Raw genomic sequence first — 71,016 nt, 5'->3', positions numbered from 1 at the left:
AGCATTATTATAAAGGAATCCTTGTAATTCCCCAGGTAGCAATATCATGTGGAACTAGGTACTTGATTTCCAATTGGTATAATTTCAAAAATTCTCTATAGGAAAAGATAAGTTATAACACATGATCTAAGTAAATAAACGTACATAAAATGTTCGATACACATACAGACTGCTAATGTCATCACACAATAGATACTAATATAAAACATGAATATTTATAAGCTCTAAAAATTTTAACTGAACTTTATTTAGAGATGCCCACTTTTCCCATCTCCACAGGCTCAGAACATAGTATACAAAATGCTAAACAATATTTAAAGCAAACCTACATTAATCCACCCATGCATGCATTTTTAGATTGTGAGCCCTTTAGGGACAGGGATCCATCTTATCTATTTATTATTTCTCTGTGTAAACCACCTTGAGCCATTTTTAGAAGGGCGGTATAGAAATCGAACAAACCAACCAACCAACAAACATTTTTAAAAGACACAAAATGTGTCAACATGCTAGCTGTTCTACACTTATATAAACACCCACTTCAGTTCAGGTTGGTGGTTTTTTTTTTGGGGGGGGAGGTTTCTGCGAGTTTCTTTTTAAAATCATGTCCAGCCATGCAGAGGCCCATTGGGCATGAGCGGCAGCCTCCAAAATGGCCGCCGCAATGGAGGGCAGGCCCGGAATGGGCTGAAGACTGCCCGAATTGGGTGATTTGTACATAAATGGAGGCCAGTGGTGGGGGGGAGACTTCTGGAGTTCCCCTCACAGTTGAATCTAAGGCCCTGGATGGGGTGGCAGTAAGTGAAATTTAAATTTTTTAACTTTAAAAAACTTCTGTTAAAAAAAAACCTTACAACCCACCCACCCCCAACGGCTGGGGTGGGTGGGTTTCAGTACGATAGTGAACCTAACTTAGGGGAGGGTAGGTCCAGCTCGATATCGGACCATTGAACTGAACCAGTTTGATGCCGAACCTGTTCGACATCAAACCTCTTTGCACGTCCCTAACTGGCAGTGGTTTTCCAAGGTTTCAGGCAGGGGTCTTTCCCAGCCCTACCTGGAGATGCTGCCGGGGATGGAACCTGGGATCTTCTGCATGAAAAGCAGATGCTCTGCCTCTGAGCTAAGGCCCCATCCCTGCCAGTTGCTGAAGTTTGAAAAAGTGAGTATTCCACATCTATGCTGCACCCTGAATTGGAGAAGAAATGCAAGCCCTTTAAATGAGCTAAATTTGCAAAAGCTGGGTGATGATGGTTGGAAACAGTCCTGAACAGGACCGAAAGGGCACATGACTCTCTCTTTCCCTGCTATAATTACTCCTGATAGATTGCACACTGCTTGCCTCCCTTTGGTTTCTGCCTTTGGCTTCCACAGAGCGATGGCCGTGGCGTTACTCCCTGGGTGAATTTGGCTCTGTGAGAACAAACACGACACTGGACAAGAGAGCATTGTATTTCCCAGATCTGCTGAAATTAGAGCTTCCACCCAGTGCTAAATAATTTTCTTCTAGCTTGCTGTGAAAATTTATAGTGTTCAATAGCTCTCTACTGCTTCTCATTTTATCCCCGCAGAGTCCAGCACTCACAAACGCATGTCAGCTGCCATGGTGGTAAACATATATACGGCATTTATTTAAGATCCCTTTAAAAGCCTCTTGCTGGGAGCAGAAATTATACCTGTGCTCCTTTGCATATCCACACGGCTGTTTCCAATTTGCTTGCCTCTCCCTCTCACCTGAAGATGTGCCTAGAGTCATTCTTGCTTCACCAGAGGGGGAATCGAAGCATTGTTAGAAACCTGCTCTCCTTTCTTCTACAAAGTTTAAGCACTGGTGCTGATGCCAGTTAAGCGGTAGGTGGGCTGCAATGATACCGGGCAGTAAGAGAGCCAAGAAACCGTTTCCCCCTCATCCGAAAGCAAACAAATGTTGTGCACTTTCTTGAGCAGAGATTAGACCCTAGAGGAGCATGACTCGGTCAGAGGCAAGGGGAACCAAAAGGGAGCACACCTGCAAGACCGCAGATCTGCTACCCAGCGCTAGAATCACACAGTCCAGTTCAAACGATCAATGTAATGTGAGCGAACCGGTGAGCTATGGATTCCTGTGGTGTGTGCTCACTCCCACGGAGGATATCATGTGAACTCAGGCGTTTCTTCCCAACTCTGACTGGCCCCGCGCCAAACCCACATAAAGCCAGATTCACTCCTTGGCATCTCCAGGGCGTTTTTCACACAGGGCTTTTAATGCCCTTTTGCTCTTATCTCCTCCAGAATGGAGGGGGATTTGCCCTGTAGTCCCTGCGAGTGATCGGTGAGCGCTTCACACACGATTCGGGTTTTTCATTACGCATTAAAGTGTAGCCCAATTTATATCCGGGGTAAAAAAAAAATTTTGCGTCAGTTTTTTGGGACAACTTTGAGTTTGCAGTAAAGCCTCTCACCCTGTCTGGGAAATCTGCAGGTAGGGCCGAGAGAGACTCCTGCCTGAAATCCTGGACAGTCACATAGCTCAGTGGTAGAGCATCTGTATTGCATGCAGAAGGTCCCAGGTGCAATCCCTGGCAGCATCTCCAGGTAGGGCTGGGAGAGACTCCTGCCTGGAACCTTGGAGAGCCACTGCCAGTCTGTGTAGATAATGCTGAGCTAGATGGACCAATGGCCTGACTCGGTATAAGGCAACTTCCTATTTATTTTATTTATTTTTACTTTTACGTGTATATCCTGCTCTTACTCTGAGGAGCCCAGAGCAGTGTTTATCCTCACAACAACCCTGTGAGGTAGGCTAGACTGAAAAATAAGTGACTGGCCCAGAGTCACCCAGTGAGTTTCATGGCTGAAGGAGGATTTGGTCTCCCTGTCCTAGTCCATCACTCTAACCCATGGCTGCTCAACTTTGACCCTACTACAGATGTTGGCCTACAACTCCCATAATCCCTGGCAATTGGCCACTGTGGCTGGGGATTATGGTAGTTGAAGTCAAAAGGGCCTAAGTTGAGCAGGCCTGCTGTAATCACTACACCACACTGGCTGTTCTTCCGGAACGTGTCATGACACTACATCATTTACTACATTCAGAATAAATGTAGGAATTGGGCCCTCGTTGTAGCTCTCTGAGGAGGAAACTTTCCCGACATCTCCAAGTCCTCACAGTCAATGATCTTGGTGGTCATAGCATTTCAACAGAACAGTAAAGTTAGTGAGGTGTGAAAGCAATCTCTGTTCCCGGAACCAGACTGAATGTCTTTAATCAGGCTTTGCTATTCTTTAAAAATAATGCGCTTAACATCTTCTCTCATTTAAACCCCCTTCACACAACTTAGTGTTTTCTAAGAGGAATCTGATCTGTTTTTTTGAAAAGGTTTGGCCCAATCCATAATGCTTCTTTTGGTAGGGGAGAAGAACCATTTCCTGAATAGGGCTGAAACTGGCATGCAAGCTTCATCAGTAAGGTAAATAAACTAACATTAATGACCTTGCCTCTGCAAGTATTTGGGCCGCTCTACCTGGGTGCTTTTATCTGGGTAGGGCTGCTCAGGTGAAGCAACGGGATCGAGTCCAATCCTGGTGCTGCCTCCCCAGGTAGCCCGACCCTTCACTTGGCTTAAACAGCACCCTTTTTACCCAGGTACATGGTCGTGTGAATGCTCAGGTTGCACGCAGCCCGGGTCGACACAGAACTGGGTGCCTAGAGCACCTGGCTCCCAGCAGAATCCGTCCATGCACCATGTTTGTCATGTGGTGTATTGTGGGATATCTGGAGGCCTCCAGAACACAGCATGGCTCACAAAAGCACCAGCTGGGATCACCACTCTTGCAGGGAGATAGGTGCTCTCTTGCCTTCCCCCCTTCCACCAGCCCTTTGCAGACCACAGCAGAAGGTCATGTGAATGGCTTTAATGTACAGCAAGATCCCTGTTCCCCTAATAATGTCCTTTGTTGCTCCTTTGTGCCCGTAAACGAGTCATTCTAGAGTCGCCCTGCTCACCCTCCTCCCGGAGAAAAGTGAAGGATTTGGAGGATATACAGATGACTGCTTAATCGGAAAGCAGTCTTTGGAAGGAGTGGTTTCTGACAACTGTGCCCAAGCCAGAATCTGAAAGCTTTCTCTGTATTACTGCCTCTTTGGCCTTTTCCGATGTCTTGCTCTCTCTTCCCTTTACCTTTACGAATGATGTTTTCCTTTAGACCTTTTATCTGCTGCAAATAATCAGGAAATCTCTTTCTGGAGCGGATGGATATATGCTGAGCTATCTGAAGCTGGAGTGTTTGTGTTGGGCATCCTAGATATATTTTTCACAAGGCAGGAGCAATTGGCATCTTTGTCATGGGTGGATAAAAGCTGGCATTTCTGACGTCTCCCCTCCCTCCCTCCCTCTCTTTAATGTGGTACGCTGGTCCTTGTCATCAGCTGTTGGCTTGCATTTGTAAGGCATTTAGTGACATGCTCCTGTCTAGCTCCCTGAGCTGACGACATTAAGGGGAAGAACACCACCAGGGTATCCTCTTGGAACGAATGATTTGAAAGCAATTATGCCAAGCAAAACGGCAACACAGTGTAATGGCAAGAGGGCCGCGGTGACGGGAAGGGTTCAACTAATTGGAACTAGTTGATTTTTTAAGACTCTGAGCAACTAGATCAGGCCTGCTCAACTTCGGCCCTCCTGCAGATGTTGGCCTACAATTCCCATAATTCCGGGCTATTGGCTGCTGTGGCTGAGACAACAGAAACTGGAGGGATGCTGTGCTGGGGTTGGAGAAGGCCAGTTGCTCTCCCTCTGCTAAATAAAGAGAATCACCACATTAAAAGGGGGCCTCTCTGTCCAGTTAGCAGTTTAGCAGGTGAGAACTCTCACTATGGCTCTGAATTTAATGATTGCTCTGCATTTTTTCAAGCTTGTCTTTGGCAATCCTAACAGAGACTAGAGTTACGGTGAGTTCATGGTCCTCTGGAGCAAGAAAACCACTTGTTTTTAATTCATCTATCTATATTCCAACTTGCCTCCATTATGGAACGCAAGACAGCATAGAAGTGGTTCACAGGTAGTCTCCCATTCAGGGATTGAGCTGATTCAGGCCTACTTAGCTTCAGTGAAAGAGCTGTACCCTTATGCTGTACCTTAGTACCAGTTTCCATCCCATGGAGCTTCCAATTTCAGTTTGGAAAGAAGGGATGAAACGCAGTGACAAATCTAACCAGGAGCAAGAGACATATTATTCAGTTTAGTTCCCACAGGGCATGCAGACTACAGTGGTACCATTTTACCGATAAAGCAATGCTAGGGTTTTTGGAATAACTTCATGCTCCAGCAAATCACAAAAATGGTTCGGCATTTTTGGCTTTTGAACAGCAGACGAGCTATATCACAAAGAGAGAGAGTTGGGACCACCTCCCATGGTGCAACTTCACTGTAAAAAAATGTCTCATCTCTTCTTTCTTTCCCCCCATTCTCTCTCTTTCAGCGATTGCTTCATTGGCAATTTTCAGGACTTTGCTCTTCAAATTATTCACAGTCTGGTGCTCTGTCAAAAATAAAAAAGTTCAGTAGCTCCCCATGTGCTTGGATGGGATGGAGTGATTGCATGGAGTAAAGTGTTCTTTTCTAATATCTTTTCATCAAGTCACCCCTCATATGGCTCCACAAAGTTCCTTCATTGTTACCCCATCCAGGCTCTCCGTCTTTTTTCCTAAGAAGGGTCCCATTTTCATCTCTAGGTTGTTACAGTCTATAAGCCATGTCAACTTCAATTCGGTTCTCTCTCCAGCACTAAACCAGAAGTCCATTTCTGCTCTGTGCCTGTGGGGTGCCTTTAGCCTTTTATGCAGTATTGCTTGTATAACATGCTCATAGTCAGCTGTGGAAGCACAAGGAAACTCAGGATGGGTGAGCTGATGGAGGCCTCTTATTAACTTCACAGGTGGGGCATTGCACCGTTCTTAACATTGCATGCGGGAGCAATCTCTTCCTGTTGCAACTTAGGAGCTTTCCAGATTCCCTGAATAACTTCAGTAAATGGAAAAGAAGAATAAAGATGGGGAAAACCATAGGAATATAGGAAGCTGAATGTATACTGAAGCAGACCACTGGTCTAAGGGTGTGCCCCAAACCAGATGGCCCAGTCCGATTCGAGTCTGAACCGGACTCGAACTGAACTGGATATGTTCGGTTTTGGCACTCCAAACTACTCCCCTGGCTCGGCTCAAATTTGAGCTGGTTCAGGAGTTCTAGAATTTTTTTTAAAAAATTAACACTCACTGCCTATGGGGGTCTCCAGTGGTTCCCACTCCCCCCGATGGCCTCCTCCTGGTCTTTGCTGGGCCATTTCTGAAATGGCCCAGGAGAGACCGGGGAGAGGCGGTGGGGGGAGGGAGAACCACTGGAGATACCCCCCGGAGGTGGTGAATGCTAATATTATTGTTTCTTTTTTTAAAAAAAAAACCTCTAGAGCCCCCAAACCGGCCCCAAGCCAGCCCAGGGAGGGGGGTTGGCTGGACCTTGAGGGCCTGGTCTGGCTCAAGGGTGAGCCCTTGAGCTGAACCAGTTCCATGTTGAACCAGCTCGAGATTGATCCAGTTTGCACATTATTGTCTACCCAGACTGGCAGCAGCTTATACAATGATACAGGCATTGCCTCCACCACTCACCTGGCCACCAGCAGGGGATCGGCTCCACAGAGGCCAGGTGAGTGACGGAGGCAATCCCCCATTGCAGGGGGTGCTGGGCAATGCACTACTGCTCAGAGCAGCATTCAGGTGTGGCAGTAGCGGAGGTAAGCACCTATTAATTTACACTTCCCGGTGCCTCTCCCCACCCTGCCGCCACCCCCTCCTGGCGGTGCTGCCACTGCTTCCTGATAGAGGAGAAGCCGGCGAGTGATTCCAAAAGGTGGGGCCTGTTCAGAAGCTGAGGAGTCTGCTGCAAAGTAGGAAACTGCCCCCTGCAAGGTCTCGGGGCAGGCAGGACACACCAGCAGGAAACTGACAGAGGAACGGGACCATGGCCAGCTCCCAGGCCAGGATCAGGACTTGGAGAGCTCCCAAGGCTGTGTGCAAGTCCTCCACCAGGGAATGGGAGGGCATGGCTTCAGCAGCAATCTGGTCCCAGCTGAGCCTTCAAATAGCTCTGCTCTCTAGATCGAGAACAGAACCGCTGGAACAGGCCAAGGCCCATCTAGTCCCGCCTCCTGCCATATGCAGCAGCCAACCAGGTTCATTTAGGAAGCCTGCAAGTGGGGGGGTGTGTGCAAACTGCTTTTTGTCCCTTTTTGTTAGCACACTGGAAGTGGGGGGAATGCCTCTGATACGGTGTCAGACGTTTTTAATACGTTTCTATCTTCGCAGCTTAAGTGGCACAGTGGGGAAATGCTTGACTAACAAGCAGAAGGTTGCTGGTTCAAATCCCCACTGGTACTATATCGGGCACCAGTGATATAGGAAGATGCTGAAAGGCATCATCTCAGACTGCATGGGAGATGGCAATGGTCAACCCCTCCTGTATTCTACCAAGAAAACCACATGGCTATGTGGTTGCCAGGAGTTGACACCAACCCTCTGGGGCTTACCCTCTCTGATCCTGATGGACGTTTATAGCTACCAAGGCTGGTAGCCATTTAGCCCTGTCTCCCTGAATTTGCTCCGCCTCCCTATTGGAGCTGTGAGAGCTTCAAGGTAGAACACTGTATTCTGTAGGTGCTGGCTCTGATGAGACTGGGGAGCCCCCAACAAGGCAGACTGGTTCTCAGATGGGTCCTCCAAGTACGAGGAGGAAGGCAAGAGTGCTTCTTCTGGTTGTGGTCCAGTACAACTTGATCTTTCTGCCCTGTCTCATCCCCAGAACCGGCTGGGTCCTGAGGGGCTTCCAGATTTGGAGCCATGACAGAAGAGTCCTGATGGGTCAGACTGAAGGTCTATCTAGCCCAACATCCCATTTCACACAGTGGTCCACCAGATGTTTCCCAGAAGCTCTCCACAAGGGCATGGAGGCACTAGCCTTTCTGCTTGCTGCCATCCTCTGAGCAATTTGCATTATTTTATTTATCTATTTGATTGATCTATATACTGCCCTTCCAAAACTGGCTCTTCAGATGACTGCCTTTGTCTGAATGTGGAGGTTTGGGCTACCCCATACCTGCTTATAGACGTTTCCTCCTCCATGAATTTGTCTGATCCTCTTCTAAACCAAGGCTTCTGAAACTTGGGTTCTCATTAGATTATGTGGGACTACAACTCCCATCACCCCAGTGACAGGGGATGATGGAAGTTTTAGTCCATCATCATCTGATAAGAATCCAAGCCTCAGAACCCCTGATCTGAGCAATTGGCCTCCACTACATCTAAGGGGGCAATGAATTCTGTGCATTAAGAGGGAAGTCTTGGTCAGATCTTCTTAACATATATCGAATTGCCGTCCTAAATGGTCTTAACATTTGCGAGATCCTCATTGCATCCAGTCTGCTGTGACCTTTTATACTTGGCAGTTCTTTTCATTTTAAGAATATCAAATAGTTTAAAAAATAAACGATTAAGCAGGAGCGTTTTCTCCCCCGTCACCACCAGAGCCTGATCTTTAGGAAGCCGAATGAGACAGACAAGCTTCAGAAATTGTTGTAAAGAAAGCTGTATTTTTCAAAAGTTCTGCTGATGAGTGGTGGGTGTCTTTGTGTGACTTAACAGTGACATCCAGTGGTCAGTAGAGTTGTTCAGAGAAGTCTTATTTTCTGGCGGGAGGGGGGGAATGGGTTGGACTCATTTCGGCTTGAAGACAAAGCAATAGTCACTCGGAGTGCCTTTGCCTTTTCTGTGGCCTCCTAGAGTAACACAACATGTTGGCAATCCTTTTTCTAATGTATCATCCATCACAGCTAGTCTTATATTTTGCATCCTGGAATGTGAGATATTTTGGAAAACATCCCATGTGGCTTCCTCCACCTTCCTTCCTCCTAGCTTGTAAAATTTGGGGTTTTGCTGCCTTCTGAACATTATTCATAATTAAACTGTTCTGCTGCAAAGATAAAGTGTGCCCTCAAGCCGATTTCCTGACGCCCACAGAGCCCTGTGGTTGTCTTTGGTAGAATACAGGAGGGGTTGACCATCGCCTCCTCCCGCGCAGTCTGAGATGATGCCTTTCAGCAACTTCCTATATCGCTGGTGCCCGATATAGTACCAGTGGCGATTCGAACCAGCAACCTTCTGCTTGTTAGTCAAGCATTTCCCTGCTGTGCCACTTAAGCTGTGAAGAAAGAAACGTATTAAAACCATCTGGCACTGTATGAGAGGCATTTTTCCCCTTCCAATGTGCTAACAAAAAGGGACAAAAACAGTTTGCATTTCAAGCTTAACCTTATCTGCCCATAGATAAATATGCTACCCAGCATATTTCGACATAATATTATCATTTGCCAGGTTCCTTTTTAAAGTTAAAAAATCCTAACTCTTAAGTTTAGCAATAGTACATGAAATAATTTGACATTTTATATCCAGGCTTCCATAACTCCCAGGGTGTTCCTCTGTATTTCCTGGAAGATAGTCTCAGCTTTCCCCAAACCATCTGCGGGAGGGAGAAATATTAGGAAATCTCAGGGCGAAGCTAGACTCACAGTATTAATTAGGTTGTTGCCCCTGGTAAGTTTGCTTTATTTCTATAAATAGGATATGTCTGGAGGTGGCGAATCCAGATCAAGATCGGGGGCCAGATTGGTGGAGGAGAATTGGTCTTGGGGTAGCAAGCATAAATTTGTTTTGCGAAGCAGGATTTGCCTTGTTTTGCATTTGGATGGGTAACCACATGTGAGCACTGTCTGCTGTAAGTTATTCCCCTTAGGGGACAGGGCCATACCTCAACGTTAGAACATCTGCTTAAATATAGAATATGAATATGATGAATATTTATATACCACTTTTCAACAAAAGTCCCCAAAGTGCTTTACATAGATATAAACAAACAAATAAAATGGCTCCTTCCCCAATGGGCTCACAATCTAAAAAATGAAACATAAGATAGACACCAGCAACAGCCACTGGAGGGATGCTTTGCTGGGGATGGATAGGGCCAGTTGCTCTCCCCCTGCTCAACAATCGCCACTTTTAAAAAGGTGCCTCTTTGCTCACTTAGCAGGGGAAAGTCAGTTAGAAGATCTCAGATTCAGCCTCAGGCATCTCCAGGTAGGGATGAGAGAAACTCCTGCCTGCACCCTTGAAGAAGCCGCTGCTAGTCTGTGTAGATGATATTGAACTAGATGGACCAATGGTCTGACTGAGTATAAGGCAGCTTCCTGTGTTCCTATGGTCCCTCAATCTGTTATTTACTAGGTAAGAAACCCATCAGGACCAAAGACATCATTAGAGTCATGTCTTCTTTGGCTGTCAGCCATCCAACAGAAACCTGCTGAGAGCTCCCCTTCTGGTCCTACCTACCGAGGAAGTTCGTTTTTCTAGTTTTGCTTTGGAAATTCCCATCCAAGTTTCTCCTTTGATTTGCCATTCCGATTACCCACTCGTGTTTAAGAACAGAGGAAGCTGCCATATACTGAGTCAGACCCTTGGTCCATCTAGCTCAGTATTGTCTTCACAGACTGGCAGCAGCTCTTCACGGTTGCAGGCAGGAGTCTCTCTCAGCCCTGAGATCTTCTAACTGACCTTCCCCTTCTGCTGTTATTCATTTCCAAATTCTGGAAAGCAGTTCGGTTGCTGGTAACGTTTTGTTCCTTCAGCTCATTCCCACTGTGCTTTGCCCTCCTTGTCACCAGCCTGTACCTACCTGTGCTGATAAAACACCCACCAAAAAAACCGCACCAAAATATTCTTGCTACGACTGCATGCATTCATGCACAAAGATGCTCTTAGTGAAGTGTTTTGCTGATGCCCATGTGGGGAGAGCTGGTGTTGTGGTAGCAAGCATGACTTGTCCCCTTAGCTAAGCAGGGTCTGTCCTGGTTGCATATGAATGGGAGACTACTAGTTTGAGCACTGGAAGAGATTCCCCTCAGGGGATGGAGCCGCTCTGGAAAGAGCATCTAGGTTTCAAGGTCCCTCTGCGGCAGCATCTCCAGGATAGGGCTGAGAGAGACTCCTGCCTGCAACCTTGGAGAAGCCGCTGCCAGACTGTGAAGACAATACTGAGCTAGATGGACCCATGGTCTGACTCAGTAGATCGCAGCTCCCTGTGTTCTTATGTTCCTATGTGTGTTGTGGCATGGTTAAAATGCCACACAAAAGGCAAGCTTGAAACTCTCTGCTATCTGTGCCAAGCCTGGGGATCCAAGAACCTGCCTGTTGCTGCCCCATGCGGCTGCAGTTTCAAGGTCTCCTTGGTACCGGTGTGTTTTCTGATTCTGGATCCTGATTGGCTATCCCTACTGTACCCCATAGCCTGGGAAACATACCCGTGGGGATTCCTGTTTTATATTCTTACATTCTTGTGAGTTCAGTTGCTTTCTGTGTCCCCAAGATCCCATGTGTTGAAAATACTGTGTGTGCCACAGTGTGTGTGTGTGTGTGTGTGTGTGTAGGGGGATGATGCTTAACTTGCAGTGGTGTGTGTGTGTTGGCGGGGGGGGGCTCCAAAGGCCTTTAGATCCAGGCTCCAACATTACCTAGGTGCACCTCTGGAGGTCCTACCCACAAGCAGCGAAGGTGCAGGCTGTTCAGAGGGGGGAGTGAAATCCCCACCCATAACTTTTAAGCAGTGGGATGCAGTGATATCATTCACAAGCATGTGATTGCTGACTGGCTATGCCCTCCTGCTGTGGGCTGCTGACATAATCAAGGGAGGCCAGCCAATCAGCAACTGCATGTTTGCATGCAGCTGACTGATAAACTCTCCGAATGCTTCCCACGAAGTAAAATCAGGGATTCCACATGCCCCTCCCCTCTGGATCACCCCGGAGCATTGCCCGGCAGTGGCTAGCAAACCACATCACTAGCAACCCCACCCCACCCCGCATGCCCCACAAGTCACCATCTTCTTTGTCTTTATTACTTGTGAAACAGCTTTTTAAAAAATCTAGGCATGTGCAGAGCAAATAATCTAATCACAGCGGAGAGAAGGTTGCATGGAGAATTCCAATGCTCTCCCTGAGCTCCTTTTCGGAATCCTCCGTGCACTTTCTTTCAGCTGACTCACACTGTGACTGTAATTATTTCAAAGCCTCTGCACCAGACTCCTTCTAAAATCTATCTCTATATATATATCCCAAGGTTAGGATGATGCTTGCAATGCCAAGGAAGAACAAAAAAGTTTTCAAATTACAACCCTGGAGCCTAACACCGGATAACAGGCAGCTTTCTGTGATATTTTATTCAAAAGGGAACGTCTTTCCTTTTTTTGGTTTTTTGTTTTTGTTTTTGTGTTTTTTTGTAGATGCTAATTGTTGGGAACACACTCATACGGCTGGGCAAATTGAAACTGACAACACCAACCTGTTCCATCCATTAAAGTCTCTCCTGGATCGTAAGGGACCTTGTCAGCCAAGTAACAGCAGCTATCCCCAGTGGCAACACCATCTTGCTTCTTATTAATGACCGGCTTCACAAATGAACATATTTCCTTAACACATCCAATCCCCTCCGATTACCCAGTGGCCGCTCAGGAAGGATGTTGGAACATGGGAAAGGTTACCGATCAAAGCGCCACTGCGGCAACTTTGTTAAAAAGGGATTGTACAGACGATGCAGAATTTATGAAGAGCAGCAGCAGCACGACTGGAACGCGGATGTTGAATCGGAGAGCGGCGATCACCTCTCACGGTCTGGAACCAAGTCAAGCAGACATGAATCCAGAGTGTTGCTAATCTGGGGTTCTCCTTGGAATTTGGAGTTCCAAGGAAACAACTGGGCAAAGAGGCACCATTCCAAGTGGTGATTCTCTATATTTAGCAGGCAGAGAGCAACTGAGTCCCAAGACACACACACACGCACACACCCCACTGCCAGAATCTCCAGATAGGGCTGGGAGAGACTCCTGCCTGTGACCTTGGAGAAGCCGCTGCCAGTCTGTGTAGACAATGCTGAGCTAGATGGACCAAGGGTCTGACTCAGTATGTGGCAGCTTCTTATGTCCCTATATCCAGCCCCGGCCCAACATCCCTGCAGTAGCTCTTGCTGGTTTCTACCTTGAGCTTCTTTTTCCATGGTGAGCCCTGTGAGGACAGGGAACCATTTCCTTATTCTGCATGTAAACCGTTGTGATAACTTCTGTGTTGAAAAGTGGTGTATCAAAGGCTGCAGGGATGGCAGCAGTTCCAAACGGCCCAGTCTTGTTTTCTGAACAGATGCATAAAGATCCAATAATGGGCAGCAGTCGCCAGAGGCAAAGGTCCAAAGCCAGGACTGAGAGAGCCAGGAAAGCACCAAAGGTCAAACCAGGTAAATGCTCATACATAGGAACATAGGAAGCTGCCTTCTACTGAGTCAGACCCTTGGTCCATCTCACTCAGTATTGTCTACACAGACTGGCAGCGGCTTCTCCAAGGCTGCAGGCAGGAGTCTCTCTCAGCAATATCTTGGAGATGCTGCCGGGGAGGGAACTTGGGACCTTCTGCTTTTCCCAGAGCGGCCCCATCATCTCCTGAGGGGAAGATCTTATAGCTCTCACAGGTAGCCTCCCATTCAAATACAAACCAGGGTAGGCCCTGTTTAGCAAAGGGGACAATTCATGCTTGCTATTATAAGACTACCTCAGGTGCCAGGAGGGTCAAGACAGGAGCCGAGAGCCAGCAATACACCAGGGGCCAAATCATGGAGGTGCGAGAAGGTCGGACAGGAGTCAGCAAGCAGCCAAGAATCATGCCAGGCAGAAGCAAGAACAAGCCCTCGAAGCAGTGTTGGATTTAGGCACCAAGGAAGCTACAGCTTCGGGCCTCACTTTCTGCAGACAGCCCCGCCAGGTAGGAGGAGGACCAGGAAAAAGCAGCCCTGATGCAATTGTGTACAGGGTTGCACCAAGATTCTTTTTGTGTGGTGTTTTATCAGGATTCAGGGACACATCAGTAAAGCATGGAGCAAAAAAAGCCCATCGCGCAGTCAGGCATAAAATCACATCAAAGTTTTCTGGTTTCAATGCCAGCTTCACAATACCCTTGGAAACAATCCCACACACTGTTAATTTATTTCCCATTAGTGTTGGATGTCAGATATTGAGTGATCCAGCAGCTGAAGCCAAAGGACTTGCATAAAATTAAGATTTTATAAAGTTGTGGAGAGGTGGGTGGTTGTTTTTCTTTTTTTCTTTTTGGCCAGGTTGATTTTGCTCGTTTGAGGCTTGTTGACAGCTCCCCATATTTGGTGTCAAAAGTGTTGGAATTACAGTACCATTATACTCCTGTCATTTCAATTTCCAGCTTTCTGTTTCTAATAAAAAAAATCTTACTGATTAGGTGTTAAACTGTCACAGATCCGCCAATATAAAGGGTGGGGGTGGAAAGGGAAATGGCTACTATCTAATGCAGATTTGAGCACATTTAAGCTCACTAAAATTAGTGATTGATTGTTACAGTATTTACCCAAACAGAGACCCGGTGTTTAAGATGATAAAGATTTCACCTTTAAAAATACAAGTGAAATACAGTTTATACTATTTACCCAAAGGAAGAGGACCCTAAATTTAAGATGGCCCTCCATATTCTAACATCAAAGAACTTTGAAACAACCTCATCTTGCATTCAGATAAATACAGTACATATTTATCCCACCTAATCTCTAGGGAGCTCAGGGTAGTAGATGTGGTTTTTCCCTTCCGTTTAAATCCTTACCTGTGAGGTAGGTTAGGCAGAGAGAGAGTGGCGGGGCCATGGCCACCCTGCCATCTTCACAGACAAGTGGAGATATGAATCTGGGTCTACCCCACTCCTAGTCTAAGGACTTCATCACACTGACTCGTGCACCCACTGACGTTGCTGAAGATTGTAATGGACTGGTTCAGAATACCAATGTGTCCAGCTCATAATGTTCAGATGTATTATAAATCTGGCAACATTTCTCCCCAAAAGAAATTTTTTTCTCCCCATTTCTCTACTGGCTCAGAAAGTTAAATGAGATTCTGTGCATTCTTAGTTTTCAGATGACCAGTATCCTCCTCCAGGCTGAACCAGGGTCTCCACTGAGTCAGAAATCTGGGAGGCACACACAAGTCATGGACAGCTCCTAAAAAGTGGAGATTCAGCACCTTGGATAGCTCTGCGCAGGCAACCAGGGGAGCTGAGTACATCAGGCCCAAGATGGTGAGGGTTTCAGCCGATGCTTAGAGCTGAGGACTGGCTTTTATAGCTGCTGCCCAGGTAGAGTAGATTTGCCTTGCCCATTCCAGAGGGAAGGCTCTGTTGTTTTGATTTTCTAAGTGCTGTTTCCAGCAGTGCAGGAGGACCTCTACCTGGGCTGGCAGGTCTTCATCTAAGCCACAGGATGAAGACAGGGCTGCATCCTTAGGTTGTGGTGGAGGTACTGGCTCTGGTTCTCTTGCTGTGGGAGGCCCTGGAGTCATGGAGCTGCTCAGGGTTTAAGGTGCAGGGTGTTGGGGTTCACCTGGACACCAACCTGGAGATGGCCATATTGAACGAGGAAGAGTCTACTCCAACCTGGAACCCCAACCTGATATCAGTCCTCTTGAGTCTTTGGAATGGGAGCAGCCATAGCTGGTCACCCATTTGGAGAAGCTCTGGGCTCCTGCCTGGAACCTTGGAGAGCTGCTGCCGGTCAGTGTAGACAGTGCTTTGGAGGATTTGCCATGGAGGGGCAGGGCTTGCAGCTGCCAATTTCAACAACAGACACTGTGTCTGCCTTACCCGTCTGTTCCCTGGGCTTATGGACCCAAATGGAGGATCTGCTCATGTGCTGCTAATAGGGCAGGAGTCGACCCCCCGCCCCCAGAATTGGTTGTGTGAACAAACATATAGTCTGATTAGAGAAATTGAAAGCCTGGGAGAAAACAGGCAGCATGGGTCTATCTCCTTCCGAGATGCTCATTTATTCCAGCTTTATATATTTTGTCTGCAGACTTCTAAAGCAGCAATTGCATTCCTAGCTAGAATCCGTATACTGGACAACCTGTCTGTTTTACAGCCTTGTTATATCCAGATCGACAAAGTGGTTGCTGTTAATTAGCATACGGACATTGGTGTGATGCTTTTACCCATCAGCCTCGTATCGATCCCCAAAAGCCTCGCCCTATTTATTTGTGTCTCAATTGCAAAGCAGACCCCTACTGTAAAATCTCCCCTTACCACCGTGCATTGATTCTAGCCTAATCTTCTAGCTCGCATTACAATCCAATACTTCTAGCATGATAGATGCTATTGGGTTTCTGAGTAATACCCAGTGCAGTCTGCAGGGCAAATGGAGCAGGCTGAAACCATTCACAGCCCAATGGGCAGCAGACAGTGTTGTGTGCGAAAACACAACTCGGAAGCAATGAGAGAGCCAGTGTGGTGTAGTGGTTAGAGCATTGGACTGAGACCAGGGAGACCGCAGTTCAAACCCCCATTCAGTCATGAAGCTCACGGAGTGACTCTGGGTCAATCACTTCTCTCTCAGCCTAACCTACATCACAGGGGTATTGTGAGGATAAACATAGCCTAGTACACTGCTCCATGAGCCATGGAGGAAGAGAGGGACATAAATGTAAAAATAAAGAGATAAATAAGCAACATAAAAGAGCAATCTCCAATTCAAGGGGCTGATGGTGACTGAGTCTCCTTGTATCCTGCCCCCCCCCCAAACAGAGCTGAATCCAGATCTTGGGGAGCTGGGACGCACGCAGTGGGCCTCTGTATTGAGAGTTGGACAGGCAGTAAGATGATAACACAGGAAGCTGCCTGATACTGAGTCAGACACTTGGTCCATCTAGCTCAGTCTTGTCTACCCAGACTGGCAGCAGCTTCTCCAAGGTTGCAGACAGGAGTCTCTCTCAGCCCTATCTTGGCAAGGCCAGGCAGGGAGCTTGGAACCTTCTGCATGCAAGCCAGCAGTTGCTCTTCCCAAAGCTGCCCCATACCCTTTGGAGAATATCTTACAGAATATATCCCATCTAAATGCAAACCAGGGCAGACTCCACTTAGCTCAGTCTTGTCTCTACACAATAAGGGTTGTGTAGGGCTTCCGTGGTGTCTTTCCCAGCCCTTTTCCCAGCTTTCCCAGAAAGCACCAGGGGTCAAACCAAGTAAATGCTCATACATAGGAACATGCCTTCTACTGAGTCAGACCCTTGGTCCATCTCACTCAGTATTGTCTGCACAGACTGGCAGCAGCTTCTCCAAGGTTGCAGGCAGGATTCCCTCTCTCAGCCCTATCTTGGAAATGCTGCCAGGGAGGGAACTTGGGACCTTCTGCTCTTCCCAGAGCGGCCCCATCCCCTGAGGGAAATATCTTATAGCGCTCACAGGTAGCCTCCCATTCAAATACAAACCAGGGTAAGCCCTGTTTAGCTAAGGGGACAAGTCATGCTTGCTACCACAAGACCAGCTCTCCTCTCCCATCAGGGAGAGAATTATCCTTCAGATGCCTAAACTAAGAAGACTCACGCTCCCTCCCTCAACTAATGCTGGTATTTAGATTACTTTCGTTTTTAAGGTCACAATCTATTACAAGGATGTCTGATGCTCTTGTAAAGATTATTCATTTATGTGGGTATAGAGAATTATATAATTTATTGGTTACAGTGTTTTTTAACCAGCACATCCATTCTAATTACCTGAGTTCTTGGTAGAACATTTCTCCCACCAACACCTTACATTTAATCTGAGTACATAGGAACGATAACGTAATTTAAAGAATAATGAGTATATGAGAGCCTACGAATGATCAATGGAAACGTGTGTCTTTTTTATACAAGGTTAAATGGCTCATGAAATGGTGGAAGGAAGAATTGATAGCTGCAAACATACAGGCTAGCCACCAATCTCCTAAATGCAATATTGATTTTAAAGATTAACAATATTTTCCAAGCTTGTGGATGTCAAAATTAAGCCAGATGTCCAACTATCTAGCTATACAAGGAGAATAAAGCCTCAAATTAACAACCAAGTTGAAATAAATGCCCCCTTTGTGGCTTTGTAATCCTGTTTGAAGCTCTGGGGAGTTATGCCATGTTCAACACCAATCTGTCATCAATGTGCAAATAAACCCCAGGTTGGATTATTGGGTTATGTCCCTCCCCTTAGGAATATAATTATTTGCCCCCCTTAAAATATCCAAGCAGAACCAGTTATCGGAAAATAACTAAAAATAACTAAATGACATACAAGTTGCATAACTGGGGGCAAACTGTCCTCTTCTGGCTGCCAACACAAAATGGTATAGCTTGGATTCCCTGTTGTAATGGTGAGGGCAGAAAACTGTCCAGGAGCACAAGGAACAGGTCTGTAGCAAAAGGAGCAGACAAACAGGGGAGCTGTCCAGCCTAGGAGTCAGAACTTGGACAGACGGAGATGTTGCTCCAGCAACAGCCAGGCAGAAAGTGAGGTGTTTGATAGCTTGGAACAGGAGAAGGCCCTGGGTAGAGCATCCTTATGCTCAGAAGAAGCTTGGCAGAAGATGTCGCTCCAGCAACAGCCAGGCAGAAACTGTGGTGTTTTATAGCTTGGAACTGGGGCAGAACAAGTTGGATAGAACGTTATGTTCAGAAGGAAATGTTGTCCCAGCAACAGCCAGGCAGGAAATATGATGTTTTATAGCTTGGCAGAACGAGTTGGATAGAATATTCATATGTTCAGAAGGAGATGTTGCTCCAGCAACAGCCAGGCAGCAAGTGAGATGTTTTATAGCTCAGGAGCTTTCTGTTCCCATGTAAGCCCTGATTGACACAAGATCAACATCAGTGGTCCTGCCCTCTGTCCCACCTTGTGTAATATCAAGCAAGTGGCTAAGATACAGACACCTTTGGGTTTTAGGCATTTTCTAAGAAGTTTCTGTTAACTTTTAACTTGTGATCTGGTGTTTATTTTTCTATTTGATCCTACTGCTACAATTTTGTCTTAAATCATATTGTAAAATAAGATTGCTTTTTGCAAGCATTTAAAGAGATGGGCGTTCTAATCACAGATCTCCATCATCTCATCTAAATGAGGCCTCAACCAGTGAGCATCCAAGCAAACCCCAAGATAGAAGCTGTACCTGTAGAAAATCTCCAACTAACTTGGGCAAATTGAAAAAATGGCAAATGCACTCTTCCCACTTATGTCCCTGCTACCTAGAGTGCCCTTCAGGCTTAATGATAATAAGGCTTTATTGAGTTCACCATAACAACCTCCTATCCATCATGGCAATGAAAGAAACAGAAACAATAATGGCTTAATTATCTCTTTATGTGAAAACTAATTATAGCTTTCTGGCTTCAGGAATCTGAAATGGTGCCCTGTTGCAGACACTAGTTTTCCAGTGCTTTACATGTTTGTATAAATGTCTCTGTCTCTGTGTGTGTGTGTGTGTGTGTGTGTGTGTGTGTGTGTGTGTGTGTGTGAGAGAGAGAGAGAGAGAGAGAGAGAGAGAGAGAGAGAGAGAGAGAGAGAGAGAATGGGGTGCAACATTGTATGCTGCAGCTGACACTATATTTGCCACACTAGGGATGTTTTTTAAGATTTTGTCAGCATGAGATGCTAGCTCGGTTGTTTTTTCAGGTTCAGACTGTCTCCCCAGGGTGACCGCTAGATCAGTATTGGCAACACTTACTGGCGACGCTTCTCCAGGGTTTCAGAGAAGCGTCTTTCCCAACCCTGCCTTATATTGAGTCAAACCATTGGTCCATCTTGCTCAGTGTTGTCAACACTGAGGCGCTTCACAGAATTGGGTTAAGCGCCAGGTGGGTTCGTGTGGGGAGAGTGGGCTTAGCCCACTCTCCCCGCACACAAGCAGAGTGCACAACTACCGGCTCCATCACAGAACCAGTCAGGGTGGTGGGGATTGAGGGCCACCTGGCCCCTAGAAGTCCCAGCATTCCCCTCACGAGTGTGTGGAGCATGCTGGGGAGATCTCCAAGGCCAGGAGGCCTGATGGAGCCTCCTGGTTGGGGGTCTCCTTGCGAGTTGCCACAGCATGGAGATGTGCTACAGCATCTTACAACCCAAAAACCTGGGCGCTCACTCTGCTAACCTGGGTTAAAGGGAGGATTTTTTAAGGCTGGCTAGACCGGAGGTTCTCACAATCGTGCAAAAGCAGGCTAGGTGTCATGGGCATGCTGGAAGACTCCAAGGAGGAGCTGGAGGAGGGGACGGAGGTTACAGCAGAGGAGGGAGGGCAAGAACCAGAAATTGCAAAAGAGAGTGGGTCCGACGCATGGGCAGTTGAAAATGAGTTAGAGCCAGGTGAGGCAGCTCTTGGGGTGGAGGCGTGACCAGTCTCAGCTGTGGAGAGGCGTCAGTCCAAGAGACAGCAAGAGTTAAGGAACCGCATGTGTAGAACAACAGGCAAAGCTGCTGACTCAGGAACTCTTGATTAACAACACTGGGGGTCAGTCTATTTAAGACGACTGCACCACAGCTACCCTGCTGATAACAACGTCAATTTCCTGTGAGCTAATCAGCTGTGTTCGTGTATTGCCTTGACCGTGTTTGGACCCTGGATTGTGTTGACCTTGCCTGTGGACTGCTATTTGGACTCTGTTGGATTGATTGGCTTTGACTCGGACTGAACCTCGTTTGGAGAATTTCTTCCTATAAGACTTTGCTATTCTACTTCTGCCTCTGCCTGTTCTACGCTCCGTCTGGCTAGCCTGCCAGATTTACGACACTAGGCTGCATTTGCCTGCTTTTGCATAGTCGTGTGAATAGCTTCACTGACTGGCAGCGGTGCGCCAAGATTTCAGGGATTGAACTCTGCCGCTTAGAAGATGAACAAACAAAGCTGCCGTGGGCCAGACTCTTGGTCAACTGAGCTCATGATTGGCTATGCTAACTGGCAGCAGTTCTCCAGAGTTCTGGAGAAGGGTATTTTCCAAACCCTACCTGGAGATGAATGGGATTGAACCTGGAACCTTTGGCATACAAAGCATGTGTGCTATCAACAGATCTGTGGACCCATCTCCAAATAGTCCAGAGCAGGTCTTGTTTTTATTAGGTGATATAACAATGCAATAAATAAGCAATGAAACAAACTTTGGGTCAGACTTACTATTGGGTCAGAACAAACCAGCACAGGAGATCTGTCTGGTTAGCTAGATGTCTTTGCACCTCCATGCCTCAGCAGATCCTCGGGAGCCAGGTTGGATAGCACTATCCAACCTCCCTTGGCTAAGGTGGCTTACTTTAGTTAGCAGGTGCAAAAAGGTCAGGTACTCTTGTATATGGAAAGCTTAATTCCATTATTTGGAGATGGTTAGGAGGACTGTCACCAAATCATGGAAGTGTGATCTTGCTATGATTCTAGCCAGCTAAGTAAAATAAATTAAATTTGCATATGAGTAAAATCTGATTGATCTGAAGCAAGAACTAGCATACTTCATTTTTAGGTGGTTGTCTTTTTAATACACGCACTTAGACAAATTGTCACCTGCTGTTTGCAGAAGTACTTGTATTAGATGTCTCAGAAGAGGCATTCCCTCCTGTGTGAGCTAGGAAGGAGAATGCCTCTTCTGAAATGGCCCTCGCTATCTGCAGTTTTAGAAGTACTTGCATTAAGTCCTTGCAAAAGTAATGTTTATTTTTAAGAAACTGGGAACATAGGAGGCTGCCTCACACTGAGTCAGACCGTTGGTCCAACTAGCTTAGTATTATCTACACTGACTGGCAGCAGCTCTCCAAGGTTTTAAGGCAGGAGTTCTTCTTAGTCCCACCTGGAGATGCTGCCAGGGATTGAAACTGGGACCATCTGCATGCAAAGCAGATGCTCTGCCACTGAGCAACGGCTCCATTCTGCTGCCTGGTTTAGTATGGGCACCTTTTTAGCCAATCAGAATTGTTTTCCACATATTAATCTGACTGATCAATTAACTATTGCAGCTGGGATTTTGATAGCAACCAGCATCACATCACAGGCTCCCTCTATCCCAGTTCTATAAGCTCCCTCTTGTGCTTTTCAGCCATGTGACAGCAGTGCGCATAGCGAAAAAGGTGTATGACTGATAATCTCATTCAGGAAGTAAATGGCCATTTTGTGAAATTCATTATTTCTCTGCTGGCATTATCTTTGAATTATCGCCGCTGATTCAGACGGAGAGCTTTGCGAGGCAGAAGTGTCTGAGATCATTTTTCAGCTCATCATCCCATTACCCATAATGAGAAAATACTTCTCAACACGGAGATTACTCTTCCAAAAAGATCCCCGGTGAGCGATCCCACCAACGTTAATGACATTTATTAACTGCTGCCCCGATGCCGGAAAGGGAATTAGAAAGATTGACAACACCCTAAATTCCCAAAGTGTAGGCAGCTCCTACAGAAGAAAGGGGCATATGACATGTCTTGAAATATCCAACGGTTCTAAATTTAATTTTCCTTCCCCGTAGCAGTGAAGCACCTTTCTCTATGCTCTTCATTCCCCAAGGCAGGCAGTTCCTTTCATCCCTTTCTCCATAGCTACCAAGGTACAGGATGTAAATTCCACAGCTAGTAATGAAACCATGACGCTCTTGGTTGGAAGGGATGAAGTTCAGTGGTAGAGCATCTCCCTAGGATGCAGAAGGTCCCAGTTTCTGTCCTGTAATCTGCAGAGAGTAGCCTGGAGAGCCACTGAGCATCAGCATAGACAATTACAAAGCTAGATGGTCCAATGGTCTCCCCACCTTCCCACGAGGAGAAGAGCTGGTCTTGTGGTAGCAAGCATGACTTGTCCCCTTAGCTAAGCAGGGTCCACCCTGGTTGCATATGAATGGGAGACTAGAAGTGTGAGCACTGTAAGATATTCCCCTTAAGGGATGGAGCCGCTCTGGGAAGAGCAGAAGGTTCCAAGTTCCCTTCCTGGCTTCTCCAAGATAGGGCTGAGAAAGAGATTTCTGCCTGCAAACTTGGAGAAGCCGCTGCCAGTCTGGGTAGACAATACTGAACTGAGATGGACCTATGATCCGACTCAGTATATGGCAGCTTCCTATGTGTACTGAAAGACCAGTGTGCCCTGAGAGGAAGGCAAGAAAGGAGGCACCCAGGCTGGGGAGCTCTTGTCCTCAGCTCCCAAAAAAGACCAACACCCTGAGACAATGTTTTATTCGTTGGTCACCCAAACCGCTTTGGGTGCCTTTGTCAAAGCAGAACGGCAGTATAAAAATGTAGCAAATAAATAAGTAAATAAACAAATAAAGATCTGATCCAGTATAAGGCAGCCTAAGTAGAGAGGGATTATAGCTCAGTGGCAGAGCACCTGATTTGTATGAAGGACATCCCAGGTTCAATCTCTGGCATCTTCAGGTAGGGCTGGTCAGTACAAGCAATAAGGAGCTAGAGGCAATATGGTCCCCATGGACTTGTGAAGATGGCAATTATCAATTAAGATTATGGTGAAAGGAAAGTAGGAAGCTTAGTTCTTAGCAGAACTCGTGGTTTCTTGATGCACCTGATAATTATATATAATTGTTCAAAAGTTCAGATCATAGGCATATAGACAGCTGCCATATACCAAGTCAGAACCTTGCTCCATCTAGCTCAGAATTGTCTTCACAGACTGGCAGCAGCTTCTCCAAAGCTGCAGGCAGGAGTCTCTCTCAGCCCTATCGTGGAGATGCTACCAGGGTGGGAATGCTGCCAGGCTTGGTGATCTCAGAAACTTACTTTCCTTAATGAAAGTAGGCTAAAAAATAGATCACCAAGTCCAATGGAGCTCACATTCCAATGAGTTTCCAAACTACTTATGCCTTCTCCTTGATTCCAATGCCAGAAGTCATTCCAGTAGAATGCGTGTCCAGATTTCTGTTATTTTTGCTACATCCGTTGCTAAAACAGGATCTCCAAAACACCGAGGTGTGGAAGATCTGTGACAGGATTATGGCTGAGCGTCAAATTCCCATGAGACCTTCTGGTTCAAATTTGGGATGGAGGGAGTTGGAGGGGTGCAATGAGACAAAACCACCTTACCTCTTTTGCCACAAGGAGTGCTATATAATTCATCGATTTAACTGTAATACTGAAGGCACAATATTGTTTCTGGTTCTGTTAAAGACAGACTGAACTCTTCTCTGAGTCCACAGTTGGCTGAATAAATTGCTTCTTTTTCTGCTTCTAAGTAGAAACCATTTTTTTTTGTTTCGTTCCCAAATGAATGTTTTCAAAAGAGCTTTGGCTACCAGCCTGGAATTCACGTTCCATGAAGATCCACGCAAATACAGCTTCACTCACAAGAACATTCAAAGACAGAACAAGCGAGATGCAAACAGAGGCAAACCGAAATGCGATTTGGAATTTGTAGACATGTTCAGATACGTTTTCCCCACTGTTTGCCCAGCTGTGAATCTGAATTGATTCTCGGCAGTCACAAAACACAGGCGTGCAGGTAACATAAGCTGCAGCATGTAATTTTAAACATCAGATAAAATTATTTGTAAATGTCATTTTCTTTTCTTCATCTTATCGCTCCGCTTTCCCTCCCTTCGACATATCCCTCCCCCATTTCCCCATCACTTTGCCACATTATTTTACTCAAGTACTCATTCCAACATCAGAGACCTGTTTCCTTCTGCTGCCTGTGATACGGAGCTTATCACTTTGGTATTCTCCTCCTCCACCCCCACCCCCCTTTTTAATTTCATTACCAAGTTGTCAAAACTATGGCAGCCTTCCAGGAAGACATCTAGAGTGTTTCACTCTTGCATTCCACTTCCTGTGCGAGCTTTTATCATGGTTCCTTTTCCATGGAATGCCTCTTCAGCATCTAATCCATGTTACTTTTTAAAAAAAATGAATATTTTGTAAACATTTTGGGGATAAACTAATCCAACTACCTGAAGTAGGAGAACTAAACTGAATGGGAGTCAGGAGGCCATAGCCAGGATTCAGAGCTGGAAGGCTAAGCAAGGAGTTTGAATAGCATAAGAAGAACGTCAGAAGCTGCCTTCTGTTGACTCAAACCATTGGTCGCTCTATCCTCAGTATCGTCTACACCAGGCCTGCTCAACTTAGCCCCCCCCCCCAGTTATTTTTGGACTACAACTCACATAATCCCCAACCACAGCGGCCCATAGCCAAGGATTCCAGGAATTGTAGACCCACATCTGCAAGAGGACCAAAGTTGAGCAGCCCTGGTCTACACTGACTGGTAGCAGCTCTCCAAGGTTTCAGGCAGGAATCTTTCCCAGCCCTATCTGGAGATGCTGCCAGGGATTGAAACTTGGACCTTCTGCATGCAAAGCAGATGCTCTTCCACTGAGCTACTATGACCCCATTCCCAAAGGGGGCATACATGGGTCTCCCATCCAGGCACTGATCACACCAACACCTGCTTAGCTTCAGCAAAGTGGCTGCATCTCGTGCCCTTAGATCATGCTCTGAGATCTGGCTGAGAGACTCAGCCTTCCCCGCCCAGGTATGACAGGGAGAGCCCCAGCTTTGCAGGCAAAGGTTCCAGGTTCAATCCTAGGCAATCCTAGGCAACTCCAGGTAGAATTTTGAAGGACTTCTGCCTGAAACCTTGGAGATCTGCTGCCAGTCAGTGTGTAGACCATGGGTTCTCAAGCTTGGGCCCCCAGATGTTGTTGGACTTCAACTCCCATAATCCCCAACCCAAAGCCACTGGGGCGGGGGATTATGGGAGTTGAAGTCCAGTAACAACTGGGGACCCAAGGTTGAGAATCCCTGGTGTAGACAATACTGAGTTAGGTGGATGAATGGCAGCTCCCTACGTAAATGGGGAAAGACTGTACAGCCATTTGATCAAGCTTCAGAATGTGTTGAATTAAGTTGGTTCATTGTGATGAGTTTATTAGGTAGAACTAACAGATACTAGTGTTTCCCCCTTTTTATGAATCACAAAATGTGCTCCGTAATAAGATTCCATTTATTATTCCATCAACTCCTTCCCGTCTGATAATGGATGACAGACACAAGCAAAAACGTTAATCACAAAGAGGGAGACTAACAAGAAGATGGCACAGTCAGTTTCCATAAAAAAAAAACCCTTCAAATTATTTTATCGAGGCTTGGTAGACTTTCCCCCCTCCTCCTTTCTTTTAACCGTTTGGAAATTCAAAAATAAAGCAAGCCGTCTTTGCTGCATTTAACTAATATAACCATTTTGCTTGCCCCCCATCCTTGCATTGTGAAGGATTATACAGAATAAAGGAAATGAGCAGCAAGAAGGAGAAAACAATAAAGACTCGTTATTTTCCAAAGAATGAAATTTAATAACTTTTAGAAAGCAGTTCCCTTGGCAGCTTGAGTCTGATGGTCATTATCCAATAATTTAACATAAAGTGTTCCCGGAAAGCTATCTCCACCGAAAGATGATTTAAAATTGATTTCTCCTTCCCTTTCTTCTTTTTATCGTTTAAAATCCAGTCAAAGACTTTAAAACGGATAGTTTTTCACTCTAGATGAACTCCCAACATGTAATACCAAAGTCAGTAATTGTCATTCCTCCATTGCAGAGAGCAGTTCAAGAACTGTTTGTATATTATCAGAATTAGGTCTCAAAATGAGCTATCATGCCTATAAAGAAGAAGGATAATATTGTTTCACAGGAACTAATTGGAAACTTGTTTTTTGACTAAAGTAGTTATTATTTCCATTAAGGCGGGTAAGGAAGAACATGAAATTCACCTTTATCTCTCTTCTAGCGTGCTGTCTGAGGTTATTTATTCAAAGTGAAATTAAAACCTGACAAAAATCCCACAGAGTTATTTCATACCAGTAAAAGATTATTCTTCTGGAAAGAAACCTTTATGTGAAATTTCATTATGTTGTTAGAGATGCATTTATTATATTAAAAAAAATGGAATGCATAATTCAGAGAGGGCTCTGCTGCACTTTATACAGAGAAAGAGCTTTCTTGTTAATAAAGATGTAACAAGGCTGAGAAGTTGCCTAAGAATTTTAGACTGGAATTCAGTGGGGAGCAAAATGGCGGCAGGGGGTGGTGTAACTTTTCCCCACCTCCGACCCCTTTAGGGGTGGGGCTACAGTTGTTACATCGCTCCTACCAATCAATGGATGTCATGATCCCAGAGACAGAATGAGAGGAATCAGCCCTAGCATTGAGCTGTTACAGCGCTCACATGTAGTCACCCATCCAAATGCAAACCATGGCAGACCCTGCTTAGCAAAGGGGACAGTTCATGCCCGCTACCACCAGTTATCCTCCCCAGATCTGCCTTTCTCTGCACTTCACATGCACATCTTATGTGGGGCTACGTGTGAGATCATCGCTCAATGTGATCTCGCCACCAGTTCAGCAGAAATGGCTCGTGGATGCAGTCATACGGGACAAACCTACAGGGCGGTATGAAAGCATTTCTATTTGTAGTGTGTGTGTGTGTGTGTGTGTGGTCTCCCAAGTATGAAATGAGAATTACACAGAGGATGCTGCTAATTACTTTCCTTTCCTCTTAATTGGGATGCACAAAAAGTTCGTCGCCATTCGTCCGTGTCCAAGACATGTGAATTAGGAATGTTTCAGTGTGCTAATCCTCTGTTTGAGATGCACAGCAGGGAAGGCAAGTGTGGTCCTATGACAAAAGGACAAACCCGACCTCCACTGAAGCACCGGGAAACTTGCCACGGGTTTAATTGATTCTGTCCCAATTACCTTCATTGTGCATGAGTGACGGCATGGACTAGCTTGGGTACATTCAGAAGTTGAATTGACAGCCCAGCAGAACAGGGCTGACGTTTTCATGGGTGTTCAGAAAAGGCGGCTGAGATTTCCCCCCCCCCTCCACTTCTCTCTTTCTTCCCTTCTTGTTTGCATTCTGTACAACTCTGCAGTTTCTGAACAGGAGCTGAAAGGCGGACTGACACCCGTAGATAGCGACGAGAGTAAAATTAATGTTTTGCTATTACTGATGGCAAAAATCCACCCGGAGTCAATTGATTTATGCATATTTAAACACGATGAATAATGCAACTTTGTTCATGTCAATTATTTTTAAATGATGCATCATATGGATTTTACCACCATAGATCATTCACAGGAAGCTCCATGGTGACCCAGAGCATTTGGCTTGTCTTGTGTGTATATATAGGCATAACCAAGAGGCAAATATATGGACAGATAGGAGAGCTGAGTGGCAAGGGGGCCGCTCTGAGCTGTACACTGCCATCTAGTGGGAGTCAGGAACTGGAAACTAGGAATCAAAGTAGGGTGCCAGGAGACAAAATAGAGTGCCAGGAGACAAAAAAAAAAAGGTGCCAGGAACCAAAATAGGGTACCAGGAGCCAAAATAGGGTGCCAGGTCAAGGGTCAGATCTGGGAACTCCTTAGGAACATAGGAAGCTGCCTTATACCGAGTCAGACCATTGGTCCCCATCTAGCTTAATATTGGCTCACCCACCCCTTAGACTGGCCCTGACTATAGCCCAGTGGTAAAGCACCTGCTTTGCAGGAGAGAGCCGATTCCCAGTTCTCCAAGTATGGCTGGACATGATCTCTATCTGAAATACGATACAGCCAATGCCAGTCAGAGCGGACAACACACGCAAGACTCAGTACAAAGTCTTACTTACTGTAAGTCTTACTGTACTGGCTTGACTCAGTACAAAGTAGCTTCATACGTATTTATTTTACTTAGTAATATTTCTATCCCACTCTTCCTCCAAGGAGCTCAGAGCGGTGCACATGGTTATGTTTATCCTCACAACAATTCTGCAAGGTAGGTTAGACTAAGAGACTGGCCCAGAATTACTCAGGCAGTTTCTTGGGATTTTACCTCGGAGCTTCCTGGTCCTAGTCCAACACTAAGAGCGCTGCTGGATCCGGCCCAAGGCCTCTCTAGTCCAGCATCCTGTTTCACACAGTGGCCCACCAGATGGCTTTGGGGAGCCCACAGACGTGAGGGCATGCCCTCTCTTCTGCTGTTGCTCCCCCCCCCCCCCGCAACTGGTATAGAGAGGCATTACGCCTCTGAGGCTGGAGGTAGCCCACAGCCACCAAGCTAGTAGCCATCGATCAACTTGTCCTCCATGAATTTGCCTAAGCCCCTTTTTAAAGCCATCCAAGCTGGTGGCCATCCCCACACCCCATGGCAAAGACTAATTATGTGCTGTGTGAAAAAGTACTTCCTTTCGTTGGTCCTAAATTTCCTGGCCTTCAATTTCATGGGGTGACCCCTGGTTCTAGTGTTGTGAGAGAGGGAGAAAGATTTCTCTCTGGCCACTTTCTCCACTCCATGCATAATTTTATACACATCTGCAGGAGGGCTGAAGTTGAGCAGGCCTGCTCTAAGCACTATACCTGGCAAGGAATGAAAAGAGGTGCTACAATTCTCTTTTCCAATTGGCGAGATCATATACGACCAGCTACCAAGTAGTTACTTGGCCTTCTGTATTCATCTGTATTCACTGGGAAATGGCCTTCTGTATTCATCTGTTGATTGCCTCCCAGCATAAATGTTCAAATTTAGCTGATGGTTTATCATATTGATCGAGATAACAACTTTAAAGCTGTATAACAAGAACTGTAGAAAAAGGAAGGGGGCAGGAGAAAGCAATTCTGCAGATCCTAAGACAATAACTTTAATTTTATTTTGAGTTTTAAGTTACATCAGTGCAATCCAATTAATGCATTAATCATCTCGCCTGTGTCAGCACTCTCATTAGACAAAATGTTCCCCTTTTCCGATATCTTGCGTTTGTCTCGCATTGACAGAGTCATTTTTCATACACCATGCTGGGATTCAGGAGCTGATACGACAGCCTAAACAATGAGCTGAAATGGTGCCAAAGCAAAAGCAGAGGAGGAAAAAGCGTCTTTTGTTGCTGTTAATCATGAGAAAATTTGATGCAATTGCCGGATGCTTTACAGGCTCTGTCTACTTCTTTAAAAAATTATGCAGGAAACCAACAATATTTCTCAGCTGAAGAAATGGCCTGCTGAATAAGGACTCAACCTTTAATCAATTCATCTGTTAGATTAATCAGTAACAACGTTTTTGACTAAAAAGATATTCCTAATACATCTGGCAGAAGCAGCTCACCTACTTGGTGAGTTTTGGGGAAGGGAGGGAAAGGTAAGGCTGAAAGGGAAAAGAATTATTACTTAAATTGAAATAGGGGACGAAGAGTTGGTCTAGTGGTAGCAAACATAAATGGTCCCCATTGTTAAGCAGGGTTCACCCTGGTTTGCATTTGGATGGGTGGCTACAAAGAATACCGTCTGCTGTAAGATATTCCCCTTTGGGTATGGGGCCATACTACAGTGCTAGTGCATCTGCTTTGCATGCAAAAGGCCCCAGGTTCCATCCCTGGAAGCATCTCCAGGTAGGGCTGGGAAAGGAACCTGCCTGAAGCCTTGGAGAGCTGCTGCCAGACCGAGCAGGCAATACCGAGGCAGATGGACCACAGGTCTGACTCAGTAGACAGCAGCACTGTCTATTTCTTCTTAAATAAATCAGTGGATGGGGCTGTAGCTCAGTGATAAGGGTGTCTGCTTTGCATGCAAGAGGTCCCAGGTTCACTCCCTGGCAGCATCTCTAGGCAGGGCTGAGAGAGACTCTTGCCTGAAGCTTTGGAGAGCTAGTCTGTGTAGAGAATACCGAGCTAGCTGGACCAGTGGTCAGACTTGGCATAAGGCAGCTTCCGATGTCTAACAATGATGTTTACTTCTTTTTTTGCTATCTACTGATCTGAAGTAGCAGAAGTAATAAGTAAGTAGTAAAGAAAAGGTAAAGTCATGCTGTCAAGTCGGTGTTGACTCCTGGTGACCACAAAGCCCTGTGGTTGTCTTTGGTAGAATACAGGAGGGGTTTCCCATTGCCATCTCCTCCCGCGCAGTGTGAGATGGTGCCTTTCAGCATCTTCCTATATCGCTGCTTCCCGACAGAGGTGTTTTCCCATAGTCTGGGAAACAGACCAGCGGGGATTCGAACCAGCAACCTCGGGCTCCCTAGGCAAGTCGCTTCCCCGCTGCGCCATTAGGTGGCTTAACTAAGTACTAAGTAGTAGCAAATGTAGTAGCAAAAACTTCAGTTCCAAACAAAAATGCAAGCAAAGCTGTTTCTTTGGATGTTCCTTAGAGTCCAGTTGAATTTCCTACAACATATTGAAATAAGAGCTTTCCCCATTTCTGACAACTTTTAAAAAGTCCATCAGACACATCTGTTCACGCAGGCTTTCAATTAGACTGACGGTTTTAATACTTTAAACTTGTTTGGGGTTTTAAATGGTTTTAATGTTTAAATTTGGTTTTAATTGTGTTTTTATTGTAAACCTCCCAGAGACGCAGGTTTTGGACGGTATCAAAAATTGTTAAATAAATAAATACATGTTCCTAGCCAGAGCTTTCTCTTGCAGTGACTTTGCAGTTCGTCATGTGGCCTTAATATTTGTCTAATGAGCTACTAATGAGAGGTCAATTGCTCATGCAGATGAAAGAAGTAGTCACCCAGGGGTTGCTGTATCGAGAGGTAACGTATGCTACCTCTAATGTTCTGATCTCAATCATTTTGATTGTAATGAATGTCAACCCTCCTCCTTTTTTAATGATATATATGCACATTTGCCATCCTTCCAAAAGGACTCTAGAATATGTTGGCATTCCTTGACGGTGGATAACCTTGCCTCAGTTTTATTCTTTGGGGTGATAGGATGACTTATCTGTGCAGGAAAATGCTCCCTTATCTGCTGTAGTCATTAAAAGCTGGTGTTTTTTTATCAGGATCCTGCTGCAATTTCCCCAGCTGCCTAACACCACAGGTGTCCACAGCAAGGGGATTCGCCACAGTGGATCAGAGCAGTGATCCATCATATAGAAGCAAAGCTGAACTCCAACAGTTTTTTGTGTTCAGTAAAACTAGAAAGCATAGGCACAGAAACATCCACAGAAGTATTTGATATCTCCACAGAAGTGAAGTACACCCAAAATGCAATATGACAGGGCTGGCAAACCAGAGGCTCTCCACCGGTTGGATTACAGCTCCCAGAATCCTCAGCGGCAGCTGCTGGAGCAGGGAAAGTCCAGGATCGGCCTGGACAGTCCAGGAATCAGACCTCCTGTCCAGGATGCAGGAAAAGTGTTGTCCTGAATATGACATGTCCAGGCATTTGAGTGGGAAGATTGTTCATTGCAAATTTTACCCACTTTTCTGGTGCTTCTCTCCAGGCACTGTAGTTACATGGTGTCAATGTTTGAAAGCCCCAACTTCTCACCCATTCGCTGGCACCAGTGCTGCCAACTGGCTTCTCTCTCTTCCGCCTCCCCAACGTATTTATATACCACCTGATATGCTCCTCTCAAGGTGGTATACACAGTCTAAAAACAACAACATAAGAACACCCCTGCCGGATCAGGGCTGAGGAAGCCTATCTAGTCCAGCATCCTGTTTCACAGAGTGACCCACCAGATGCCGTTGGGGAGCCCACGGGCAAGAAGTAAGGGTGTGCCCTCTTTCTCGCTGTTGCTCCCCTGCAACTGGTTTTTAGAGGCATCTTCTCTCTCAGGCTGGAGGTGGCCTAGAACCACCAGACTAGTAGCCATTGGTAGACCTCTCCTCCATGCATTTAAAACAGAGGAAAAACAAAACAATGTTGCAAAATAAAAAGTTAAAACAATCTCATGGGATGAAAACAATCAAACAGTTTGAAATTAACGACAGTTAAAAGCCTGAGAAAACAGATGTGTCTGTCTGGAGGGTCTTCCTAAAAACAAACAGAGGAGGAGATGCTCTTATTTTGACAGAGGGCATATTCTGGGGCAGCCACAGAGAAGGCCCAGTTCCTTGTCACCACCAAACGAGCCAGAGGCAACTGTCATCAGACCTCTCCAGATGATCTCAGTAGGTGGCAGGGTTCATGACTCAGCAAACCCCTTTCCCTGATTCCAGTAGGGGTGTGCGAATGTGTTCGACCTCAAACCGGTTCGGTCCAACCCTGGACCGAACACCTCCTGATGTTCGGGGGGGGGTTGTGAATTTTAAATTGTTTTTTTAATTATTATTTTACTCCCTCAGGGGAGTTCCTGGAGGTGGCGCGAGGGGTCATCCATGGAGGTGCTTTATGGGGCATGCGGAAGGCCAGCAGCAGGAGGGGGAACCTCTGTGAACCCCCGCCCCCTGCCGTCTCCAGGAACTCCCCCAAGGGAACTAAAGGTAATTCCCCCCCCCCATTTCAAGCTCGCAACCCCCCCTGGACCAAACCGAACTGGGGGGGTTGGGGGGGCGTACCAAACAGGTCCAGCCGGTTCCATGCACATCCCTAGATTCCGGATCATCTCTAGAGCTAGCAAGGGTGGTACTAGCTAAACCTGGAGGCCCATTACCATGGCCTCTGGGTTTAGCTGTGTGAAGTAGATAAAACATCAGAGGCCTAGCCAGGATCCTGTTTCCCATAGCGGCCTACCAGATGCCTCTGGGAAGGCTGCACGCAGGAGGTGAAGGTATGCCCCCTCTCCTGCTGTTGCTCCCCTGCAACTGGTATTCAGAGGCATCCTGCCTCTGAGCCTGGAGGTGGCCTATAGCCATGAAGACTAGCAGCCATGAAGAGACCTTACCTCCATGAACTCCCATTACCCATAGCTACAATTTTTTACAGCTAGGGATGATGGCAGGTGTGGTTCAGCAACATCTGGCATACCACAGGTTGGGAAACCCTGGATTACAGCCAAAGGGATGAACGCTGCAGTCTTTATTGAATTTCTCCAAAGCACAAATCAAAGAGTTGGTTTTAATTTTGTGATTGATTTTAAACTGTTGAATTGTTTTAACTTTTTATGTGTGTTTTAATTGTTTTATGTTAACCGCCCAGAGACGAAAGTTTGGGCGGTAAATAAATAGGACTGACAAGATGCTTTCCAAGGGGAAACTGGAATTTGTAGGGAATTTCAGGGTTAAACATCAGAGGATTCTTTTCCGATGGCTTCTGCCTCTGTCCGCTCTTGCTTCCCTACAAATAATTAATGAAGGTCTGAGCCCATGGAGATAGTTGCCTTTCTGTCCTTTCTTTCTTTTCCCTTTCACTTAAAAATTCTCAGCAGGCCTGCTCTATGAAAAAGCTGTCTCTTTAAACAAATCACACTCTTAAAAACACCAGGTTATATTTCAGCAGCTAACTTTTTAAAAAATGACAATTTAATCAATCAGCACTTTTCCCTCTGGAAAGAAAGAAAAAAATAACCTGTGCACTTGGTGAGGTTCAATCACTCTGAAACAAGCCCGCAGCACTAGTGCTTATTAAAGTCAGGGGAGCGACATATTGACCTCGGAAATTGCAGAAGCAACACCTGTACAACTGGATGGTGCTTGGTTTCGTGGTTAACAAATGGGCCGTGATGCTTTCCCTTTGGGCCGTTTGTGCCAACTGCTATGCTTATTTATAAAGTGCTAATCAACGTGTGTGGTGCTTCACAGGGTGGCACAATCCCTGTCCCAAGGAGCTTGGCCTCTGCTGGTAGACGGGAAGGAAATGGCACATCTGCCTCCTCCTTGCTCAACTTGTACACTCGTTAAAAGCATCTCAGTTTCTGGCCATCTCACATTCTGGATAGGCCACATCATCTTATCCCCTCCCAGCACTCTCTCCTACACTGATTTTGGTTCTTGATGTTGCATATTTTCCTCTTCCCTCAGTCATTTCCCTTTCTTGCATCATGTCTACTTAATTGTTGGGATCTCATCCCAATTTCCAGCAGAGAGATTCCCAACTATCTTCTTTGAGCTCCATTGAGGAAACATCAACTAACCACCTAGGTTACAATTTATCAATCTCTGTCCCACCACTGAGGCTGAAACCAGAACTAGAGCAGAAATCAGGTGGCAGGTGATAGAGTCTGTTTCTTTTCTCTTGTCTAGGATGGAAGACCAACATGTGGAAATCGGACCCTGCAGAGACTTTTGCAGTCATCACGGAACTCGGCTTTTGTTTTGTTAATATGTCCAAATTGGAGGAGTTTTGGCAGGGTTACCAGAACAAGTGAAGAAAACAATGAGATACATAGGGATACCACAAACACAGTTTGTGATGATGCCATCCCCCCCAATTCAAGATGGCAGATGCATGAACGCTTGAGGAGCAAGTGGGCTAACTTGTGAATCACCTAACCGATTTGGACCAAATTTAGTCCAGTTGTAGGGATAGGTAAGGGTGCTGTCGAGTCGGTGTTGACTCCTGGTGATCACAGAGCCCTGTGGTTTTTCTTTGGTAGAATACAGGAGGGGTTGACCATTGTCATCTCCCGCACAGCAAAAGGCACGCAAAAAGAATCATCAAACTCTTTCCCCAGTTGCTGGCAAAGGTAAGCGTTAGCTACAATGGGACATCTTGAGCATGCGCCAGACCAGCCAAGTCGACTTATTTCGGTGTGGGGCGGGGGAATAACCCTCTGTCTTATATGTGTTTTCGCTTCAGCTAACCGTAACCTATCTCACAGTGCACGATTCTGGCATCTAAAGATAATTTTCTGCCCCGCACAGGGCTTGAATACGTGGGAAATCTGGTTGCAAGTGAGGGCATGAGTCAGGGGCAGCGGCTTCGATTGGTGCTAGAGAGCATGCGCAAGACAAGCTACGCATGCGCAAACAGCTCCCATCGGTGAGAGTGGATACGACGGCAAATTGGGCCTGGTCGCCGAGGAGCGTGACTTGGAGGCCCGCGGAAGCGCCGTCGGTTCAGCCCAGCTCCGCCATGGCTCGGGATGTGAAGAGCAAGCTGTCCAAGAACGTGCTGCGCATGAAGGTAGGAGAAAGGATCGAAGGGAGAGCAGAGCGAGAGGCAGGCCGAGCCGAAGGGCTCCGAAAAGGGACTGCGGAAGGAGCCGACTCCACCCGAACTGCTTCGGCATGGGAGGCCGGGCTAGCCGAGGGCCTTCCGGCGGGGGGAACCGAATCACTTCGCGAAGGGCTCGAATGGTTCCGAGTGGTGGCGAAGGCAGGGAGCCGAGCAGAACCGAAGAACTTCGGGATGGGCGAAAGGGAGCCGAGCGCCTTCGGGTTCAAAGGGAGACGAGCCTTTCGAGAGAGGTGCCGGGGCTGAGTGCAGGCTTGAGCCCCGGAACCTTTTGTGGCTTTCCCTGGGAGCTCATGCTCGCTCTCGCTCTCTCTCTCGCTCTCTCTGTGAGGGGACACGGCTTCCTTTTGCAGGTTTGAGAATGCACTCTGTACATGCTCAGAGACACTTCTCAAATAAATTATTATTATTATTATTATTATTATTATTATTATTATTATTATTATTATTATTATTACAAACTCCTGACAAAATTACCAGACTTGGAGGCGGATATTGTGCTTTTCGGAAGACCCACAAGACACACTTGTTTTCCTGGGCTTTTAACTGGAATTATTTTTTTAAAAAAACTGTTTGTTGTTTAGCTCCTGAAATCGTTTTAACTTTTTTTTATTCTGTGAAATTGTTTTAATTTGTGTTTACTCTGTTTTATGTTTGTTGTGTTTTAAATTGTGTACATTGCCTAGAGATACATATGTCAGGCAGTATATAAATATGATAAATAAGTGGGCTTCTCTTTATCTCCTTTAGAATAAAGGAGATTATTCTAAATAGTTTCTGTTCCAAATTGGTTCTAATCTATTTAGAACAGAAACCATGCAGCCTGGGACAAATAAAAATGCTGCCTCTAAATATCCTAGACTAGGTGCCAGTTAAATTTATAGACATCATGGCTCCCTGGTGCTTGGGATTTTTCAAGCCCTAGTATAGGTATGTTTTTTTACAGGATATAAGTGCTTATTTTGTGGTTTCATAGATGCAATCCATTAAATAAATGTTACATAAAATATGTTAAATGAATAAATCCCTGAAAATGAGGTGAGGGCACACACCCCCAATTTGGTTATCCGAAAGTAAAGGAAACCCACCAAATTTCTGAAGTTAAGGTGAGGTTCCCTGGGTTTTGGAAGACCTACAAGCTCGTAAGCCCCATCTGATAGAAAGTTGGATGCCACGGCTGTTTGCCAGCTTCTTTGTGCATTCATCTGTGGCACAACTTTGGTCTTCCAGTTGTTTTGGAAGCTGCTGTATACGGAGTCAGACCCTTGGTCCAGCTGGCTCAGTATTGTCTGCACAGACTGGCAGCGGCTTCTCCAAGGTTGCAGGCAGGAGTCTCTCTCTCAGCCCTGTCTTGGAGATCCTGCCAGGGAGGGAACTTGAAGCCTTCTGCATGCATGCAAGCAGGCAGGTGCTTTTCCCAGAGCGGCCCTGGCCCCTAAGGGGAATACCTTGCAGTGCTCACAGATGTAGTCTCCCATTCAAAAGCAAGCCAGGGCAGAACCTGCTTAGCAAAGGTGGCAATTCATGCTTGCGGCTATAAGACCAGCCCTCCGGTGGCCAATAGTCAGGTCTGATGGGAATAGTCAGGTATGAGAGTGCAACATCTTCAGGAGAGTACAAGTTGCGGAGAGCCGTGATCTACAGGACACAGGAGTGATGCAGGGTTAGGAGGAGCTGTCGGGCTCTGGGGAGCCCCATCATTCTTCTCTTCTCACAACAATTTGTAGTTTATAGGAGACCAATTTGCTCCTGTCTTGTTGCATTTAAAGGTTGTCCCTTTGCCAGCTAGTATTGCATCAGTGGCTAGCAATATTAAACTATCATTTCCTTTGCTCATTTAACTCCCCCACCCGCATCAATATAGTAGTGTGATGTCGGCGGGGGGGGGGGGGGCTTTATTAATAGAGCAGTGACCTAGCCCTCGCCCTTGGATTTGCAAATCTGGGGCCGGGCCCAAAGTGAAATTAGTCTCAGCTCGGCGGCTAATGGACTCCGTTCACATCCTGTGATGTTGCATGCAGTTCAGCTGAGGAACGCCTCGGCGTGATTGATGATCTCTCTCCCCTTTTTCAGAGAACAACGTCCAAGTTGGATTGTCATTAATTTTTAAAATATAAATATTCATTATGTATTTATAACTCACTAGAGCCAGGCCTTCATGGTTTGTTTGCTTCGGTTTACCTTTGTGCCATTTCAGTTTATTGCTGCGATTGAGGCTGTAGTTTACTTTCAGTCCAAATACAAAGTGAAAGGTTCTCCCCCGCCGCCCCTTCCCCTTCTACCTTCCTTCGTTCTGTGGCGTTTACACCCTGCGGGGGCTGCCGTACATCAGCTACAACTAAAAGGATTCTCTGCTGACAAGGAGACAAAAGCTGCAATTCTATAGCATGTGGTTACTGTATTATTATCGATCTATATAGAAAATTATATGTCTGTCTGTCTGTTCCCTGTACATTCCCACACCCTATCGGGACCAAACTTGGCAAAGTGACTTCTTAGGATCCTACGAGTAACATCGGGTACCCGGGAACCCCGACAACCACCTCAGACAGACGGATATACAACCGGTATATCCACAAAACTTACGGATGCAATAACAAAGAGAAACCCGCACCTTAAAGCTAGTTTTAACTACATTTCTATACCAGCTCTCTACCAATGCATTCAAGGCAAGTTGCAATTTAAAGTACATTGAAAGTAGGAAGCTGCTTTGTACTGAGTCAGACCCTTGGTCCATCTAGCTCAGTATTTTCTACACTGACTGGCAGTAGCTCTCCAAGGTGTCAGGCGGGTGTCTTTCCCAGGCCTACCTGGAGGTGCTGCCAGGGATTGAACTTGGAACCTTCGGCATGCAAAGCCGATGCTGTAAAAGGAAGGAAAAGAACAGAAGTTGGATGTACTGTTCCTTCTGCACCCACTATGAAGTCCATGCACGAAACACTTCCAAGGACTGTTTAAGGGGTTTTGCATTGTGTGGGTTAACAAATTCACAGCAGCATTAAGTGCAGCGTGTGCGCCTACCTTTATGCAGACGATATGCAAATTAGCAGTGGCCTTCAGCTCATGGCTTATTCCCAGCACGGCCCTTGGCACAGCTAAACCCACACACTCTCACACTGCTACTCGGTGCTTTGTGCTGACTGCCTTGGTACTAAATCACAGCTGGACGGGAGGCTGTGAGTGTAGCTCAAAGCCAGACTGCCTTTTCCACAGCTTGAAATCTTTCCCCCCAAAAAACATGCCATTTTGGTCCTGGAAGCCCAAATAAATGCTCGTTTGCAGCTGTTAGAGATATTTTTATCCAGAGCTTTTTTTTGATAGTTAACTGGGTGCTTATGGGAGAAATTTGCTCATTGAGACTGACTAAATAATTGTCTTCATTTTCTTGGTGTCCAACATAAGAGCAGCCCCACCCACCCCCTTCCTGGATGCTCTTCCTTGTTCCGAGAAAAATGGTCCCATGATTATGGCACGGTTCTGATTTGATTTAAAAGAGAGGATACTGATACAGGAGGACCTTGATATTGGCGGACGTTCCATTCCATGGTTCAACCGCGGATACGGAAACCGCAAATATCGAGGCATTGCAGCAATGGGGAATTGGGGGTTAGGTGTCTGACTGGGGGAGGGGGAGCTTCGCCAAAACATTGATTTTTGCAGTGGAGGGGAAACGCAGGGGGATGCTGCATACCATATTTAGCTGCTCCCCCTGAGTCTTGCTGTGCCTCGGAATGCCCCCAAATCGGTCGAAAATAACTCCCCCCCCACTTTTTTTAAAAAACGGGGACATTTTGAGGCTCTGAAACACAAAAAGGCAGCCGGAAATGACCTCTGCAGTAATTTTTGGCCATACAGAAACATGCGGTCAACTCCCCCGCCCCCCGGTGTATGCTGAGGTCGGGTGTCTATTACCTGACTGCGGATATGTGAATCTGCAGATAATGAATCTGCGGATATCGAGATCGTCCTGTAGAATGTGTGTGATTGATTGATTGAGATTTAAGGCACATATTGGTAGACACTGGAAGAGGGATGGAGTTAAGGTGGATAGCTTCTCATTTGGTAGGTTGGTGCCCAACCTTGGAGAGCTGCTATCAGTCAGTGTACTGTAGACAGTACTGCGCTAGGTGGACCGATGGTCTGACTCCATAGACAGCAGCTTCATATTTCCACCCAGAGCATCTATAGCTCAGTAGCAGAACCCCTGCTTTGCATGCAAAAAGTCCCGGGCATTGTTCCCCCTCACAGGGATTCCCAGAGGTTGTTGACTACAACTCCCAGAATCCCCAGCTGCAATGGCTTTTGCTTGGGGATCATGAGAGATGTAAAGTCAACAACATCTGGGAGAGGGAACACTGGTCCCAGGTCCAATCCCTGGCAGCATTTCCAAGATAGGGCTGAGAGAGACTCCTGCCCGCAACCTGGGAGAACTGCCAGTCTGTGAAGACAATACTGAGCTAGAGAGACCAATGGTCTGACTCAGTATATGGCAGCTTCCTATGTTCCAGGGTGTGGACCAGAGGAATTTTTCCCCCCAGACAGGATGATTGTTTCCTGGTCTTTAAGAAGTTTTCAGCATCGTATTCATGTGGCTACCCCTTTCGGTTGCCTTTCAGAGGTAGCGTACCTCCATAAGTCGTATGCATGTTGTCTATTGAGAGACCTTCCCATATCTGTTTTTCAGTTCATGCAAAGGGGCTTGGATTCGGAAACGAAAAAGCAGCTGGAAGAGGAAGAGAAGAAAATCATCAGCGAGGAACATTGGTTCCTGGATTTGCCAGAACTGAAGGAAAAGGAGTAAGTCCATCGCATCACCTTTGGCGTGCCTGGGAGTGAGCAGGCGAACTTAGAAGTGCAGGTGCTGCTTAAAACTAGAGAACAAGCCCCAGGATGTGTGTCTCTCATTCTGGTCCTCCTAGTGAGAGAGACACTGACTAAGCTAATTGGAACTTCTGTGCCTCTCTAAGAACTCTCCTTTCATTTCCTGCAGGAGCTTCATCATAGAAGAAAGAAGCTTTAGGCCGTGTGAAGACTTTCTTTATGGCCGGATGTCATTTAAAGGATTCAACCCTGAAGTCGAGGTACTTCCAAGGGCACACTCAGGGGTCAGGTTGTGGCTCAGTGGTGGAGCATCTGCTTGGCATGCAGAAGGTCTCAGGTTAATCCCTGGAAGCATCTCCAGGTAGGGCTGGGAAAGACGCCTGCCTGGAACCTTGGAGAAGCCGCTGCCAGTCAGTGCAGACAGTTCTCCAAGAGAGTGTTCGCCTGGGTCTGACTTGGTAGAAGGCAACTTCCTGTGTTCCTGTATATGTTCCTCATCACCTGTGGACCTAGTGCAGCCCCCAGAGCCGACTATCAAACTCCTTTCGGCTTTCCAGCCACTCGCAGCCACCAAACTCCCTGCCGCTCCGGAACTCTTGTGTGCTCTAGCGAGAGGTTGCCACGCATCCAGACCGTCTTGGAGAAGTAATTATATAGATGTATGCATTTCCAAAGTGTCTGGGGGGGGGGAAACCTAACACTAAATCCAAACACTAAAACTTCATAAAAACAGCAGAGAGAGAGAGTGTGTGTGTGTTCCCAACCTGGGAGGCTCCAGATGTTGCTGAACTACAACTCCCATCATCCTCAGCTGCAGGTTATTGTAGCTAGGATTGATGGGAATTGTAGTTCAGCAGCATCTGGAGTCCCCTAGGTTTGGAACCATTGAGTTAAATAAAGGAGCAGCATAAAACATGACAAGTTAAAAAGCCTGAGAAAAGTTTCAAAGACAAAATCTTCACCTGGTATGCAGCACCTTAAAGACTAACAGACTTATTGGGGCATAAGCTTTCATGGACTAGAGGTCACTAGCGGCGTCCGGTCCACCAAACGCTGTTACTTTAAGGTTCGCCAAACTTACTTTAAGGTTACTTTAAGGTCCACCAGACGCTGTTACTTTAAGGTTCCATTTGTCACTCTTTTGTGAGTGATTTCTGTGTGATATCAATCCCACCTTCTGCAGGGGAAAGGAGAATTAAAGCCTTGTAGACAGAGGACTGTGCTCTCTGTGAGCCCTTTTTCTCAACAATGACTTTCTCTTGTTGCCAAATCGGTCTCCTTGACTTTTTTCCCTCTCTCTCCAAGGAGTGTAATATTTAAACGGATATCTCCATTTTTCATTTTCAGAAGTTAATGATCCAGATGAACTCAAGGTACAAGGCAGAAGAAACTGAAGAGGAAGATAACGCCATGGAGGCTGATGTATCGGATGAAGAGATGGCCAGAAGGTAACGGTTACCTTTTATGACACTGATAATATTATCAAGAAGATGTGTTGCTGTTTTTCTCCTTATCACATGAAGCGAGAGAAATGAAGAAATGCTTGATGTACAAAACACTTGTTTTAAAAAGAGAGTGTATTATAGTGGAAATAAACTGTGACCTGATTTATTTATTTTTAAATGAATTTTCCTTTCTCCGGGCATCTTCTTTGGCTACAATTGTTACTTTATTTTGAGTTTATAGATCTCCAATTCCTTTAAAAAGAGTCATAGGGAATTACATATCGCGTATTCTCCGCAAAATGATATTAAAATCTGTTAATGCTTTTGCTACCAGACTCTTACAGTGGTGCACGAGAAAAGCACAGCAATGCGTCCCTCCACCTGAATTGTTTTCAAAGCACAGAGTTTCTTTTTTTAACACGTTGTCGCCTCCATAGGTATGAAACCTTGGTCGGAACGATTGGGAAGAAATTCTTGAAGAAGAGAGACCGGCGTGCACTGCAAGACCCGGAGGCCGATCAAACCAGTAACGGGAAGGCTAGCAAAGTGCAGAAGATGTTTCTAAAGCCCCAGGATTAAATGTCATATGCACCCTTGAGGCTGGGGGAATGTATTTTGTACCGTGGTAATACAAGCTATTTTTGTAAGTGGCTGGGTCTCTTTGTGTCTCTGAGGCAAAGGCCTTTTTTGAGTAGCTGTGCATATAATGGATGTTCTACATCCTCTGCTCTCTGTACAAGTTTTTAGGGCGGGATTGTGTGGGCATTACTTGGGCCAGACGCTGCAGGAAAATGGCTGCAGGTAACTGAGAGCAGATTTGGGTTATGAGTCTTGAGCAGATCTACAAAGAATGTGGGATATGGATTATGATCCCTGCCTTGAAGTATTTCAAGGGCAAGTGAGGTATGGCCCCTTCTTAAGACAAAGCTGCCGGTGTGTGTTTGTTTTTTAAATATTATTATTATTTAATTTCTATACCACAAAATATGACTTGCATTTTAAAGATACGGGGACAGGGGAGTTAGGAAAGTACTTTGAGAGAGAGAGAGAGAACATGCTAGTTTCTTGACTTACGTCCTTGGAAAATATTTTGTTGTAATGGACACACAGAGATTTCCTTGGCAATGGAGCATTTTAGAGTTACAAAGAGTATATGGCTAAGATTTTTGTTAATGACAACTGTGACTCTAAACAGAGAGAGAGAGAGAGAAGGGCAGACCACTGATGAGAAACACCTGCATTACTGTATCGTCTGAGCCCCGCAAGGGGGCAACTAGATGTCAAAAGGGCTCGGTGGTATGCCTCTGCTGTGTACCAGTTGCAGGGGAGCAACAGCCTCACTGGCTCCTCCTGGTGGGCCACTGTGGACTAGATGGGCCTTGGGCCTGATCCAGCAGGACTCTTCTTACATTCGTATGGCTGTAGTTCGAACGCAGTTGCACATCATGTTGGCTATCAGCCTTGGCAGTCAGGTTTTCCTAAGTTGGAATCAGTTTTCAAGGTCACATTAAACATTATAGCTAGCAAGCATGTGCTGTCTGGTGTGTGTGTGTGTGTGTGTGTGTGTGTGTGTGTGAGAGAGAGAGAGAGAGAGAGAGAGAGAGAGAGAGAGAGAGAGCTGGTCTTGTGGGTAGCAAGCATGACTTGTCCTCTTTGCAGGGTCCGCCCTGGTTACATATGAATGGGAGACTACATGAGCAAGCCCTGTAAGATACTCCCCTTAGGGGATGGGGCCGCTCTGGGAAGAGCACCTGCCTGCTTGCTTGCAGAAGGTTCCAAGTTCCCTCCCTGGCAGCATCTCCAAGATAGGGCTGAGAGATATTCCTGCCTGCCACCTTGGAGAAGCCGCTGCCAGTCTGTGAAGACAATACTGAGCTAGACGGACCAAGGGTCTGACTCAGGATATGGAAGCTTCCTATGTCTGTTTTTCCTAACCCCCACCCCAAGCCATCTTGGTGTTTTTGCTGGAAGACCGATTCTGAAGAGAGCTGGACAGCTGGAGGGACAGGGGCAGCTTTTTCACATTTTTAATGATTACTATTTGTGGACAGCTCATTGATGTGAGGCAGAAAACTCAATTATACGGAATGTAAGAAACTGAACGTCCACCACCGTTTGTGTGGGTGACATATGGATGGAAATCTTCCTCTCAAAAACCCCTCATTAGCTATTCAAGATGGATCATGCATGGAGAAATGAAGACTCTTTTTTTTCCAACCCAAGGAGGGGGTCTTATTACTGTCAGAGAAATCTGATGCATTATCTCTTTTTAGCTTTTCAGAGCTAATTAAATGCTGCCGGGTCAATTACTCAAAACCTGACCACAGAGCATTGCCAGTCATGAGCCCAAGTTAATGATTGTGGGGCCATTTTTCTTTCTCTGGAAAACCGTGTCTTTGGCTAAAAAATGATTTATTGGGGGCCGTTTCGCTGGAAAAACTCTGAACATGGCCTCCCCCCGCACACACACACTTTGTCTTCCTTGCTCATTACTAAGGAAATTATCTTTCTTGTACGACTCAAGACCTTCCATTGAGGGAAAGTTACAAAAAGCCTCTTTTTCTTGATCAGAAAGCCCAGAGTAGCAAACGTATCTCTCAGCACAGGGTGCATCCAGATGACAGGGTTTCCAAAATGCATAAAAAGCCTTTGAGGTTGATGTTTTTCTCCTATTGAAAATGTCTTTTTATAATTGAGTCAAGAGTGTCTATGTAGACCTGTCACTAGATTGCAAAATCCATCAACCTCTCGCGCAAGAACTGGTCTTGTGGTAGTAAGTGTGAATTGTCCCCTTTGCTAAGCAGGCTCCACCCTGATTGCATTTGAATGGGAGACAGCATGCATGAGCACTGTAAGATATTCCCTTAGGGGATGGAGCTGCTCTGGGAAGAGCAACTGCAGGCTTGCATGCAGAAGGTTCCAAGTCCCCTCCCTGGCATCTCCAAGACAGAGCTGAGAGAGATTCCTGCCTGCAACCTTGGAGAAGCCGCTGCCAGTCTGTGTAGACAATACTGAGCTAGATGGACCAATCGTCTAACTCAGTATATGGCAGCTTCCTATGTTCCTATGTCCACCTTCAAAAGTCACTCCATTCAGACAATGTTTTAATTGTGTTTTTAATAGTTTTAATGTTTTAAATAGTTGTAATGTTTTAATCTTTTTATCTGTTGTTTTTATTGTTCTGTTGTAAACCACCCAGAAACTTGAGTTTTGGGCAGTATACAAATGTGGTAAACAAACAAACAAATAAATAAATAAATAAGCAGAATGAGGGAACAGTGGAAGCTGATTAGCGGTAGATTCAGGGCAGACCAGATGAAGCACTCCTTCACGTAACACAATTAAAAATTATGGAATGTGTTGCCATGAGACAGAAGTCCTATGTACACATTAGGCCTGTTCACACAACCATATGAGGGTTTTTTGGCAGGGAGGAAGATCCCCTATCCGTTGCAGAGTAGAGCCTCCGTTTGACTTTACAAACCCTGAACCCAGGAGACTCAGGCATCCGTGTCTTCCTTGCAGAAACGAGGAGCTGGGTCTGCCAAGGATAAAAAAAAGTGTCCATAATGCATTGCCGCACCAGTTCACTGGGAACCCTCACATCTGGAATGCTCTCCCAGTAAAGGTCCGCTCTGTAGCTGCTTTTTAAAAAACAACAAAAGAACTTTTTCATTTCTTCAGGCTCTTACCCCTTGGGGGCTGCCAGGTCTCTCAGCTTTCCTGCTTCTGTTTTATGGTGGTTGTTGGGTGTTTTATGGTTTTTACTGTTTAACTGATTTTAAGGTTTTAAATGTGATTTTTATGGCATCTTCGTGTATTTTGATTTTTGTAAACCGCCTTGGGGTGCCTTATGAAAGACAGTATACAAACTGAACAATAAACAAATAAATCTCATTAGTTGTCCTCTGGTTGAGAAGAGGCAAGAGGCGAGCCCAGCTCTATTGAAAGCATTGTGGGTAAAGGACCATAGAGCGTGCTTTGCAGAGTGGCACATTTACAGATGGAAACCCCTGTAGCTGTAGTGCTCTATTGTTTTAGTGGCCAATGAGTCCCAAGAACTGCTTAAAATGCATGCAACCAAACCAAAGGATCAAGGTAAGAGGGCTCTGTTGTTCTACCTTGGTTCAGAGCAGGGTGGAGGATCTGGGTTATGGAGACTTGGGGAGGCTGGATTGGCGGAATTCCTCGGGCTCCACACAAGCCTGAATATCTGGGTTTACTGCCTCCCACACCTGGGTAGGAATCTTGTCCTACCCAATTTCTGATCGTTGGAATTAGCCTTATGTATGTGAAACAGCAAGTACATTCTAAAGGACACTCAAAAAGCTCAGACTTATTACTGATAATTCCTTACCTAGTATTGTGATCAGCCCAGATACTGAACAGTCCAGCAGTCCTCTTCTTGGTCTTCCCAAATTAGGACCCCCCCCCCGGCACTTCTCTTTTTAGAAAAGCAGTTTATAAACTGCCAAAGCAGCTCTAATGCCCAATGGCTTGCAGTAACCCATCCCATCCCATCAGAATGTTGTGTTTTCAATCAATGTATACAAATGAAACCAAACATTTGCAATCTGTGTCGACTTTTTATTTATTTATTTTTTATTTTTCTTGCAAAAGCTGTGTGTGCTTGGGTTTCAGATTCCAGGTGGCTGGGTGCCAGAAATGTGCAGAGTTCATACGAACTAGAAATGTCTGCGATCAAAGCGTTCTGTGCAGTAAGCATCATATAAAGTCGAAGTGGGAAGAGGAGTAATGGAAAATACCTGGCAGCTTTGGGTCCGTTTAAGTGATACTCTTTAAAACTGCTCATTAATAAGAAAGACACAGACCCAAGAGTGCTCCTTCATTATAGCTGGTGCCTTAACTCTCCAAAGTGTTGCCAATGTATATATGAACAGAAGTAAATGGAGTCTAGAATGAAAGCCTCTGTAAATATTGGATTGTGTAATTAAAATTATATCAATATCGTCCGTATCTTGCCGATTAAGGCTTTGGAAAGGATTTTCGTTCCCTGTTCACTTTATTTAGCGTTGTGTTTGTCAAAAGCCAGTGCCCTCAAAAATCTGAGATGAGGGTGAAGTATTTTAATTAAAACGTCCCTTTCGCAACGCCAGTGCAGAGTCCAACTGGAGGGACAAGCGAGTTCAAGCTGCCAGCTCAAACCATTACCAAAGTGGTAGGCTTTTTAATACGAGCGTGCCTTCTACTGACAGCTAACCTGGCAATTGTGGAACCGTATTGCAGTTCGCTCCATTATAGACAACTGATCAGATCCTGCCATTTTTAAATGACTGTGGTGCCCCTTGGGTAGATTGCCCCATTTTATATTTATTCAGGGGGACAATCAATGCAGGCATAGTCCTTTCTAGTTGTAGATTTGCTGTCTCCATTGGAATGAATAGGGTTGCCTGTGTGCACCCAAGGGTAAAGGGCCCACATCAGAACATGCACTTGGCTCTGAATTCAGTTGTATGTGAGTTTATAACTAGGGTAACAGACCTAGGTGGTTGCCTAGGACCCCAATTCTTGGGGGGCACCACAGTCCCCTGGGTGGAACTGGAGTGTGCAGGGCATGCCTCCTAACTGGTCTACGGCTTGCTTTCCTCCATCCCCCACCTCAACACATCCTGTCCCCGCCCTCTCCGTGCCTCCATCAGGCGGAGAGCCTCCATCTTGGTTTCTCAAGTGCCTGGACCCCAAACAAGAAGTTAGTGCTGCAGTCGGGCCTGGTTGGAAGCTCTTCACGGCACCATTAAAAACTGGTTTCAGGGAGACGGAGAGGCTGGTTGGCCCTGAGGGTTGCTGGCCCTGCCTTCCTTAACATAACAGCCCTATCAAGTCCAGCATCCTGTTTCACACCATGGTGGCTCACCAGATGCCTGAAGGGAGGGAGGCGGCAGCCATAGAGGAAGGAGAAGTGTCAGGTGGGCTCTGAGCTCCTCAACTCCCCCTCCCCCACTGTACCCCCGAATCGGTGTGGGCTAGTCATTTGCTAGCTGACCCGGTGAATGAGCAGCCTTCATGCCTCCAGTTAAAGACAAGACTCCAGCCAGCTGGAGAGGCACCAAAGCCAAATTTCACCTAAGGCACCAAAACCTCTCAAGCCAGCCCTGTTCATAGACCAGGTGCTTAGATCCTTTGGACATGCATTGTCTTAGAAATTTTTACCAGGTTTCAATGCAGTGATGGGCTTGCATTTCCACATTAATTATTGCCAGTGAGAACACAACGTACAAGTTATCCTATTTTGCACATTATGGCATACCTGTGATTTTGCGTTCAGGCTTTAATTTTGCTGCAATTTATTCTATGCTGGGTTAAAGAGATGACAGATCATGCACTCTCCATGTTAGATGGTGTACATCCCTTTGATGTCAATGGAAACCAGTTTGTTCTCCAGAGTTATCCCAAATTTCTCTCTCAGGGTTTCCTCTACCTCTTCGTCTTTCAGCGTCGTGAATTCCACCAGATCCATGTTCTCCTTGTAGTTGTATCTTGTTTCGGAGAGTGTCCACCCAATCAAGGCTCGAAACCCATCAGTAGTTTGGAGGGTGCAGATGGATTTCTTGGTGAACAAGGAATCAGGCGAGGTTTGGAGATACGAACACTGGAACTCAAAGTCTTTGACTGTCTGTGGCTCAAGACTGAACAAGTAGATTTTTCTGCACTCCTGCTTTTCTAGGAGATCTGAGTTGGAGAAGCTTTGGTTGGCGATGTATTGTTTCCGTCTGATTTTCTCATAGTACCAAATACCATTGTCTTCTGTGAAGCGAAAAATCCCTGGGGTTTGAGGCTGGTCTTTGCCCGAGACCAGCTCCATTGGTTGCCACATTTGGTAGGAGACACCAAAGCCAGCATCAACTATATAGGCTTTCCCATCGATGACCACCTTGACAATAAGATGGGTCATGTAAGTCCCATAGACGTTTTGCTTTGGGTTGTAAACATAGGCTCCTAAGATGGTGGTGTTGTATCCCAGTGTTTTCAGAACCCAGGACAAGAGCTGGTTGTTCTCCATACACCACCCTCCACGCTTCTTTTTCACAATTTTGTTGTAAGCTTGGTCCAGGTCCAGAGTTATGGTTTCCCCACAGTGAATGCTGAGGTTTTCAAATGGAACAGCCCATATGTGGTGCTGGAAGATTGCGGTTAACGTTTCCAAATCGAGTTTTTCGAGAGAGCCTTTGTAGCCAGTTCTTGTGAAATATTCTTCAATGTTCATGTTTCCTACAAGGCAAATGTTAAAGAAACTAATTAAAAACGATGGCAGTGTGAGACGCTTCCCATGTTTTCCTGTTGGTGTGCTCAGTGGTTGCTTGCAAATGTTCCCGAGAGTGCTTCTTCAAATAAATTGTGAAACTGAAGCAGAGGATGACTGGATCTGCTGAGCAATTCGTGAAGACTTTCCCTTATAATACATCTGTCAAATGCTTGCAACCTGCTATGTATTGTGGGTTTGCTTGTGGGATAGCTCAGTGGCAGAGCTTATGGTTGCATCCAGAAGGTCCAAGGTTCAATCCCCTACACCTACAGTGAATGGATCTCTGGCAGGAGGTCTGGGAACCAACTTCCATCTGAGATCCTGGGGAACCACCAGTGTAGACAATCCTGGAAGACCAGGAAGAGAGCTGATGTTGCAGTAGTGAGCATAAATGGTCCCTTTTACTAGGCAGAGTCCACTGTGCTTTGCATTTGGGTGGGTAGCTACATGAGAGCACTATCTGGTATAAGATACTCCACGTAGGCTAGGGATGGGGCCGTAGCTCTGTGGCATACCATCTGCTTGCAGGCAGAAGACCTCAGGTTCACTCCCTGGCAGCATCTCCAGTAGGGCCGGGAGAGACTCCTGCCTGAAAGCTGCTGCCAGTCAGTGTGGACGATACCGAACTAGATGTAAGGCAGCTTCTTATGTCCCAAGACAGACAGATGGTCTAAGGCAGGGATTCTCAACGTTGGGTCCCCAGATGTTATTGGACTTCAATTCCCATAATCCCCAACCAAAGGCCAGTGGGGCAGGGGATTATGGGAGTTGAAGTCCAATAACATCTGGAGACCAAACGTTGAGAACCCCTGGTCTAAGGCACAGTGTGTGTGTGTGTGTGTGTGTGTGTGTGTGTATGTATGAATGTGTGTGTGTATATATATATATATATATATATATATATATATATATATATATATGTATATATATATATGTATGTATATATATATATATGTGTGTGTGTGTGTGTGTGTGTGTGTATGTGTGTGTATGTGTGTATACACACACACACACACACACACATATACACACACACACACACACACAGGATCTGTTCCCTTGCCTCCTGCAGGGTCCCCACCGTATTTTAATCAAGCTGAAGTACAAATGTTGCCTGAGTGTTCACATGTAAGGAAAAGAACATTGTTTTCCAAAGTTGTGACAACCAGAGACAATCTGTTATTTAATGCTGCTCTTTGGATTTTGTGCATGATCCCTTGTCTGTGTGCCCTAGAACTGGAAAGCTCACACCACTGCTACCTTTACTACACTGATTGCTTTTGGGAGAGTCTTTTGAATTAACTATTATTCTGCCCTTTAGTAAAATGTTAGTCTTATGGTCTAATTCATTGGTCTTCCTTTAGTGGGAGTGGGCCCCAAACTGGGTTGTGGGTTAACCTAAGGTGGGACATCCCAAGGCAGCCACTATTTTCTAAAACTTTTTTAAAAGGAGAAAGAATGGGGTGAAGCAGAAGGGTTAGAAACATGAAAACAGGAATAAATAGGAGGAGAGGAAAACAGAAATAAAGATAGCCATAAGCAGTTTTAAAAAATTGATCCCATGTACTGTGTCAGGTTGGGGTTCAACGTTGGAGTCAATCTCAAAGATTGAAGGCTACTGGCTTAGTTCATCTCTCTTCATAATTCACAGTGATTCATTTGTACTCATTCCAAATATGATAAACCCCAATCTTAACTTAGTTTTATTTACCATAGCCTTATGATGAACCATGTGTGCCTTCTGTCCAGCTAACTTGTTGACATGTTTTGGATATCCCAACTTGTCTGAATTAGTGAGATGTCTTATACGAGAGAACTAATACCTTCTGTATTTTGTGATATCTACAGGAGAGTGTCTCCTCCTAGAAATTTCCTGTTGCAAATTGGTATCACTTTCAGAGAGATTTTTTTAATTGACTTTCCCTCCTCTTTTATGCTTCCAAAATTTCCAATTACTGATTTCAGCAAAGTTTCTTTGAAAATGTGCACTTTACTTAAAACAGTTTTCAAGACTGTGTATTTTTTTTTTTAAGCAACTTACCTTTAAAAATGTTTTAACTGCTTTTCTCAGGTTTCACGGCGTTTTCTGGCTGCAATCAAAGTTTGGATTATTTTCAGTTGTTAATGTGAATAATGAGACGTCCGGAATTTTGCAGCTTCAGTTCTGCAAACCTCTTAATTCTTCGATTCTCCTTTTTTGTCTTATTTGGAATTGGATCTTAAAAGCCCAGAGGGGACAGAGTCCATCTGAAGTGTCTGCACATATTCCAGTTCCACTGATCCATGAATTGATTAAACTTTGGGTTCTTAACTTTTAAGAGTTGGCTTTATTTTTCACATGATGAAAACCAGGCAAAACTAGATACCTTTTGGGTTGACTCAGAGGGAAAAACAATAATTTCCATTAAAGGGTGATAGTTCTGCATAAAAGTGATTAATTTTCAAGGGTTTTCCACATGGGATTAGTCCATCACTCAGACGGTTCATCTGAATGAGCCTGTAGTATGATTCCAAGGGGGCTTTCTGAGGGGGAATGGTAATTCCAGTGGGCTGGAATTCTGCCCCCCTCCCCCCACACATACACTAACACACTGCAGAAATGGGTGCCCTCATTTTCTCCCCCTGAGAACTTGTTTGAGAAAATGAGATGGACATTTTGGACCACTCCTAAATAGACCTCAACTCCTCCAAGAATTGGTCCTATCCCTGATTCAAGCTGCCTCAACTAGTGGTTTTCACTGCATCATGTGGCAGTGAATTCCACACATTAGTTATATGTTTGTTTTCATTTTTCTTTTCCTCTCTGTTGCTTTGTGTTCTCTTTTGGCTTGGCATGAAGAGCCAAAGGTGAATGGAAATGAACTAAAATCATTGGAACTTTTTTCTGTCTCCATTCTGCTTCTCCTGTGAGGTCTCCCCCACCTCCTGTGACCCCATCTCTCTCTCTCTCTCTCTCTCTCTCTCTCTCTCACACACACACACACACACACACACACACACACACACACACACACGTATGTCATAATTGCAGAACCTTACTGACCTGCAGTTGAAAAAAGGTGACTTGGGAAAGGCTGTAGCTCAGAAGAAGAGGACCTCCTGGGCATAAACCAGATCCCAGTTCAATCCCTGGCATCCCCAATGAAAGGGATTTGGGGGGTAGAAGAGCTACGGAAGACCTCTCCCTGGAGAATTACTGGAAAATAGTGGACTAGACCAACTTATTAGAAGTCAGCTTCATGTGTTTGCATATTTTGTGTTTCTTTCATCACCCCAGGTTTCCATGCTCCCTCCCCTCTTACAGAATAATTCTGGAATTCTTCCCCACTTCTGGGTCATTGTTTTATTTGCCTTGGCCATTGGCCACTACAAAAAGTAACTGATCCAAACAAGAAGAGCACACAGTCATAAAACCAGACGACAAAGATGAAGCCAACCCATTTATGACTAAAGGCCGCTGAACATACCAAGAGTACCCATTGCATATCCTTAAAGCAAATTGTTCCAGATTGTTCAACCTACAGTCAGCACTCAAAAACAGAATTGCAACTAGCAATACACAAAGCATAAAAGTCAGGACCTTGATTTGCATCTGGAAAAGCAAAAATAGCCAAGTTTGAACATGAACTTTGAGCCTACCACATGATTTTCTGTGTTATGTCGGTTTGCTGATGAATGTTTGTAGTCATCCAGTGAAGAGGAGAAGAGGAACTTGTTCTACAAGTTTTCAGAAATTACTGAAGAGGAGATACAATGTGGTCTCCACTGATACAACAGTGTAAACTTAAAGGAATGCAACACAATCTTCCATCAAGGATGGCAAAAGGTGCAGGCTGAATTCTCCGCTAAGAGCTCTCCTTGTTATAGTGTAGCAGATCTAACTCTGGACTCTGAGATCCAGTTGGGCATAATTTTGAATTATTTCTATTTATATACTGCCCTTCATTCTAAGGCCCCAGGGCAGTTAACAATGGGATGAAACAATACAATTCAATATAACATACAAACAGAACAAAACATAGCTAAAAAAATTAAAAGGAGCAAGGACAGCTCATTGGTCAAAAGCCTGAATTAAATGGCCAGTCTTCACTCTCCTCCTGAAGTCTGTGAGAATGGGAGCCATGCGGAATCTTATCTGTGAGCAAGTTCCACATCTTGGGGGCAGCAACTGAGAAGGCCCTGTCTTGCATGCTCAAAAAATGGGTCTCAATAGGTTTCAGTATGCGAACCAGAACAGCTGATCTAGTCAGGTAGGTAGATTCAGTTGGAAGCAAATGGTCCCTAAGGTGTCCAAGGCCCAAGCCAGCCAGGACTTTAAATTAGGATCTGTTGACTTAGGATCCATTGTCATCTGGATTCAGAGGTCCGTAGGATCTGAGATAAATCTCAAGCATCATTTACCATTCATTTTGGAAAGGAATTCATCCTGATATATGGTTGGGTCCCTCAAACAGAGTTGCTTGTGAATGAGTAGTACCAGTTCCTGTAGCTGAAACCAGCCCCATGATTGATGCTTGACTGAGAACCTCCAAATGTGTCTTGAGACGTTACTTTCAGTGAAGCTCAACAGCAGCTTAGGTGCACCCCCCACCCCCTCGAGAAATCAAAACTTTGTTTTGCTTCCTTTAAAAGTCCTTTGGTCATTTCATGCAAGCTATATCCTACAAATTTTGCTTCCAGATGTTCTATTATTTCAGATCTGGTGGCTACTCTAGTGGACACGTGGGTATTAAGCTGTTGTTAACAGGGACAAGCTTCTTGTCTAATCTTATGTTGAATCGCTTCTGCAGCGTTCCCTCCACTTCCTCATCAGTAAGGGTAGTTCTTTCTACGAGGTCCATGTTGTCTTTGTAATTATAAGTGGTTTCGGTGAATGTCCACCCTATCAAAACCTGAAAGCCAGTGGTGGTCTGGAGACTGCAGATTGACTTATTTACAAAGAGGGAATCGGGAGCTGTTTGGAGATAGGCGGTTGGAGCTTGGAATTCATCTATCATCCGTGGCTCCAGGGTGAATGAGTAAACCTTTTTGCAAGTCGTGTCTTCTAGGCTGTCAAATAAAAGCGATCGGTTGTCTGCATCGGCGCTGTAATGCCTGCGCTTCAGTTTGTCAAAGTACCACATCCCATTGACTTCGGTGAAACGAAAGATGCCCGGCATCTGGAGCTGGTCCTTCCCAGAAACCAGTTCCATCGGCTCCCACATTTGATAGGCTAATCCAAAGGCGCCATCGATTATGTAGGTTTTGCTGCCAAGCATCACTTTTAGCAGGAGGTGGTCGATGGACTTACTGTAGGTCTTTAGAGGAGGGTTGTAAACGTACGCCCCCAAGAGGCTGATCTTATAGCCCATGGTCTGCAGGGCCCAGAACAGAAGCTGGTTATTTTCTATGCACCACCCGCCACGGTTCTTCTTCACAATTTTGTTGTAGATGGGTTCTAGATCCAGCTCCATGCTTTCGCCACAGTGCATGCTGAGATTTTCGAATGGCACGGATCGGATGTGATGCTGAAGGATTGCCGTTAAGGTTTCGAAATCTGGCTTGTCCTGGGGGCCTTTGTAGGAAATTCTTGCAAAATATTCCTTAATATCCATGGTGGTGGTAGTTTTATTCTGCCAGAGAGAGAGAGAGAGAGAGAGTTACTTAGTTCGATTTATAATGGTATGTCACTTCCCTTAGCCTTTGTTGTATTTCACAGTTGCTTGAAATGAATTAATCCCTCTCTAGAAGAGCAAATCTGGATTCGAAGGGGCTGCAGTTGAGAGACGTGGTGTGGGTGGGAGCTTCTGTTCAGCTTCTCACTGCCAGCCCTTTCGCCATGTTTTAAACACAGTTTTTTTAAAAAACAACAAAAAACCCAAATGCAACTGTCTCCATTCCTTGGAGAGTACTTCTGCAATGCAGTCATCAATCAAAGCAACAAGTTACCAGCAGCTGCTTAACTCCTTTTTTTTTAAATTCAGCATAACCATGGCACAGTTTTCTCTGTCTTGGGGCAATGATTCTTCCACAACAATGCTTTGTTTTTCAAACCAGCCATCCCATTTATTCAGACATCCCAGCTGGTCTTGTGGTAGCAAGCATGAATCGTCCCCTTAGCTAAGCAGGGTCTGCCCCGGTTGCATATGAATGGGAGACGATGTATGCGCACTGTAAGATCTTCCCCTCCGGGGATGGAGCCGCTCTGGGAAGAGCGGAAAGTTGCAAGTTCCTTCCCCGGCATCTCCAAGATTGGGCTGAGAGAAATTCCTGCCTGTAACCTTGGAGAAGCCGCTGCCAGTCTGTGTAGAGTGCTGAGCTAGATGGACCAATGGTCTGACTCAGTATATGGCAGCTTCCTATGTTCCTATCCCAGTTAAATAATGTTTAATTGTCTGGGGGGGGGGAATCGCAAGGTTCTTGAATTAGATTGCAGTGTAAACTGGCCATTTTGCTTCTGCATGGCACAGCATGTGGTGATGGGGACCAGTGTTCCCTCTAACAGGGATTCCCAGATGTTGTTGACAACAATTCCTAGAATCCCCCAGCAAAAGCCATTTGGGGGCTCCTGCTGTTGCTGGCTAGCTGGGCCATCAAAAATGTCCCCGTAGGCTGGATCTGGCTCAGGGCCTTATATTGTGCAGGGCTGGTCTACACTGACTGGCTGCTGCTCTCTGGTGTTTCATAATAAGTGTCTTTCCCCAGCCTACCTGGAGATGCCAGAAATGGTACCTAGGGTCTTTTGTGTGCAATACAGATGCTCTACCACTAAGCTATGGGACCATCCCCATATGAGGCAGCTTTACACAGGATCAGGCTATGTAGCTCATCTATATGCAGCTTGTCTATATTTTCTATATGGACAGACAGTAGTTCTCTCAGGTTTCAGGCAAGGGTCTTTTCCCAGTCCTCGTCTTGTGGTAGCAAGCATGACTTGTCCTCTTAGCTAAGCAGGGTCTTCCCTGGTTGCATATGAAAGGGAGACTAGAAGTGTGAGCACTGCAAGATATTCCCCTCCGGGGATGGAGCCGCTCTGGGAAGAGCATCTGGGTTCCAAGTCCCCTCCCTGGCAGCATCTCCAAGTAAGGCTGAGAGAGATGCTGCAACCTTGGAGAAGCAGCTGCCAGTCTGGGTAGACAATACTGAGCTTGTATTGTACTGTATTGCTTTGCTGTCGTGTTTATTTGGTCCGTTGACCGCGAATAAATGAGTTCAGTACAATACTGAGCTAGATAGACCAATGGTCTGACTCAGTATATGGCAGCTTCCGATGTTCCTATGACACGTCAGGGATTGAGTCTGGAGCCAGCTCTGGCTGGGAGTCTAGCAAACCTCTGCCCCCTAGTCTGCCTTAATCTGATTTCAGAGGAGCGGTGCCAACCAAATGTTTCCTCTCATCATAGTGCCACAGAAAATCCCTTTACACAAGTATGTCCCCACCCTACCCCTGGAGAATTTCAATCCTCTGCCCAGAAGATTTAAAAGCCTTTTAAAGAAGTGCCTTACCTGCTAAGTTGAACAGAGTAATAAACTGGGTTTCTTTTTTCCTGCCTTCCTTCCTTCCCTGAAATGCTCAAAGAAGAGGGAGAGAGAAATTACCCCCACCCTTATTCCACTTATGGCAAAAGCTCTTCTTTCAAAGGAGGCCCCCCCCTTCCATTTCCTCAGCAGAAGAATGCAGCAGCTGAGAGAAGGTGGAGCTATTCAGTGGTGACTCTTCTTTCTCCCTTGCAAAGAGAGCACAGACAGCTTTTGATTCCCCTTTTGGAACCCCCATGCAAGTTGCTCTGTTCTCAAGGACAGCGGTGGCTTGGCCTGAATGCTCCCCCCCCCACCACCGCATTTCATAATGGCTTGTATTTATCTTTTTTCAAGTGTGCATCCTGTATTTCCCTTATAAGACCCACAGCAACACATAGTAAATGCATTAGAACAGTACATAAATACAATTCAAATAAAATTAACAACTATAATAATAATAATTAATAATTAATAATATAATAATCTTTATTTAACCCCTGCTAACTTGGCAAAGAGGCACCTTTTAACGTGGTGATTCTCTTGACTGAGCAGGGGGAGAGTAACTGGCCCTCTCCACCCCCAGCACAGCATCCCTCCTGTGACTGTGGCTGGTGTCTGTCTTGTGTTTCATTTTAGAATGTGAGTCCTTTGGGGACAGGGATCCATCTTATTTATTTATTATTTCTCTCTGTAAACCGTCCTGAGCCAGTTTTGGAAGGGCGGTAATGAAATCGAATTAATAATAATAATAATAATAATAATAATAAATAAGCCATCCTAGGTCCTTGGGAAGGACTCGATGTCTGGATGAAACAAACCAGTCAATAACACCTGTCTGACTGTGTAAACAAGAAATAATAATAATAATAATAGAGGAAAGAAAGTGTGGAAACAAATGGCAGTGACAGGTTAGCAAAATGGCAGCAGTTTGGAATAAGGCAAGGCAGGGGCAAGAATCTGACCCCTTCTCTCCCCACCATCGCAGCTTGGAGTGGAGACTTCTCTATGAGTTCAGCTCCGCTCCGGTGAGCTGAGACCTGGCCGCTTTGTCCTCCCCTTCGTTCATCAAGTGGCTGCTCCTCTGAAGAGCTGGAGTGAGGCAACGGTACGATAATGATAATACTGACTTTCCAGAAAGGTCCTTGTGCTGCAGACAAAGGTTGCTGTTGTTGTTCCTGCGGGTCACAAAGTGCCCCTTTCCCCCACGTTCAGCTGGAAGCCAAAGGTCTCTGACTGGGGAGGGGCTGGAAGTTGAATGCCCTTCCTTCTAGTCACTTGAGAGCGGTGGACTATGAACATTGCTTGGTAACTCCCCCCCCTAAGGTCTATGTATCTACTTAGAAAGACGGTTTAAGCAAGTAAGAGCAGAGGCGTAACTAGGGGAAACGGCGCCCGGGGCAAGCAGTGAAATTGCGCCCCCCCCAACATACATCTGACTGACACACATGTGTTTTTTCCTCACAACAACCCTGTGAAGTTGGCTTGTATCTCAAACATCAGAATTATGATGCAATGAATGATGATACATCCTACATTACACTTAGGTTCTTCCTCACAACAACCCTGTGAAGTTGGCTTGTATCTAACATCAGAATTATGATGCAATGAATGATGATACATCCCACATTACACTTAGGTTTTTCCTCACAACAACCCTGTGAAGTTGGCTTGTATCTCAAACATCAGACTTATGATGCACTGAATGATGATACATCCCACATTACACTTAGGTTTTTCCTCACAACAACCCTGTGAAGTTGGCTAGTATCTCAAACACCAGAATTATGATGCAAGGAATGATGATATATCCCACATTACACTTAGGTTTTTCCTCACAACAACCCTGTGAAGTTGGCTTGTATCATCCCCCACCCCACGCAGAGGCAAATGAGAGTTTCTAAAAGAATGAGAGTTTAAATGAGAGTCTAAATGAGAGTTTCTAAAACTTCCATGCAGATCAATATAACCTACACACACCCCAAGGAAAAAACGGGCAGATTTTTGTTTTGAAGAGCGCTTTTTAAAACAAAACACACAAGAGTGAATTGTTTCACAATTCACAAACACACACATTAGCCCAACAAAATAAAGGAGTACGAGGCCTCCAAACGCGGCAGTGCTAGGTTTTACTCAGAAGGAAGGGCCACTGAGTTCTGTGGCACTTACTTCTAAGTAAGTGTTGAATAAGGTTGCTGCCAGAACTTTACAACCTGGAACTAATTCGCATTTTATAGCCAGAATCTTTCTTTTCCTGGGGTGTGTATGCGCTATTAATCCAAACCAGGGTACAAGCAGGGGGAGGAATCTGAATTTAGGTCCCCCCAGCCTTTAAATACTATACATCTAAGGCTTTAATCCTGTGCATGATGCTTCCTTGGGAGTAAGCGCCACTGCACACAGAGTGGTTTACTCGGGAGTAAGGGCTGTGTCTGTCAAGCTGTACTCAGGAATTATTTTAAAGTCCCTTGTGCCAGCAGAGAACTCGCCAACTTAGAAGAATGGGAGACTAGAAGAATGGGAGACTAGAAGTGTGAGCACTGGAAGAGATTCCCCCTCAGGGGATGGAGCCGCTCTGGGAAGAGCATCTAGGTTCTGAGTTCCCTCCCTGGCAGCATCTCCAAGATAGGGCTGAGAGAGACTCCTGCCTGCAACCTTGGAGAAGCCACTGCCAGTCTGGGTAGACAATGCTGAGCTAAATGGACCAAGGGTCTGACTCAGTATACTACAGCTTCCTATATTCCTAAGATTATTTCTTCTGCACACGAGTGGAACTTGAATGGCCACCAGATGTCACCATCATTTCATTTGCTCTCTTCATGCTGGCTCAACAATAACAGAACTGTCAACTCTGGTTCCTGAATATATTGTTAGATCAAAGCATTATTTGGAGAGTGCAAAATCTTTTTTAACTGTAACAAACAAAAGTTGCCAGCCAGCCTCTCACGTTGCTTTCCTTTAGGAAGACAGAGCATAATTTCTTTGTCCTGGGGTTGGTGGACGGTGGGGGTTTATACAAAACATTTAAATAGCATTCCTGGGAATTAACATTTGTGTAATCCAATAGTGATGAAATCAATAGAGGGGGTTGAGGTACTGGATCACTGTCACTGCCTTTAACACCAATGATGGTCTTCTAAGGGAATATATGCTAAATCGCATTTCTACTTAAAAGTTTCCAGAAGTATCTTGCGAGGTTAAAACAATAAAACCCAACAATGATAAGTTGCAGTTGAAGATGCATACTATCTTAGATTTTTTTTTTAAGATAGTAAAACAAAGAGGGTTGACATCCAGATAGAGGTGTGCATGAAACCGATACACCCCGTTCAGTTCGAGCACGAATCAGACTCGAACAGAACTGGGCATGTTTGGTTTTGTATGATTTTTTTCAATTAAACAACTCTCATGACCCCACTTTCACTTTTTCACACTTTCCTTTACTATGAATAATATGAGGAAGAAATCAATTTAGCACACTTCACCTTATGAAGACAAACCTCATACAAATAAATTCACCATAATTCACCCCTCTGCCCAATCACTCTTAAATTGGGGATGGGTGGTAGCCTCCACCCATTAGGCACTATCTACCAGCCCACCCCACTCCTTTGGGGCAGATCCACTTTCTGCCCCCAATCTGCCCCAAAGACACCCAAACTTCAAAAATTCTCAAAAAATCATCCCTTTGTCCAAACCCCCTGAAATTGGGGTGGTAGCCTCCACCCATTAGGCACTACCACCCCACCCCACTATTTTGGGGCAGATCCACTTTCTGCCCCCAAACTGCCCCAAAGTCACTAAAACTTCAAAAATTCTCAAAAAATCACCCCTTTGTCCAAACCCCCTGAAATTGGGGTGGTAGCCTCCACCCATCTGGAACTACCACCCCACCCCACTATTCTGCCCCAGGCCCCACTTTCTGCCCCAATATGCCCCAATCTGCCCCAAAGACATGAAATTTTCAGAAATTTACAAAAAATCAGCCCTTTGCCCAATCCCCCTGAAATTGGGGTGGTAGCCTGCACCCATTAGGCACTACCACCCCACCCCACTCCTTTTGCCCAGATCCCATGCTATGCCCCCTAACTGCCCCAAAGTCACTAAAACTTTAAAAATTCACCAAAAATCAGGATTTTGCCCAATCCCCCTGAAATTGGGGTGGTAGACTCTACCCATTGGGCACTACCACCCCACCCCAAAATTTTGCCCCTGGGCCCCTTTTTACCCCCCGAATCTATTTGGATTCAGATTCGGATTAAATCCGAATCCGAACCGAATCAAGGGTGATTCGGGTGACCCAGATTCGGGCACAAAACAGAACAGGGGTGATTCGGTTCGGGTCCGAGCCGAATCACCCGAAATCCCGAATTGCACACCCCTAACACACACCCTGTACATCCTTGATAAATTGCATCTGGTTGAACTTTAGCACAATTCACCCACTGAGTTAAAGTTTAATCACTGGCCATTTGTCAAGAGTGGCTATTAACGCCATATTCCATCAACTTCTTGGCTCCGAGGGATGCTTTTGCTAATGCCAAGGCAATTTACAGAGCGCATGCCTTAGTCTGGATATTTCATGGCACACCTCTACACTTCAAGTGCCTCAGTAGCTACGTGTGCTTCTTTGTGGGTTGGGTCAAAGGAATGAAAGAACGGGAGCAGACTGGTGTGTCTGGCAGAAAGTCGATATGTGACAAAGAGAGGTGAAGTCCAGTTGAGAAGTGGCCTCATACGTTCAGTGATCACATGAAAAAAGTCAATGGGGGCTATAGACACATAGGAAGCTGCCTTCTACTGAGTCAGACCCTTGGTCCATCCAGCTCAGTATTGTCTACACCAGGGGTTCTCAACGTTGGGTCTCCAGATGTTGATGGACTTCAACTCCCATAATCCCCCAGCTCCAGTGGCCTTTGGTTGGGGATTATGGGAGTTGAAGTCCGAGAACATCTGGGGACCCGATGTTGAGAATCCCTGGTCTACACAGACTGGGAGTGGCTTCTCCAAGTTTACAGGCAGGAGTTTCTCTCAGCCCTATCTTGGAGATGTGAGTGAGGGAATCTAGGACCTTCTGCATGCAAGCATTCAGGTCCTCTTCCAAGATCAGCCCCATGCCCTATTCACAGTCATGTGAATAGTCCCGAAGTCTCCCATTCAAATGCAAACCAGGGTGTGTGTGTGTGTGTGTGTGTGTGTTTAAACACAGGTGGCAATTGAGAGCCCTGTCACTTCCTGGTGGTTCAGAGAGGATACTGAAAGTGGGACAACAGTCACCTTGCAGTCCCTCAGTTCTGCCCACCCCACTCCACCCTGCTGCTTTCTTGTCCATGTACATCTCCATTCACATGTAACAAAGAGGAGACTCTCTGCAGTTAGGAAGACTGCAGAGAGGAGGAGGATCTGGCTGTGTGAGCATCCTTCTTGACTGAAGGACAGCCCCAGCAGCCAATCACAGCTGGAGTGAGGGAGGAGCTTCCTCCCTCAACTCTGGTTGCAGCAGAATGGGACTGCAGTGCAGCGTTCGGACGTAATGCTAGCACCACAAAACTGCAGGTAGGAGCAGCAAAATCCATTACAAACTGAAGGTTCAAATTGGAATCTCGGGAGGGAAACCTCGGGTTGCTTTTGGGTCCAAACTAAGATTTGTAAATCTATAATGCGAAACTCCGTTTTCACATTATGTGCGAATGGGGCCATTGATTCTAAGCCCCTTTGGGCAAAGACTTATTCTCTTGTAATTTGCAAACTGCCATGCATATTAATAGTGCAATAATACTTCTGTCAACTGTAGGTCAACTTTAGGAACTATGTAAGTCAGCTTTAGGAACCATTGTTGAAAGTCAGAGCACAAATCTACAACTTAATTGAGCAAAGCTGTACACACCACCCTGCATCTGATAAAGACAGAAGGGAGGTTGAAAACCCAAGAACTGTGAAAGGACTCAACAGCTGAGCCTGGATTGCAGCTGAGGAACAATCCCCAGTGGAGACCCCCTACCTGTTTCTGCTTCAATCTCTAGAATTTCTCAAGTGGATCTTGTGCGGTGGGCTCTTTTGTTTGACTGCCTTGGCAGAATAATTGCCAGGAAGCACTGTCAGGCAGTTCTGAGACATGCACTCATTGAACTGGGCTTGATTTCCCGACAAAGTAGACAGATGAACATGTACCTTTCCATGGCTGCGACTGAGCCTGGTGCTAAATCAGCATATTCAGAACAACACAACAGTGGCTCATCTCTTTGAACTGAGGTGCAACGGATGTACAGCTTATACTCTTCTACCAGTTTCCACCCATCTGATGTTATGGCAGGTGCTCTGGATAAATACAAGCTGTCAAGGGAGTACCTAGTTATTTCTGTGCCCAATGACAACCTTTCTGATTTGAAGAAACAATGGACAACAAGGGTAATGGTAAAGACAGATACATTTCTTGCTTAGATTATTACATTCAAAAATGTGAGTGTCATGAAGAGGCAACAGCCAGCCCAAGGGTCCCTGTAAATATGGCTATGGCTAGGTGAATGACTTGCTATTAATGTAGGGCAGGGTTACTCAATTTTGGACCTCCTGCAGATGTTGGCCTACAATTCCCCAAATCCCTGGCTGTTGGCCACAGTGGTTGGGGATTATGGGAATCGTAGTTCAAAAACAGATGGAGGGGACTACGTTGAGCAGGCCAGATGTAGGGCCAAGGTATGACATGACCTTTGCCTCTCTAGTGCCTCTTTCCAGGCTATGAGTTGACATTTTTTAGCCTACTTTGCTTAAGGAAAGGAAGCTTATTAGACCACCCGACAGTGTGTGTGTGTGTGTGCGCGCACGCGCGTGTGCGCACGCACACCCCTGCTATCAACTTCACAATGCCTGGACCAATATGAACCAAACTGGATACAGTTGTAGGGACACATAGGGGCACCTCAATGGTGTAGTTTGTGATGATGTCATCCACCCCGATTCAAGATGGCAGATGCATAAACATTTGAGGCACAAGTGGGCTAATTTGTGGACCACCTAACTGATTTGAACCGAATCTGCTACAGCTGCAGGGACACATAGGGAAACCTCAAAGGCATATTTTCTGATGTCCTCCAAGATGGCAGATGGGCTGACTTGTGAACTGCCTAACCAAATTTAGTCCAAATCTAATCCAGTTGTAGGGGTAGTGAAAGGAAATTAGGCAGATTAGTTCTGACCAGAACTACTTGTTTCTTTTTTAGGAACATGGGAAGCTGCCTTATACTGAGTCAGACCATTGGTCCATCTAGTTCAGTATTTTCTGCGCTGAGTGGCAGCAGCTGACCAGGATTTCAGGCAGGAGTCGTTCCAAGCCCTACTTGAAGATGCTACCAGAGATTGAACCTGGAACTTGGGACCTTCTACATACATGCAGGCAGATGCTGTTCCACTGAGCTAGGGCCTCATCTTCTAAGGGGACTATTATGCAGTTCTCACATGGAGTTGCCCCTCCAAATCTAAACCAAGGCAGACCCTGCTTAGCAAAGGGGACAATTCATGCTCTCTACAACAAGACCAGTTCTCCTCCGCCTCTCCTCTCCTCCCTCTCTTCTCCTCTCCTCTCCTTCCTTCTTGAACAAGAGTATCCCCTAAGGAGCAATCAAATGCCATTGTTTCTGAATCAAAGGAACAACAAATTGCAAGGCTGTTTCGTGAAATTGCAGATCGTGAAGGCTGAAAATGGATCAGTGTGCCAAATCCCTCCTTGCCAGGGGCAAGACCAAAGAAGATTTATATACATCTCCTGATTTGACTCTGAATTTTTTTTTTTAAATGCAAGCATCACCAGGAAGCAACAATGAATAGTTCTTGCAGCAGGAACACCCCCATCTTCCCCATTGTTCTGTGATTTGACTTCTGTACATCCAATTGTGATTATTTGGTTATTAATTTGGTACAAGGGATAGGAACATCGGAACATAGGAAGCAGCCATATACTGAGTCAGACCATCGGTCTATCTAGCTCAGTATTGTCTTCACAGACTGGTCGCGGCTTCTCCAAGACTGAAGGCAGGAATCTTTATCAGCCCTATTTTGGAGAAGCCAGGGAGGGAACTTGAAACCTTTTGTTCTTCCCAGAACAGGTCCATCCCCTTAGGAGAATATCTTACAGTGCTCACACTTCTAGTTTCCCATTCATATGCAACCAGGGCAGACCCTGCTTGCAATGCGGACAAGTCATGCTTGCTACCACAAGACCAGCTCGCCTCCCATCCTCCCATGAACAGGATTCACATCTGGGGGTCTCCAGATGTCTCCCGAAGGCCATTGTGGCTGGGGATGTTGGGAGTTTCAGTCCAACACCACCTTGGGCCCCAAGGTTGGGAACCCCTGATTTAATAGCTTTGAAAAGTTCTGAATATGCTCCATCTGGCCCTATTGACCAAGGGAAGTCTCTGTTTTCTTTTGCCGGGCCCCAGTAAAGTCACTGTCCCCCCCCCCTTTTTTTTTTTTTTTTTGCTTTTTTTGGGAATGCTTTCCCAAAGTGTGGAGGGGGAAAGCAAAGGCTGACCTCCCTCATGCACTTGAACGAAAATGGACATGCATGAACATGAAGGTGCCATGTGGTAGACAGCTTATCATTTCTCAAGCTCATGAGGCACAGTGGCCGAACAGAACCTCCATGTTCAGGGGCAGGTTACCATCAGATCCTAGTTGTTGGGGAACAACAGCAGGAAGGAGGTTTGCCTTCAAGACCTGTTCTGATGGGCTTTGTAGAGGCATCTGTAGATCCCAGAGACAACTTGCCCATTGGGGGATACAGAACGCTGGACTAGATGGACCTTCGGTCCGATCCAGCAAGGCTCTTATTAAGAGAACAAATGCATTCCAGGGTAGTTTTGATCCTGGCACCCCCACCCCACCCCACCAGATTGTCTAAGAAGAAAGCACAACAGAGATGCTTGTGTGGAATGCAACCTAACCGAGATCATGAACTTCCCTGGGGCTGCCTTTGAAAAGATTGTTGAATGCCAGCATTTCTTTGGAGATGTACACATTCACCGGAGGCAGAGTAGCTTTAGAATATGCACCATTTAAGTGTGACATTGTGCATCTGGTGACATTGCTTACGGTCTGTGGCTGCATTGCTCTGTGTTTTAAATATGGCAATTCATTATGGCGCGTGGAGAGCTGTCATAACGTCCCTTTTGCCCCTCTAGGAAATGTGTGTTCTGGCCACGTTCATCTGTCTTATTCTGTGGTGGTGGCTGTTTTAACTTTGCTTCCAGTTAACAACTGCGCCTTAGAGAGAGAGAGCACACTATTGAGCAGGGCGGCTTGGGGGCACTATAGAAGTAGTCTGTTGCTTAAACTAGAGTTGACTGTAAGAATTTAAGAACCAGCAAACTCTGACAGGCAGTTTCTCCCCAAGTTGTCATGGTGAAACTAGATGTGATGTCAAATGCAGGGGCGGAGCCACCATTGAGCAAATGGGTTTGAATAACCCGGGCCACCACCAATCAGGGGCCACGCCTGGTGCCCCAACCATGCCCCCTGTGTCTGACGTCAGATGCAGGGGGCATATCTTTGCTTACAAACGGGACCATGTGGCCCCATTTGCAGGCAAAATCCCCAGCCAGCACCACATTTGCAGCGCGGCACTGGACAGGGATTGTGCCCATCGCAAATGGGGCTGCTCAGCCCCATTTGCAAACTAAACCAGCACCACATTCGCAGCACAGCTCAGTAGCAACTCTCCCTGCCTTTTAGGCAGGGATAGCCACTCCAGCCGTGATGCGAATGCAATGCTGGCTGGGGGAGTTTGCTTGCAAATGGGGCCACAATGGGGTCAGATTTCAGATGCAGGGGCGGGGCCTAGGGTCTGACATCAGATGCAGGGGGTGGGGCTAGGGGGCTTTGGCTGCAGGCTGGGCTTGGGCCGCCGCTGGTCTCCCTCTGCCCCTGGTCAAATGCACCATCTTCTAACCCCTGCTAACTGGGCAAAGAGTCATCTGCTCAAGTGGTGGTTCTTATTTTTAGCAGGGGAAGGGCAGTGGTCCCTATCCAACATTAGTCCAGTGTCTCTCCTGTTGCAGATAGACATTAAGTTAGGAGAAGACTCCTACCTTTATTCGGTGCCTGCCCATTGTGTGTTGGTTAAAAACAAGGACCCAAAAAGCTTCTGACAAAGTTCCTCATCAAAGGCTCTTGAGTAGACTTAGCAGTCATGGGATAAGGGGGAAGGTTCAGGTGTGGGTGGGTAACTGTTTGAAGGGCAGGAAAGGAAACATGACCCAACCCCCATATTATGCTCCCCGCCCCAAGGTACAATTTGCTGTCTGCTGACAGGACTCCCGGAAAAAGGGGGGTCATGACATCTTCCACCTCCCTTGATTGCCCCCACACACTTTTGAGCTGAAATAGTTTTGAGATGAGCATTTTGATTCCCCCTTATTATTTCCACAGGGTTCTCCAGCACAGTTTTGAACAGAGGCTGTACCAAATTAGCTTTCCCTTCCTTTCATCTCTTTAATCATCTAATACTATCTCTTTCTTTCTCAGCTCAATCACCTCGAGAACTGTCAGGTGCCCAAAAGTCCACACACACTGTAAATGAAGTTGTATCATGATCATCTGTGACATGGAAAAAGAAAGGACCAGGAAGCACTGAGTTTTCATTTAATCCTCCTTTGTATGTTTGTTCCCCCAGCATTCATCTCTGCCATGCATGCAATTAAGGTGGGTTAGTGCTTCGCACTTTTGTATTCTTTTAAAAAAATCAGAATAATTAGATCATATCCACTTTGCTCCATTTGTTTTTCCTTTCTCCGCCCTGTAATTAAATTACTATTTCTCAGATGTATTTTTCCCATGGCTTTTGGGGCTGCTATAACAAAGATGATGAAGATCTTTTGTCCCCCAGATATGTGCGGAATATAATTATGATTCATAATATGTGTTCTTAAGAGTCCCGTGTACGTTCAGATAATCCGAATCCTGCAATTCAATCACTTGCCTTTCAGGCATATTTGCTTAGTTCCTCTCTCTGTCTCATTTAAAGACCAGCACACTCCGATGATGAGTTTTCTATATTTTGTAAAGCAGGACTCATCACTGCAAATGGTGAGACCATCATAAGCTGGCAATGTTGGGATGAGGACCATCAACTTTGGAATGAGGGCCATAGCTTAGTGGTAGAGCAGAGGGTCCCAGGTTCAATCCCCAGCATCTCCAGGCACTGCTGAGAAAAAATCCTGCCTGAAGCCCTGGAGAACTGCTTCCAGTCAGAGCAGACAGACAGTAGGCTGGTTCACATGGTTATGAATAGGGTATAAGCCTCCTACCCTAGTTCAGGAGCTGCATGTGGTCCCATTTTCTGATCATCTGTGACTTAAAAACAAGATCAGAGGCTCCTTCTGTGATCATGTGCTAAGCAGCAGGCTCAGTGTCTGAGGGCTCCATCCTACCTAGCAAATATGCCCAGGTCATTAACAAGGGAGGAGGATAAGCAAATGATCACTGTCAGTGTGTGATCATGAGTGTGAGTCAACACTGGTTAACTCGCACAGTAGCCACATTCGCATGCAATGTGGAACTGGAATTGCCAGAGGTTTCCCTACTGTTATGTCCAAATGCATGCAATTCCAGTCCTGTTTGTCCAGCAACCCAAGGTTGTGCTCCACAGACTCCAATTTGAACCCTCGGTTTGCAGTGAGTTTCGCTGCTCATAACCAGGGTTCCAGTATGGGAGTGTTTCATCCAAATGCAGCACCGGAGGCTACATTTGGTCAAACTGCAGTAGAGAGAGGAAGCTCCTCCCTCTCTCTGGGTGTGATTAGCTGTGTGGGCTGTCCTTCAAGCAAGAAGGAAGCCCAATGGCCAATTCCTCCTCCATTTTGCAGTCTTCCTGACTGCAGAGAGAGAGAGAGCCCACGTTCCATTTCGTCCGAATGCGGGCAGGAGAGTGGCGGGGAGGAAGCAGAACCGTGGTTCCATGATATGTCCGAATGTGGCCAATGAATTGAAGACAAGGTTGGAGGTGCCGACGATTTGAAGAAAATGGGAGCACAGAAAATGTGTTCTGCAAGTGATCACAGAAAACGCAGAAAATGTTTTCTCCGAGTGATTGCAGAAAATGGGAGTGTGTGCAGCGAAACCTATGAAAGGTCCCCAGATTCATTCTCCAACATCTCCGATTAAAAAAGCATCAGGTAGTGGGAGATCTAAGACTCTGCAAATCAAAACAGGGACAAGAGCCAGCGTGGTGTAGTGGCTAGAGCGCTGGACTAGGACCGGGGAGACCTGAGTTCAAATCTCCATTCAGCCATGAAACTAGCTGGGTGACTCTGGGCCAGTCCCTTCTCTCTCAGCCTAACCTACTTCACAGGGTTGTTGTGAGGAGAAACCTAAGTATGTAGTACACTGCTCTGGGCTCCTTGGAGGAAGAGTTGGATATAAAATGTGTGTGTGTGTGCATGTGTACATGTGTGTTTGTGTGTGTGTGTGTGTGTGTGTGTGTGTGTGTATATATATATATATATATATATATATATATATATATATATATATATATATAAAATAAAAATTAGTAGACCAGATGGACTGATGTTCCGAATCAGAAGGTGGCAGCTTCCTGTGTTCATGTGGTGAGTTTTACAGGATGGTGGGTATGAAGCCATTTATCCCTACAGCAAAAGTAGCACCTCAATTATATTTATATTTCAGTCTTGTATGGTCTTGTTTGCCACACTGACTAAAATTACAAGCCTTCTATTGTTCGCATAACTGCGTGTGTCTTGGGAACTTAGAAGAGAGAGTCAAAAGGAACTTCAAGGCTTAGCCACATAACCTTTGGTCATACAGGCTGTATTTCCTTCTGAAATTCTGAATTGCTGAAGCATTGTGGTGGGGAAGTAATCTTGATTTGATTTAATGTACAATTGCATCAAGATTGTCTGTATTTTCTGACCAGAATGGGATGGGTCAAATCCGCTGATCTTTTGAGCTGTACTTGTGAGAAGTGGAAATCTGTCACACAGGAATTCCCTTAATCAGTTCCACTGACTCAGTTTCTCCACAGTCAAGTAAGTTTTACCCACTCCATCTGGGACTCAACAGTTATTAACCATCTCACCCACATGTGCCCCATCATAAACCTCACCAACAACAACTTTTCTGGGCTGCTCTTCTCTTCACATACCAAGGTGACAACTTTTTGGCTTGCGACTGTTTGAGACTGCCCTAAACTAAGGGTGTGTTGAAAAAGCTCGACAACCATTGGAATGCTGGGGGGTGCGGGGGGGGGAGAAGGAATGTATTGGGGCAGCAAATGTGTAAATATAGGTGAACAAATTCCAGCCTGTTGTATAAATGAAATCATTCCCACCCCCATGTTGACTTTCATCTTTTTTAATTCATGTTCTTTGCCTTTGGTTTTTTTATACATTTCATCTGAGCCTCCTTTTATCTTTGGCTTCACCCTACTTCAGAAATCAAGAGGCGGAAGGTTTTATTGCTCTGTTCCCGCTAGGGTGGGTTACAAAGCAGGGAATGTCACTCAAACGTAGCATTGGTGTTTAGAGAGGTTAAGGAGATAAGGAGATGCCACAAAAATAAGATAAGGAGATGCAACAAAAATGCTGAACTTGCTGCTGTGTCAAGAGCAGAATCTGTCAGCATGCATGGAAGCCAAAGACTTTGAATAAGCAAGCAAAGTTCCCAGCTCTCAGAGGCAAAACATGGGATGCTACAGGAGTTGGTTATCCTGCTGAGCAGGGGCGTAACTATAATAGGGCAAGGGGACGCAGTTGTCCAGTGGCCCACTGCCTTGCCCCCCCCCCCCGAGGCAAGTCATATGACTGACTCTCCCAGCCACGCACCCGCCCAGGGCTTCCTTCAGTTGTATTCATCCTCCAAAATTGATGTGAGTGTTAAGACCTGGAGCTACCAGAACCGCATGTGTTTCTCTAGTACCATGAAATGACTTGCATCGTCCACAATTTTAAAAACCTTTTTAAAAGGGGGGCATTTTAAAATCTTGTCTCTGAGCCCACTCCAACCTTGCTACGCCCCTGCTGCTGAGCCTTTCAAAGTGAATTAATTGAATAAACTGGTTGAGTTGGAAGCGTTGTGCAGATGTTATGGGTCTTTGTTCGATAGGTCAAGTGTGGTCTTTTACCAATCTGGATTAGGAATTTTATTTTGGAACCACGGATTGCTTGTTTTTTTAAATTTTGCCCAGCAAATTTCAGCAAAAGCATC

General features: G+C 45.7%; 3 protein-coding genes across 5 annotated transcripts; 1 reads left to right on the top strand and 2 right to left on the bottom strand.

Moving 5' to 3' along the window:
- The first annotated feature begins 35,541 nt into the window (after positions 1–35,541).
- Positions 35,542–51,617, top strand: MPHOSPH6 (M-phase phosphoprotein 6). 3 transcript variants are annotated; one of them, XR_008311301.1, is made up of 6 exons: positions 35,542–35,718; positions 40,454–40,566; positions 40,760–40,850; positions 41,938–42,038; positions 42,473–42,678; positions 51,371–51,617. XR_008311301.1 is itself a non-coding variant. In XM_053271422.1 (5 exons), the coding sequence occupies exons 1-5, from the start codon at positions 35,554–35,556 to the stop codon at positions 42,612–42,614; spliced, it is 612 nt and encodes a 203-aa protein (XP_053127397.1). In that variant the 5' UTR covers positions 35,542–35,553; the 3' UTR covers positions 42,615–45,932. The 3 variants fall into 3 exon arrangements, 1 of the variants encoding a protein (XP_053127397.1); XR_008311302.1 differs by lacking the exon at positions 51,371–51,617 and adding an exon at positions 46,677–47,012; XM_053271422.1 differs by lacking the exon at positions 51,371–51,617 and having other exon boundaries at positions 42,473–45,932.
- Positions 48,185–51,406, bottom strand: LOC128334521 (arylamine N-acetyltransferase, pineal gland isozyme NAT-10-like). Its single transcript, XM_053271421.1, has 2 exons — positions 51,341–51,406; positions 48,185–49,265 (listed from the first exon to the last, which is right to left on the bottom strand). Exon 2 carries the CDS (start codon positions 49,258–49,260, stop codon positions 48,388–48,390), a length of 873 nt encoding a protein of 290 aa, XP_053127396.1. The 5' UTR covers positions 49,261–49,265; positions 51,341–51,406; the 3' UTR covers positions 48,185–48,387.
- Positions 51,618–52,616: 999 nt separating the features above from the next.
- On the bottom strand, positions 52,617–56,898 carry LOC128334422 (arylamine N-acetyltransferase, pineal gland isozyme NAT-3-like). The gene is made up of 2 exons (XM_053271250.1): positions 56,785–56,898; positions 52,617–54,911 (listed from the first exon to the last, which is right to left on the bottom strand). Exon 2 carries the CDS (start codon positions 54,891–54,893, stop codon positions 54,006–54,008), a length of 888 nt encoding a protein of 295 aa, XP_053127225.1. The 5' UTR covers positions 54,894–54,911; positions 56,785–56,898; the 3' UTR covers positions 52,617–54,005.
- Positions 56,899–71,016: the final 14,118 nt, after the last annotated feature.

The sequence above is a fragment of the Hemicordylus capensis genome, chromosome 9 (genome assembly GCF_027244095.1).
Source record: "Hemicordylus capensis ecotype Gifberg chromosome 9, rHemCap1.1.pri, whole genome shotgun sequence".
NCBI classification, from domain to species: Eukaryota; Metazoa; Chordata; class Lepidosauria; order Squamata; family Cordylidae; genus Hemicordylus; species Hemicordylus capensis.
This window is presented reverse-complemented; position numbering and strand designations above follow the sequence as displayed.

Coding starts and splice junctions, on each gene's coding strand:
- LOC128334422 (XM_053271250.1), bottom strand. CDS start 54,893: ATGGATATTAAGGAATATTTTGCAAGAATTTCCTACAAAGGCCCCCAG.
- MPHOSPH6 (XM_053271422.1), top strand. CDS start 35,554: ATGCGCAAACAGCTCCCATCGGTGAGAGTGGATACGACGGCAAATTGG. Junction 35,719..40,453: donor AGAACGTGCTGCGCATGAAG/GTAGGAGAAAGG, acceptor TCTGTTTTTCAG/TTCATGCAAAGGGGCTTGGA. Junction 42,039..42,472: donor GATGAAGAGATGGCCAGAAG/GTAACGGTTACC, acceptor TCGCCTCCATAG/GTATGAAACCTTGGTCGGAA.
- LOC128334521 (XM_053271421.1), bottom strand. CDS start 49,260: ATGAACATTGAAGAATATTTCACAAGAACTGGCTACAAAGGCTCTCTC.